Raw genomic sequence first — 72,089 nt, forward strand, 5'->3', positions numbered from 1 at the left:
AATTACCCAATTAATATAAATAGGGAATTAATAAGTGAAGAGTTATTTTAATGTAACTTTTCTCCTCCTCACCCTAACCTCACGCCGCCCCTCCCAAGACAGCGTTCAGGACTAGATACGGACACTACGAGTTCGTAGTCATGCCCTTTGGCGTGACGAATGCTCCAGCCACCTTTATGGACCTCATGAACAGAGTATTCAGGGACTACCTAGATAGATTTGTTATTGTTTTTATCGATGACATTCTTATCTATTCAGGAACTCAGGGAGAACACAAAGAGCACCTGAAAATAGTACTGCAGACCCTTCAGCAGAACCAGTTGTACGCCAAGTTCACAAAATATGAATTTTGGTTAGATCAGGTGTCCTTCCTGGGTCACATCATCTCGAAGGATGGTATTATGGTAGACCCCAGTAAGATAGAAGCTTTGAGTAATTGGAAAAGACCCAAGAACGCTAGTGAGATCAGAACCTTTCTGGGATTAGCAGGTTATTACAGAAAATTCGTAGAGGACTTCTCCAGGATAGCCTCCCCACTGACAGCTCTCACCAGGAAGAACAGGAAATATCAGTGGATAGAGGACTGCGAGAACAGCTTCAGCGAGCTAAAAAGAAGATTGACCAGTGCACCTATTCTAGCTCTACCCGAGAACACAGACAGCTTTGATATTTATAGTGATGCCTCTAAGTTGGGACTATGAGCAGTGCTGATGCAAGATGGCAGGGTAATCGCCTACGCCTCCAGACAACTCAAGGATTATGAGAAGAACTATCCTACTCATGACCTTGTGCTTGCAGCATTGGTGTTCGCTCTCAAAATTTGGAGACATTACTTGTATGGAGCTCACTGCAGAGTGTATACAGATCATCAGAGTCTGAAGTACTTCTTCACTCAGAAGGATCTGAATATGCGACAGCGCAAGTGGCTAGAGCTGGTCAAATACTATGATATAGACATCCTCTACCACCCAGGAAAAGCAAATAAGGTGGCAGATGCACTTAGCAGGAAGTCCAGTGCCACCTTGCTATCTCTAGCAGCCATGTCACCGCCCCTACAGAAGGAGATCACAGACTTTGGTCTTGAACTCATAGTTGGACAGCTCTCTACTATGACGTTAGAGTCTACCTTGCTTGGTGATCTCCAGACAGCTCAGGAACAGGATCCTGAAATTCAGAAAATCAAGCAAGGATTAGCAGAATCAGACAGTGGAGAATTCAGAGTATCCAATAGTGGGGTATTGTACTTTGGTGACAGATTATGTGTTCCAGATCAGGAGGAACTACGCAGGAAGATTCTAGATGAGGCTCACAAGACTCCTTATGCGATGCATCTTGGCTCTACCAAGATGTACCAGGACTTGAAGAAACGTTTTTGGTGGCCCGGGATGAAAAGAGACATCGCTAGATACGTTAGCACCTGTCTGACTTGCCAGAGAGTCAAGGCAGAACATCAGAGACCAGGAGGAGTTCTGCAGCCTATCCAGATTCCAGAGTGGAAGTGGGAAGACATTTCTATGGATTTCATAGTGGGATTACCCAGAACCACGAATGGTTTTGATACCATCTGGGTAATAGTCGACAGGTTGACTAAATCAGCCCACTTCTTAGCTATCAGGATATCCTACTTCATGGAACAACTAGCACAGTTGTATCTCAAGGAGATCGTTAGACTACATGGAGTCCCACGAACCATTATATCAGACAGAGACAGCAGATTCACATCACAGTCAGCGTTGGGCACGAAGTTAAAGTTCAGCACAGCCTTCCATCCTCAGACAGATGGACAGACGGAGCGAGTAAATCAGGTACTCGAAGATATGCTCCGAGCATGTGCCCTAGACTTCAGGGGAAGTTGGTGCAAATATCTGAGCTTAGCAGAGTTTGCATACAACAATAGCTATCAGGCCACTATCGGTATGGCACCTTACGAGGCTCTCTACGGGCGGAGGTGTAGATCTCCAATCTGCTGGTATGAGAGTGGTGAACAGAAAGAACTAGAGCTTCAGACAGATCTAGTAGCAGACACCACAGCAGCTATACAACAGATCCGCCAGAGGATAGAGACAGCTCAGAGCTGCCAGAAAAGCTATGCTGATACACGGCGCAGACCTTTAGAGTTCTCAGTTGGGGATTCAGTGTTCCTCAGAGTAGCTCTCGTGAAGGGAGTAATGCGTTTTGGGAAGAAGGGCAAACTAAGTCCCAGATATGTGGGACCATACCTTATCAGCAGGAGAGTTGGCAAGGTAGCATATGAGCTAGAGCTACCACAGGAGATGTCAGCCATCCATAATGTATTTCATGTCTCTATGCTGAAGAAGCATATCCCAGATGCCACCCAGGTGATTGAGCCCCAGTCGGTACAAGTCCGCGAAGACCTCAGCTATGACAGTCGGCCTATTCAGATAATAGACCGAGCAGTTAAGAAATTACGGAACAAGGAAGTACCATTAGTGAAAGTAATTTGGCAAAGTCACACAGCAGAAGAGGCAACCTGGGAGACAGAAGCCAGTATGAGACAGAAGTACCCAGAGTTATTCTAAGTTTGAGGATGAATTTTTTATAAGGTATGGGGGATTGTAACGCCCAAAAATTCTCAAAATAATTATTAGAAATATCCTAGTATTTTTCTGGAATTTTAGGATATTTTTATGGAATTTTTAGATTAGCGGAAGTAGCAAAAATAAATAGAAAACGAAAATAGCCTACACGGGAATCGAACCCGAGACCTATTGGGTCCTATGACTTATAGCGGACTCTAATAACCAAGTGAACCCAGCAGGGCCGTGCTGAAAGGGAAGGGAAACAATTAAATTTATATTAGAGTTGGGCGAAATTACCCAATTAATATAAATAGGGAATTAATAAGTGAAGAGTTATTTTAATGTAACTTTTCTCCTCCTCACCCTAACCTCACGCCGCCCCTCCCAAGACAGCGTTCAGGACTAGATACGGACACTACGAGTTCGTAGTCATGCCCTTTGGCGTGACGAATGCTCCAGCCACCTTTATGGACCTCATGAACAGAGTATTTAGGGACTACCTAGATAGATTTGTTATTGTTTTTATCGATGACATTCTTATCTATTCAGGAACTCAGGGAGAACACAAAGAGCACCTGAAAATAGTACTGCAGACCCTTCAGCAGAACCGGTCACATCATCTCGAAGGATGGTATTATGGTAGACCAGTAAGATAGAAGCTTTGAGTAATTGGAAAAGACCCAAGAACGCTAGTGAGATCAGAACCTTTACGGGATTAGCGGGTTATTACAGAAAATTCAGAGGACTTCTCGAGATAGCCTCCCCAAGAACAATTCTCAAAATAATTATTAGAAATATCCTAGTATTTTTCTGGAACGGAAGTAGCAAAAATAAATAGAAACGAAAATAGCCACGGGAATCGAACCGAGACCTATTGGGTCCTATGACTTATAGCGGACTCTAATGAACATTAAATTTATATCGAGTTGGGCGAAATTACCCAATTAATATAAATAGGGAATTAATAAGTGAAGAGTTAGTTTAATGGAACTTTTCTCCTCCTCACCCTAACATCAACTAATTCCCTTAATCTGTCAACGAAACTGAATATTCCCTTTTTGCGTCCTGATCGAATTTCACTTCTCTAATCTTTCTTCGATCCTTTGATTGAACAATCTTGTTTCATTAATGGAACACCAATTTCTACAAAATAGTGTTAGTACAATAGCACAATTTTTTTTTTTTGCAAAATAAAGTTAGAACAGATATAATATGCAATATGAAGACAGTAAGGATTGCCTTGATCTCAACTTAGAAATCTCCGTTGGTTTCTTTAATTGGATCAGTACCTATGGTTTATCCTTGCTGGGACCTGAGCTCATTGCACTCACTCCAGGAGCTTACCTCACTCCAAGAGCTTAGTGTTATGATAAAAAAAATTAAGATATCTCCATAATGGTATGATATTATTTATTTTGGAAATAAGTCCTCATGGTTTTATTTTTGAGCTTTACTCCAGAGGCTTTATACTAATGGAGCTATTTTTTTCGTATATATCTATGATCTTTTTTTTTGTATTTTCAATGTGAGACTATGTTTACAACCTCAACACTTACCTCACTTATCATATGTCAGACTTTCAAGCTTGATGTTCGGTCCTTGACCCATCCTCGCCTCGATGTTTGGTCTACATTGACCCACCAAGTTTTTTTGCCAGATATCTAGTCCTTTTGACTTATCTGGACTTTCTGCTAGGCTGATCCTCTTAATCTATTGAACTTTCTTCTTGTTGTTTAGTCCTCTAGATCGATCAAGGTATTTGAGTCTACACACTTAAGAAACATATCAAATACATATGTTCTGACTTTAAACTCTTTGTCATATATCAAAATATAAGTTCGATTAATCATGTATTTTGCATTAACAAATAGTATATCAAGGATAGATTTTGTTAAATTTGTATTGTTATTCCACAATCGATTCAAGAATAATCCTTGTGAATTTGTGCTACACGGTGCGAGCAAATCATAACTAAAAATTCAATGAAATATGTACTACATAATAGGCTCAATTTCATAGAAAAAATGGATTGCACTATATGTATTATTGAATAACAATAATAAACAATATCTTGTATTCATATACACTTTGTCATATAATTGTGATATTTTATCCGTCTGCTACCACTTTATTAGCGTGTGACATTGTATTAACAAGCTTGATCTCTCAAGTTATAGTGATTTTGATAAAGGCTTGTTAATTTGAATCAACTTACACTTTATAAGACACTACAAGCTTTTATTATATTTGATTCTGTCCGAAAATCATTGAGATGGATGTTAGGGATGTGACGCTTCTGTTGACCTCCGGTGGACTTCACTCCGACCTATAACACAAGCAGCGTCAGTGCCGAGCCAGGGAAGAAGTCCCCGATGATGGCCCTCTGATGCTCAAGTCAATCTCCGACGAAGCATGAAGAAGAAGAAGCAACGAGAATTGTAGTGCAACAGTGGAAATCGCGTGTAAAGTATACCTTCGCCGATGCTTGGACCCCCTTTTATATAGAGTTCTCACAGCGCGCGTACTCGCTTCCCAAGGTGGGAACACATCTTAAAGCTTTCCCTGAAAAGACATGTCAGTAATGTGTCCCTGACATAATACCTTAACGGGCTGAGCATATCTCTAATGTGACCATGGAAGCTTCCGTCGTACGATCCTCTGTCTGACCATGTCATCTGTCAGTGACACTAGCTCCCAAAATGATATCAAAAGATAGCTTGTTGTATCTGTTACTTGGCCGAATGGAATAGCCGCTCGGCCGAAACTCTGCTGTTCATATGTTTGTTATCGAGCTGAGCGGGATGACCGCTCGGCTGGAAGTCCACTGCCTGTGCACCATCTGCTATCGGACTGAGCGAGATAGTCGCTAAGCCGGAAGTACTCTGTCCTCGTGATCTGTCACTGAGCCAAGCGGTATAGCCGCTCGGCCGGAAGTCCACGTGCTCGGCTGATGTTGAGCATGCTTCTCGGTCGAGAGGGGTAGCCGCTCCGCTCGGCCTCTGTACGTCGTTCTCCCTTGAGTGTTGGGTGTTTGAATGTTGTGTCAAAGTTGACGATGGATCGGGGCCTTCCCCGATCGGGGAGTGTTTTGCCCGATCGGCCGATGCCATCCACCCATTGACCGTCTTGACTCTGACCTCCTTTGACCTCCATCGTGACAGCGGGGTGGGGCCCCTCATCATCACCGCATCACAAGCCTCCCCCTCAAGTCTAGTCGAAGGAGGTTGTAGTCCGACTGACTGGACCTTTATGTGAGTGGATTCCCTCTCGATCGGCCTTTGTCACTGTATGGACTCCGATTGGGATAGGACCGATCCTCACCGATCGACCTTTTGAAGCTTGTCGCTCTGTCATAAGCATGCTCCCTCGGTCCGACCGGACGGACGAAGGCTTGCACTTGTAGAATTTTTCCTTGAATTGTCTCGGGCGAGCGCAGGCTAGGATAATGTCACCTAAATTTCTTGGGAATCGTGCAAATCGCTGCTCATTAAAGCTAAACATGTTCTCACGTCTTCCTTAATTGCCAATCTGTGGTGGTGCTCAACGTGTCACGGTCGCTGCCACCGCACGCCTGACGTGACAGGCGTGATGTGATGTTTAGCGATTTGAATTCAATGGTGAGATCTTGGCCTGGGTTTCCGTGACCTAGATCGGATGGTTCCGGTCGGTCGAGCCCGAGCCTTATAAGCCCGTTGCGCCGCTTCATTGGCGCATTTCTCTTTTAGAGTTCCCCGGTGACTGTCTGCGTTCCTGTGCGATCCACTCTCCGGCGACGCTTCGTGCTTCTTCTCCGACAACCTCCGCTTTCCCGGTGACCTTCCTCCTGTAAGCCTTCTCCCCCTTGCGTTTGCTTTCGATCCTTTTCAACATTTCTTTTTGCTCCGACAAGATTCAAGCGACCTTTCTTCCTTCTTAATCGCGTTTCTTGTAAAGCCCGAAAAATTCCTGAATTTATTTTAGAAATATCCTACGATTTCTCTAGATTTTTAGGATATTTTTACATAATTTTTGGAGTACCGGAAGTAGCAAAAACAAATAAGTCGCAAAATAGCTTAGGCGGGAATCGAACCCGAGACCTATGGGTTAAGGGATAATGCTAGTAACCAGTTGAACCCAGCAGGGCCGTGCTGAAAGAGAAGGGAAACATTTATATTTATATTTGTTTTGGGCCTAGTTACCCACTTAATATAAATATAAACTTAAGTGGATTTTGGTTTATTTTTGGGTTCGACAATCTCTCAACCCTCACCACCGAAACCTCACCGCCGCTTCTTCCCCTCTTCCTCACGCACGGCACACCAAGCCAAGGGTCAAGGGAACATCTTCCGGCGACGACTCCAACACGAAAAAGGTTCTTCTCCGCGAGAGGAACGCGAGGACATAAGCGGTTTATCGAACGGAGCAGTTTTCCGGAAAACCTAGCGGTTAGAATCGTAAGAAAACCTTGCGATTGAGGTAAGAAACCCCTCACCTGCAGTATAATTGCTCTCGCTTGTTAGTTTTGGCGTTAGTTTAGTAGTTTTACAGTTTTCAGTTATAGGGTGTGCTCTCAGTGCACACCAAGCATTCGGTAGAATGCCTAGTTCAGAAGGATGCACCAGTAGGCGTCCTAACAGCATGTAAAACGTATTAGAAATATTTTACTCAGTTTATTATCAGTTATTACAGCTATATGGATCAGATATCCATTGGGTGGGCTCCCACAGTAGCCTCTAGGTTCAGATAACCTAGCTCTAGGTGCAGATAACCTAGAACAGTAAAGTAAAATAAAACAGTATTCAGTATTTTACTTTTATTCAGTTGGCGCTGTATTTGGATCAGATATCCATGGGCTGGACTCCCACAGTCGTCCCTAGGTTCAGATAACCTAGTAACCCTGCTGGATTCGGAACTTGCAATCCCGGGTCTCGTAGGGATGCGCGCACAGTAAGTACAGATGCCAGGGCCCCAGCAGCATGTTTAGTATTTTCATCTATTATATGTATAGTTTTCAAATTTGAAACCAGTGATGAGAACACTAATTTAGCTTTCAGTTTAGTTCAGGTTCAGTTTACATGATTTGAGTTCATGTACAGATTTAGATATATGCATGACTAGTTCAGTTTCATGCTCAGCTTATAAGTATGCCATGTTCAGTTTAAAGCATGTTCAATCTATATGCTATGCCATGTTTCAGTTCCAGTTTATGCTTTTGTATGCCATGCCATGTTGCCATGCTCAGTTCAGTTTTCAAATAGCATGTTTTAAAAGTCATGAAATGCATCGTTGCATGTTTTTGTGAGGTAGATGATTTCTTACTAAGCTTAAAGCTTACAGATACTATTTTCCTTATACTGCAGATACAGGAAAAAGGAAAATGGATTAGCAGTGGAGGCTGGAGGTCAATGCAGATGAGGATGTGTGTGGAAGGAACTGGAATAAAAGACCCTCTGGGGATTTAGCATTTACCTTAGCACTTTTCAGTTATTTGGTTTAGTTTCATGTTTTAAGCAATTAGAACTTTTAGAAGTTCATACCTTCATGCACTTTAAGTTGTTAAAATGCCGTGAACCAGTAAACCTTGCTTTAGCTTAAGTTTAGAATTGTTACTACATGTTGCTAGAATGTTTATTATGCATTAGATAGTGGTAGTGTGAGGTTTTGGCACGAATCAGTGCTGGAAATCAGGAATTCTGATTTCGTTTCAGATTATCAGAACTTGGATCGGTCAGCAGACCGATCCAGTGCCATTCCTTCTCCTGGATCGGTCAGCCGACCGATCCAGATGGATACAGTAGCCTACTGTATCTCCCTGGATCAGTCAGCCGACCGACCCAACATTGAACAAAAGGCATCCCAGCGTTTTCAGGTGCCTGGATCGGTCTGCAGACCGATCCAGACGCACCTGGATCGGTCTGCCGACCGATCCAGCCTCTGCTGGATCAATCCGCAGACCGATCCAGCGGGGTACAGAATCGCGGCAAGTTTGATCGATCCGTGGATCGAACAGCAGCTAGCTGGGAAGTTAGATTCGAGTTCTAGCTCAGATGGGAGGTCAAGTATCCTCCTTAGCACATATACCCCAACCGGAAAGGTCTTGAACCCTTCCTTATAACAGCATGGGTGTACCAGTTGTCAGTTTAATAGAGTCAACTAGTGAAATTTTATTTTTCCCAGTTTCCGCACAGTAGCATCAGTAATTAATGTAGCGATCCGGCTCACAGCTTAGTACCCAGGAGTTGGGGCGTTACATTTCTTCCCCACTTTTCTTCTGTTTTTACGATGGCCAGCTCCTCTTAACCGCTTACTCTTGTCTCTGGACTCTGGTACACATCCATTGAGTCTAGGTTTGATGGGGGCGATGCTGAGAGCCTGCGAGATGCCTTTGAAATTCCTTCTGGTCATCAGATCATTCTGCCTTCTTCGTCCGATCAACCCAACTCCCCCCCGACTGGCTGCTTCTGTTTCTTCTGAGACCAATTTATGGCCGGTATGCGGTTTCCCCTATATCCTTTTATTCCAGCAGTTTGTAAATATTTTCGTATTTCCCTTCCTCAACTTGTGCCGAACTCCTTTCGGTGGCTGTGCGGAGTTATTATCTTATTCTGTCTGCACGACATTTCTCTCATTCCCCAGATCTTTCATTATTTTTTTTTATCCCAAACTATCCGATCCGGGACTTTCCTCTTCCAGTCTCGAGTTGGTTTAGTTTTTTTCGACAAGATGCTGGCCTCCAACAAGCACTGGATAGAGTATTTTTTCTTTATGCGTCTTCCCGAGCAGCTAGACTTCCCGACCAGCTGGCAACTTGAAGTGGTGCCTCAGCCTCCCCTGAAGAGCTACAAGAGCCGATCGGATTATCTGAACATGGCTTCGATGTCGATCAGAAGTATGACATACACAAGCTTCTGCTGGAGGGCATCCTTTATGTCTTCGGCATAAGTCTGATCTATACCCGCCTGCCGACCAGCCTAGGTATGAAGTTTTTTTTAACTCCTCCCTTAATGCTAACTGATTTCTCCTTCTCTTTTGCAGCCAAAGTCATGATGCAAGCACGTATGGCCTTTAAGGCAAAGCTCAAGGATGCCACGATCAATGTGGCAGCCATTGAAGATCTAACGAGTCGTAGTTTACAGCCAGTCGGCTCGCATAACAATCTGCTTAGTGAGAGCAAGGAGACGCCCATTGTTATGGGCGAAGGTAGGGCTAGCCAAACGTCGAGCGGAGGGGCCACCCCGGGCTCACAGTCTCTAGTCGAGCAATGCCCCATAATTCCCATGGAGGAGCCATCGGGCTCAATCTCCTCCAATGTGCCACTGAATAGGCGCAAGAGGCATCGAGCTGAACCTTTGTCGTGCTCTGCGACCTCGGGGGCGCGATCCACTGAGTTGGTCGAAACTTCGACCCCAATTCTGGTTCAACCAAAGACAGCCTCCAAGTCATCTGATCGGACGTCGTCCCTTGCCGCTCTACCACAAGGGACTCTCACTACGCCGCCGGTGGCCTTCATGCCACCGACATCGAAGCCCTCGAAGGTTGAGAAGTCACGCATCCGCCCAGTGACGGTGTCTCGCACCTCGGGTCTGGCGACCTCAGCGCAATCGGCCCTGAGCGGCCAGCGCTATATTATGGTGATCCTCCATTTGCCCACGGAAGAGTACAGCAAGCTGAGCGCCGGGTATCGAGGCCCTAAACATCAAATCATCATCCAGGGGCTGCTTGCCAAGATCTGGGAGGACGCACGAGCTCGTGCGACAATGAAGCCCCCTGGTGCACTCACGAACAGCCACACCTAGATATCTAATGGGTATGCTTCATCTTTTAACATTTGCATACTTCACTCCCGATCGACAGTAACGTTTATTTTTTGTTCGTAGTATTGGATGGAGAGTCTGGCCATGTGACACAGGCTCGCCTTCTTGGAAGAGGAGGTGAAGCAGCTGAAGGCATCGAGCGGCCAACCCTCCGCCACTCAGGAGCAAACAGCTACTAAGGTGGCTAGACTCCAAGCCGCTCTGGAGAAAAGTGACAAATTGCTTGAGGCCGAACGGGCTAAGAGCGCTGGGCAAGTCACCATGCTGGAGTGGTTGAATAAATAGGTAACTACCTTCAATAATAAGATCGAGTAAGCTAATGCGAGGAAGAGCTAGGCCATCATCGACCTGGACGAGAAGAATAAGGAGGTTCGGGTTGTCGCCCAGAAGTTGAAGGAGGTGGAAGACCTCTTGGTGGTCGAGCGAAATAGCCGATCCACCGAAGAAGCCGCTCTTCGGGGCCAACTCGTCGATAAAGACAAGGAGTTGGCCTCTGCCAAGGACAAACTAGAGGGTTCGCGCGTGACTCTGAAGATTTACCAGGATGCCGAGTCGAGTAGATTTGAAACCAGGGAGCAAGCCTACATCCGCTCAAACGCATTTTGTGACAAAGTCGTCGACTGGGCTCTTTGGCTGTTTGACTTGGCGATCGATGGGACGATCAACCAGCTCCAGGATGGGGGCCACATACTAGCTGCACTGACCAGCAACGTCATCAGCAGGGACAAGCTCACCGCCTCTCTGCCGGATGACGCCCTAGACTATCTTGAGTGAGGCTGAGAGTCCCTGTAATTATAGAGTTTTGTAAAAATTTTTGAAGTTTAAATTAATGCTCGTCGGTTCGAACGAGCTCTACCTCCTCACTTGTTTTTTGACTTTTGATTATTTGCCAAAGCTCTCCATTCATAATTTTTCTATCAGCCGACCGACCCCTCTAGTGCTAGGTATCCCTAATTCCGCGGTCTCCCTCTTGACCCTAGAAGCATGTTAAAGATCAGCGTCGAAAAACCGCTATATTCTGAAAACTAGCCCGAGTTCTCGGTTGGCAATTCATTGAAAACTACTCAACCCCGAACGGGGGAGACAAGAAATCCCATAATGCTGGTTTGAGACCAGAAAAAACCACTCAACCCCGAATAGGGTGATAGGTGCGTTGATAAGCTGGTTCATCGATGAAGATCGCTTGACCCTGAACGGCCAGCACGGAAGTTTCTAACGTTGAGCCCGTGGCGCTGATACAACTTAAACCCGTCCTATTGGCACGGGAAAATTTGACTCATGGGTTTATAATCGTCGCTTGACTGTTGATGAAGACCCGGGTTTAACGTCACTACTTGACGGTTTGATATAAACCCACATTTAACATCGCCGCTCGATGGTTTGATATGATCTCGAGTTTAAGGTCGTCGCTCGACCATTGGTGGAGACATGCATTTAAGGTCGTCGCTCGACCGTTGGTGGAGACAAGTGTTTAACGTCGCCGCTCGATGATTTGATGGAGACTCGCGTTTAACGTCGCCGCTCGACGGTTGGTGGAGACAATGTTTTAACATCACCGCTCGATGGTTTGTGGTAGACCCGCGTTTAACATTGCCGCTTGACGGTCGGTGGAGACAAGGTTTCAACATCGCCGCTCGGTGGTTTGTTGCCATGAACTCGGGTTTAAGGTCGTCGCTCAACCATCATCGTGAACTCGGATTTAAAGTCGTCGCTCGACCGTTGTTGTGAACTCGGGTTTAAGGTCGCCGCTCGACCGTCGTCATGAACTCGAGTTTAAGGTCGCCGCTTGACCATTTACAGAGATGCACATGTAAAAAGTCTTCTCTTTTTATTCATGGGTTGCCCTGCATTCAGAAGACATGCAAAGAATACAAAAAATACAGTAGTCACTTGCTCACCTCTCATCCAGCCCTGTAGGGTTGAAGATGGTTCGTGCTCCATGGCCTCTCGAGTTACCTTCCCTCTTCGTCCTCCAAATAGTAGGCGCTCGAATGGAGCTTTCGCACAATCCTGAACGGTCCTGCCCATGGTGCCTCGAGCTTGGCGACGTCACCGACCGACTTCACTTTCTTCCAGATGAGGTCACCGACCTGGAAGGATCTCGGGATCACTTGTCGGCTGTAGTTCTGTTTCATCCACTGTCTGTACGTCGTTAGCCGAATGACAACTTTTGCCCACTCTTCGTCCACCAAGTCGAGCTCCATCATCCTCCGTTCGGCGTTACCTCCGTCTTAGAGCTACACCGAATCGAATTTTACTCCGACCTCCACGGGACCACTGCTTCACTGTTGTGTACCAACTGAAATGGGATTATGTCGGTCGCCTCCTTCGGAGTTGTGCATAGAGCCCATAGCACACTGGGGAGCTCATCGACCCAGCTACCTTTCATGTGGTCGAGTCGAGCGTGCAAGACTCTGAGGATCTCTCGGTTGGTGACTTCGACTTGCCCGTTGCCCTGAGGGTGGGCCACTTAGGTGAAGGATTGTTGGATGCCATAACCTTCACACCACTCTCTGAGCTCCTGACCGACGAACTGTCTTCCATTGTCGGACATGAGTCGGTGTGGGATTCTGAACCGACAAATAATGTTCTGTCAAATAAATTTGGTGATCATCTACTCGATGATTTTTGCAAGCGGCTCGACTTCTACCCACTTCGAGAAGTAGTCCACCGTAACGAGCAGAAACTTTCGTTGACCGGTCGCCATTGGGAATGGTCCAACAATATCCATGCCCCATTGGTCGAACAGGCATGATATCGCCAACGCCTTCATTTCCTCGGTCGTGCGGTGCGGTAGGTTGTGATACTTCTGTCAGGACAAACAAGTCGCCACCGTCTGTGCGGCATCCTCCTGGATAGTCGGCCAGAAATATCCCTTCAGAAATATTTTTCGGGCTAATACGCAACCACCCGGATGACTTCTGCAAGAGGCTTGGTGCACCTCCTTCAGAATGTACTCGACGTCCTCCGATCCGACGCGCTTGAGGAGGGGCCGAGAGAAGGCTCTCTTGTAGAGCTGATCGCCAATCAAAGTGAACAGTCCGACCCTCTTTTTTACAAGCGAACTTCTTCCAGATCGGCAGGTGCAGCTCCCGAACGCAAGAACTCTGTCAGGGTCGTTCTCCAGTCGTTTGGGAAGGTTATTCCCTCCATCTGATCGATGTGTGCCACCAGTGAGACTTGCTCGATCGGTTGACCTATGACGATCAACGTTAGTGAACTGGCTAGCTTTGCCAACTCATCCGCTGCTTGGTTCTCCAATCGGGGGATCTTCTGTATAACAACCTCTTGGAAGTTGGCCTTCAGATTTTCAAAAGCCTGTGCATAGAGCCTTAGCCGTGTGTTGCTTATCTCGAAGGTCCCGGATAGCTGCTGAGCGGCGAGCTGGGAGACCGAGTGGATGAGGACTTTAACCGCTCCCACATGTCGGGCTGCTTGTAAGTCAACTATCAGCACCTCGTATTCTGCTTCGTTGTTAGTGGCTCGGTAGTCTAGCCAAATGGAAACCTGCATCCGGTCCTCCTGCGGTGAGATAAACAATATGCCGATCCCACTGCCTTGTCGGGTGGACGAGCCGTCCACACACTACAAAAAAACAATGATTTAGGGATGAATATTTTTCGTCCCAAAATGGCAACAAGTTTGGAGATAAAAACAAAATTCGACCCAAATTAGCAATGAAATCTGTAACAAAATATTTTCATCGTAAATTAGTCCCAGATTCTGGGACGAATCTAGGATTCATCCGAAAATCTAGGATGAATCCAGAATTCAACCCAGATTGAAAATTTTTAAAAAATATTAAAAAAATTATAAAGAATGAATCCATGGATTCGTCTCCAATTCTGGGAAGAATCCTGGATTTGTTCCCAAATCTGGGATGATTCCTGGATTCGTCCCAAAATCGATTTTTTTTTTAAAAAAGGAAAAATAATCGGAAATCTTAAATATGGACCTAGAGACATCAGAATTTCATGAAATAAGTTTCTATGTATTCGTATCATTCTTCTGATCATAAAAATGTCCTCATTCATAATTTTGACATAATATTTTGAGTGTGGTAATTTTTTAACCCAAATTTGACATAATTAGAGTTAAAAAATTGCCACACTCAGTAAATTAGGTCAAAATTATAAATGAGGACATTTTTATGATCAGCAGAATGAATGAACACATAGAAAATTGTTTCATAGAATTTTGATATCTCTAGATCCATATTTGAGCCTTCTAATTTTATTTATCTTTTTTTTTTATTTTTTATATTCTGGGACGAAGCTAGGATTCGTCCTAGATTTTGGGACGAATTTAGAATTCATCCCAGATTTTTGGGACGAATCCATGGATTTGTCCCCAATTCTGGGACAAATCCTGGATTCGTCCCAGAATTGATTTTTTTTTTAAAAAAAGAAAAAAAATAATTAGAAGCCTTAAATATGAACTTAGAGATATCAGAATTTCATGAAACAAATTTCTATGTGTTCGTATCATTCTCCTATCGTACAAATGTCATCATCCATAATTTTGACCTAATATTTTGAGTGTGGTGATTTTTTAACACAAATTTGATGTAATTCAGGTTAAAAAATTACCACACTCAATAAATTAGGTCAAAAGTATAAATAAGGACATTTTTATGATCAGGAGAACGATATGAACATATAGAAACTTGCTTCATAGAATTCTGATATCTCTAGATCTATATTTGAGCCTTCCAATTTTATTTATCCTTTTTTTTAATTTTTTATATTCTAGGATGAATCTAGGATTCGTCCTAGATTTCGGGACAAATTCAGGATTCGTCCCAGATTTTTGGGACGAATCCATGGATTCATCCCTACTTCTGGGATGAATTTTGGATTCATCCCAGAATCAATTTTTTTTTTTAAAAAAAAAAGAAAAAATAATCGAAAACCTTAATTATGGACCTAGACACATCAAATTTCATGAAACAAGTATCTATGTGTACGTATCATTCTCCTGATTGTAAAAATATCCTCATCCATAATTTTGACCTAATATTTTGAGTGTGATGATTTTTTAACCCAAATTTGACGTAATTCAAGTTAAAAAAATTGACACATTCAATAAATTAGGTCAAAAATATAAATAAGGACATTTTTACGATCAGGAGAACGATATTAACACATAGAAACTTGTTAAATAGAATTCCGATATCTCTGGATGTAATACCCCGGTTCTGAGATTCTGGTTAAGTATGGCTTAAAAGATTAGATGATACTATCCATATCACCAAGGTGCACCTTCCTTTTCGGAAGCTCAAAGTTAAGAACTCCTAAGTTAAGCATGCTTGGCTTGGAGAAATCTGAGGATGGCTGACCTCCTGGGAAGTTTTCTAGGGTGCGTGCGAGTGAGGACAAAGCACGCTGAAAGGACATCCGGTGGTCTGTGGAGCTAGTCGTCAACTAGATGAGCAATTCTGGTGGCGTTCCCAGTTCGGTCCGGGTGGGGCCCGCCCGATCCGGGGCATTACAGATGGTATCAGAGTGACCTTGCGACCGTGAGTGCACCTGTGGCAGAAGCACCCAGGGCACCACCTAGCGAGGGAGATTTTGGGATTTGTCTGTGGTGTGATTCATGGTTATACAATGAGGACGTTGTGTCTTTAAGTAGAGGTGATTGTAATACCTCGGTTCTGAGATTCTGGTTAAGTATGGTTTAAAAGGTTAGATGGTACTATCCATATCACCAAGGTGCACCTTCCTTTTCGGAAGCCCAAATTTAAGAACTCCAAAGTTAAGCATGCTTGACTTGGAGAAATTTGAGGATGGGTGACCTCCTGGGAAGTTTTCCAGGGTGCGTGCGAGTGCGAGTGATGACAAAGCATACTGAAAGGATCTCCAGTGGTCTGTGGAGCTAGTTGTCAACCCGATGGGCAATTCTGGTGGCATTCCCGATTCAGTCCGGGTGGGGCCCACCCGGGCCGGGGTGTTACACTAGATCCTTATTTGAGCCTTCCAATTTTATTTATCTTTTCTTAATTTTGTATACTCTGGGACGAATGTAGAATTTATCCCATATTTCGGGATGAATTGGATTCATCCCAGAATTGATTTTTTTTTAAAAAAAACAAATAATCAGAAGCCGTAAATATGGATCTAGAGACATCAGAATTTCATGAAATAAGTTTCTATATGTTTGTATCATTCTTCTGATAGTAAAAATGTACTCATCCATAATTTTGACCTAATATTTTGAGTGCGGTGATTTTTTAAACCCGAATTTGACGTAATTCAGGTTAAAAAATTGTCACACTCAATAAATTAGGTCAAAATTATAAATGAGGACAATTTTACAATCAACATAATGATATGGACACATGGAAATTTGTTTCATAGAATTCCGATATCTTTAGATCCATATTTGAGCCTTCCAATTTTATTTATCTTTTTTTAAAAATTTTTATATTCTGGGACGAATCTAGGATTCGTCCTAGATTTCGAGACGAATTCAGGATTCGTCCCTGATTTTTTAACCCAAATTTAACGTAATTCGGGTTAAAAAATTACCACACTCAATAAATTAGGTCAAAATTATAAATAAGGACATTTTTACGACCATCAAAATGATATGAACACATAGAAACTTATTTCATAGAAACTCATAGAAACTTGTGTTGGGTTTTTCGGGCCGCGAAAACCGCGTTTTCACGTCGCGGAAACCCCAAAACCCCCAAAGCCAACGGATCCGTGCAAAGAAAAATTTCTAAAACTACGAATACGAGTTTCTATCAAGATCTACTCCTAGATCTACATGAAAAAGGGTTATACCCTTGAAGCGTGCCTTTCGCGTATCTCGCTCGTCCAAAATGCCGGATCTCTAGACCGTCAAGCGTACGGTCCTCTAGAAGTATCCACACGAACAACTTAGGTGGAGAAGACCTAAACAAAGGTGTGCTAGCACCTTGATAGGTCACGGCAAGAAGAGGAGAGGGAGAGAGCAAGAAGAACTCAAGGAAGAAGAAGGAATCAATATGCCTTCAATGAAAAATCAATTTCATTCACAATGATAAGTGGCCGACAACATCTCCAAGGTGTAACCCCCATTCTCATTAAATGTAGCCATTAAAGAGAATGGAGTTGTAACTCCCATGAGGTGGCACACTTTGATGATGTGGCACATCATCATTGGTCCACATCTTGCCATCTCACTAATGATGTGGCAATTAGTCAAGTCAAACTTGACTCTTCCTCTTCCTCTCAAGTCAAGTCAAACTTGACCAAATTTCTTCCATGGTTGATCAAATCCAACCATTTGATTCAAGCCAACTTAATATAATGAATTTAATTCATTTAACTAAATTGATTCAATGAGTCATAATCTAAATTAGACTCATTGAACACATGAATCAACTTGAGTCCAACTCAAGTTAGCCCAATTAGGATTACTCTTAATCCAATTTGATTCATCAAATGAATCTAATCCTCTTGGTTCATCATATGAACCTAATCTACATTTAATTGTCCTTAGTGTGTGACCCTATAGGTTCTTGTAACGTTGGCAATGCCCTAAACTCATTTAGGAGCATAAGTAATGAGCGGTATCTAGCAACACATCATTACTACCCAAGTTACAAGAATGTTGAGATCCAACATCACCTTGTGACTACTAATTGTGACTCCTCACAATATATGACAAGTGTCCTTCTATCCTAGACATCTAGATTGGTCAATGTGAGGCATAGACCGTGTCATCCTCTGACCAATCTAAATCTTGAACTCCAAGTAGACTCACTAAATCAAATGAGCTCAATATCCTATATTGACTCATTTGGGCATGGCCATGCACTTCGTGGTCTCACTCTATCAAGAATACCGATGTCTCTCCCGTCATATAGGAGGGATAGATCCCATCTACATCACTCATATCCCTCTGCATAATTCGTTACATACCCAGCAATCGCCTTTATAGTCCACCCAGTTACGGGTGACGTTTGACGAAACCAAAGTACATAACTCCTTATGTAGGGATCTATGGTGACTTCAGGTCTAAGGACTAGTAGTCATACTAATAGCCACATGAGAAAGTATATGACACTCATATAACGATCCATGATACTTTCTCATGGCAGGTCATTCAGTATACATTCTCTAATGTATACCCATGTGTCAACTTGATATCTCTATATCCATGACTTGTGAGATCAAGTCATCGAGTTGACCTACATGCTAGTCTTATTGCATTAACATTGTCCCTGAATGTTAATACTCGACTAGGAATGATTAAGAGTAGTGTTCCCTATATCATCTCACTATTAGTTCAACTAACCGATTGATATAGGTGAGAACCGTCTACTCAAGGACATTATTATACTTAGTTTATTTGGCACCAATACAAGTAAGTATAATAACCAAAATCCAAATGCCTTTATTTATATAGATAGAATATGATACAACAAGTCCAAAATATAATCATCAAATGATTGGCTCTAGGGCTCTAGCTAACAACTTGTTTCATGAAATTCGGATATCTCTATTTCCATATTTAGTGAAACATAGATAGTTTACTATTAATTAAGTATGTTAACGTTCAACGCATGTTTGGATATGTGTCTAAAACTTAAAATATAGACCCACAAATATCATAATTTCATGAAATAAGTTTCTATGTGTTTGTATCATTCATCTTATCATAAAATATCCTCATCTATAATTTTAATATAATATACTGAGTGTTGGAAATTTTTAATCTAAATTTGACCTAATTCGGATTAAAAAATCACCACACTCAAAATATTAAGTTAAAATTATGGATGAGGATGTTTTTATGATCAGGAAAATGATACGAAGATATAGAAACTTGTTTCATGAAATTCCGATGTCTTTAGGTCAATATTTAAGCTTTCTGATTTTTTTTTCTTTTTTTTTTTAAATTTTCAATTCTGGGACGAATTTTGGATTTATCCCAGATTTTTGGAACGAATCCATGGATATCCCCATTCTGGGATGAATCCTGGATTCTTCCCAGAAATTAATTAAAAAAAAAAAAATAAAAAAAATCAGAAGGCTTAAGTATTGAACCTAGAGACATCATAATTTTATGAAACAAATTTCTATGTGTTCATATCATTCTTCTAATTGTAAAAACATCCTCATCCATAATTTTAACCTAATATTTTGAGTGTCATAATTTTTTAACCTAAATTAGGTCAAATTTGGGTTAAAAAATCACGTTACTCAATATATTAGATTAAAATTATAGTTGAGGATGTTTTTACAATCAGGAGAACGATACAAACGCATAAAGATTTATTTTATAAAATTATGATATCTTTAGGTCCATATTTAAGGCTTCCAATTATTTTTTCTTTTTTTAATTTTTTTTAAATTCTGGGATGAATCGCAGATTCTTCCCAGATTTGGGGATGAATCCATGGATTCGCTCCCAATTTTGGGACAAATATGGATTCATCCCAGAATGTCGTCGCAAAATTTGCCCTAAATACCCGATGACCTTTTCTCAATTCTCTTCCATCTTCACACCCCGTTGGCGGCTGCAGTGCAGCTCTTCCGCAGCGACGGCAGCAAGGGGGAGGTGGCGGTCTAGGGTGGGTGCTGCTGGTCAGGCCGAGGCGCCGATGACAAGGGGGAGGTGGCGGCGAGCAGAGGGCCGCTAGAAGCCGGCAACAGCCTAGGGCGGCGCAGCTCTTCCGTGGTGACGATTTCCGTTAGGTAGGGTTTCTCTTCCCCATCTCTTCTCTCCTCTCCGGCGCACCTCCTAGATCCAGCTAGATCTGTCCAGATTCGGCCGTTGGCCCACTGAGTTCTGTTGTTTCCGGCCTATCGCAGCACGCTTGGGCCACTATCGGCCGGTGTCGGCCACCCTAGGTCGATGTCGGCTTGTCGCGGCCAACCTAGGCCGTTGTCGCTCGGTCGCAGCCACCCTAGGCCTCTATTGGCCGGTTGCAGCCACCCCCTAGCCACTGCTGGTTTGGGGTGGTTGCTTCCGGCCAGGCGCCGACGGTAAGGGGGAGGCGGTGACGGGCAGGGGGAACACTGGAGGCCAGCAGCGGTTGCTTCCGGCCCCCTAGCGGGCGCTTCCGTCCCCCAGCGGCGGCCAATCACAAGTCGTCTCTTGCATTTTGGTAATCTTACCTTCACAGCAAAGAGTTCAGAGCATCAATCTGGATAGTAAAATGTGGATATGATGATTCTTGTCCCAATGACATAAAATCAAGCAGGCATGGAGAAAATAGTATAAATTGCTAGTTAAAGGGCATTTTATCTAAAAGGGATGAACAAATGAGAGAAAGAGATCGAGACATGAGAGAAATGCACCGACAACAAGACTAGATTTTGCAACATCTTCAGTTGAGTTCTGCTCCAAATCAATTTCCTCCCGGTGACGGTGACGGTCACGGTGATGATGATATGATGATGGCGGTGGTGGTGCTTCTTAAATTACATAAGTATGAACTTTTTTTAATTGAGTTTCTTTTTTATTTATTTTTTTAATACTCTTAAATTTTTTTGCAGTTCTCCAGTAAATTCATATTGGAGGAAGTCTTTACCTAATAAGTTTTATGTTAGGATTTTTTGGCATGTCATGTTATAGTTATTTCTATATTTTTATTTTACCTTGATACTTTGTATTATGTCATATTTCAATACTTTTATTATGCCATGGAACATTTGATACATGTACTTTGTGTTATGTCATGTTTTATATATTTTTATCTTCCTTACTAAATGCAAATTTAGCTTAGGTTTTGATACTTTTATTATGTCATGGAACATTTGATACATGTATTTTTGTGTTATGCCATGTTTTATATATTTTTAACTTCCTTACTTCTTAATGCAAATTTAGCTTAGGTTTCGATACTTTTATTATGTCATGGTGGAACATTTGATACATATACTTTATGTTATGCCATTTTTTTACATATTTTTGACTTGCTTACTATTAATCCATGCAAATTTATCTATATAGGGTTCGATACTTTTATTATGTCATGGAATATTTCATACATATATTTATATTACAAGTTTCCTGAAGTATATTATAGTTTACATGATGTATACATTTTTTTTTGTTACGTTTAGTTAAAAGTTTCATTTAATTTATTTATATGTTTCATGCAATTTAATGATAATGATATCTTTTGCCATCTAAGCTTTTGATATATTATAGATTTTTTATAACTATTACTTATTGTTTGTTTATATTTTAATGCAGGAAAAGATGAACGAAAAAAGGCGAACAAAGCACCCTAAGGCATGACGATATGTATTTTTTGCTTTCACTTGTTAGGTTTGTTGTATAGATATTTATTATGAGTTCTTAAAGTTTGATTTGTTTGAGTTAAACTTGTTTGGATGTTGTAATTGTGTATGAATTTGAAATGTTTAGTTTTAGATGTCTTTTTTTATATTTAGTTGACTATATGTATTTTGTATGAACTTGTTTGTATGAATTTTATTTGTTGGATTCGCAAATATGGTGAAGGATGTTATATGATTGTAAAAGGTTGAATGTTTGGTGGATGTTTGAATGTTGTTTATGTTGTATATGTACAAATGTAAACAGGATATAGAAAATAAGAGGGGAAGTGCTGGAAATCTTTTTTTAATTTTGCGACAAAATTTGGTCGAATAATATTCATCCCAGAAGCTGTACGAATCCATATTCATCCCAGATTTGGGACGAAAACGCATTTTTGTTGCAAAGCTGTGATGAAAATTAGGTTTTTTTAATCACGCTAATTTGTAAATATGCAATATGTTTTGCGACAAAAAAAGTTTTGTCGCAAATCTGGGATGAAATTTTATATTCGTCACAAATTGCAGATTATTCAATTTGCGATGAATTTATTTTCGTCCCAAAATTCGTCCCAGTTTTGGGAGGAATCTATGAATTCATCTCAGAATCTGGGACAAATCTGTAGATTCATCCCAGAATCTGATATGAAATTTGGGATGAAAATTAATTTTTCACAGATCACAAATTTTTTAAATTATTATTTTCATCGCCTAATTCGTTGCCAATTCTGCAACCAAAATAAATTTGTTGGCGGCGAATTTGGCGATGAATTTCTACTTCGTTGCCAATTTTGTCACAGATTTCATCCCAAATTTTAAGCCAATTTTGCGACGAATATTGTTTTTGTTGCAAAATTGGCGATAAAATTATTTTTTGTCGCTAAATTCGTCCCCAAATTCGTCACCAAGTTGGCAATGAGAATTTTGGGACGAAAATTTTTTGTCCCAAAATTCGTCCCAAAAATTTTTACAATGAAAATTTTTTATAAATTCGTCCCAGAAGATTGCTTTTTTTGTAGTGACATATATTTTCCATGTTGTGGCAGGCTCGTCACTCTGGACTTCTGTGATGAAATCTGCAAGGCCTGAGCCTTGATCACAGATCGGGGTTGATATTGAATGTCAAACTCACTAAGTTCTGTCATCCACTTAATCAACCGCCCGGACGCCTTCGGATTGAAGAGGACTCTTCCCAAAGCGCTGTTAGTCATCACCATTATTGAGTGCGTCAGGAAGTACAGGCGAAGCCTCCGCACGACGAGTACTAATGCATAAGCCAACTTGTCAAAACTAGTGTAGCAGGACTCAACATCTTTTAATATGTGGCTTAAAAAATATACAGGCTGCTGCTCTTGGCCGCTTTGCCTAACTAGAGTTGACCCTACTGCATGCTCATTAGATGATAAGTAGATCCAGAGCGGTGCATCCACAACTGGCTTGGCTAACATAGTCAGTGAGTTTAGATATTCCTTCAGCTCCTCTAGCGCCCGGTAGCATTCTGCATCCCATTGGAATTTCGTGGCTCGACGAAGCACGTTGAAGAATGACAGGCTTCGATATGACGACATGGATATGAACCTGGATAGCGCTGTGATTCGACCGGTCAATCTCTGAGCTTCCTTCAAATTCTAAGGCGAATGCATGTTTTGCAAAGCTTGGACCTTGTTAGGATTGGCTTCGATGCCTTGCTCGGTTACGATGTAGCCCAGGAAGCGTCCGTTCTTTGTGTCGAATAGACACTTGCTCGGGTTCAGCTTTATTCCATATATCCTTAGCATCCGGTAAGTCTCGTCGATATCTGTAGATAGATCTGCAGCTCAGAGGGATTTAATTAGTATATCGTTGACGTATATCTCCATATTACGGCTGATCTGCCATCGGAACACCTTATTCATTAGCCTCTGGTAGGTGGATCTGACGTTCTTCAGTTCGAACGATATGATGTTATAGTAGTATGTTTCGTTAGTCATGATGAAGCTGACCTTCTATTGGTCCTTGCGGGTGAGCGGCACTTGGTGGTATCCTTGATACGCATCGAGCATGCAGATCCACTCGCATCCCGCCGTTGAGTCCACCATTTGATATATCCTAGGCAACAGATAGAAGTCCTTTAGGCACGCCTTGTATAAGTCACGGAAATCGATGTAACCCCGCCACTTGTTACCCAGCTTGGAGACTAGCACAACATTGGCTAGCCAGCTCAGAAATTGGACTTCCTTGATAAGGTCGACCTCTAGTAGCTTCTCTATCTCTGCCCAGATGATCATGTTCTGCTCCGCGCTGAAATCCCTTTTCCTTTGTTTGACCGGCCGATCATCCGGTCGGACGTGAAGCTCGTGCTGAACCATGCTCGAGGAGATGTCGGGCAGCTCATGTGTTGACCAGGTGAACACATCGTGATTCTGTTTGAGACAGGCGATCAGCTCCGCCTTTTTCTTCTCCTCTAGGTCGGTGACGATGAAGGTCGTGGCTTCTGACCGACTTGGGTGGATATGGACCTCCTCCATTTCTTCATATACTAAAGTGGGAGGTTTTTCGGTGATAGCATTTACCTCTAGCCGTGAAGTCTTCCGAGCGGCTTTGGCCTTGGTCTTGACCATCTCCACATAGTAGCGCCGAGCGGCCAGTTTGTCGACCTTGACCTCGCCAACCTAATCATCCACTAGGAACTTTATCTTCTGGTAGTAAGTTGACACTACTGCCCAGAACTCGTTGAGAGCCGGTCGGCCCAAGATGACGTTGTAGGCCGACGGTGCGTCCACCACTATGAAGTTGGTGGTTCGGGTCCTCCTCAATGGCTCTTCTCACAGTGAGATGGCTAGCCTGGCTTGGCCGATTGGCAAAACTTCATTGCATGTGAATCCGTAGAGCAGGGTCGCCATAGGCAGCATCTCGCTCTGATCAATCTGTAGCTGATCGAACGCCTTCTTGAAAATGATGTTTACCGAACTCCCCGTGTCGACAAAGGTCTAGTGAATGGTGTAGTTGGTGATCACCGCTTGGATGATCAAAGCATCATCATGAGGGATCTCTACACCTTCTAGATCATTGGGGCCTAAGCTGATCTGAGGCCCTTCGGCCTTCTTCTTGCCGCATCCCACGGTATGGATCTCCAACTGCCGAGCGTATGACTTCTTGGCTCAGTTGGAGTCGTTGCCGGTCGACCCACCGGCTATCATGCCTATCTCTCCTTGGGAAGAATTATTCCTATTTTCTTCTTCCCGAGTGGATGGTCTATCCAGCTCGCCTAGGATCCAGGATGGATCGATATCTTCCGTCCGCTGATGTTGGTGATGATGATGGCATTCGGTCGCCCTTCTATTGTCTTGACGCTCAGCGGATCTGTGCCACGGTCGTCGATCGGGCGAAGGTGATTGGTGGCGGTATCCTCTCGGAGCCAATCGGCTGACAATCGATGTCGGTCCTCGACAGTCCCGCGTATTATGCGTCACCGACTGGTGGAATGAACAAAACATAAGCATCCATACCTTGCCCTTCGACGCCTTAGGCCGATCGGATGCCACATGCTGTATGACATGCGCCCTGGTCTCCTGGTGTGGTCGTGCTCCTTCAGCCCTTGGCCCCTTGGGCGACAGATGGCTTCTTACTGGTCGACGCTCAGTCAGTGTCGTATTCTCAGTCGGCGTCTCCTTTCTTCTGGCCGCCTAAGCTTTTCGACATTGATGTACTTGTTGGCCTTCTTGAGCATGTGGTCGAAGTCCCTGGGCGGCATCCTGAAGAGTGACCAGAAGAAATCTCCCTCAACGAGCCCCTTGGTGAAGACATTAATCATGGTTTCAGACGAGACTAAGGGGATGCCCATGACCACTTGATTGAAGCGCTGAATGTATGCTCGGAGCGCTTCATTGGGCCCTTGCTTTAGGCGAAGAGGTTGACGCTTGTCTTCTAGTAGCGTCAGCTGTTGGCGAAGTGGTCATGGAATGTAGTTCAAAAATCCTTGAAGCTTCGTATCTAGCCGTCCGACAACCTTCTGAACCAGCGCTGCACCGATCCGGAGAGGGTCGTGAGAAAGACTTTATACTTCACTCCGTCCGTGTACTGGTGTAGCGTAGCTTCATTGTTGAACCGATCTAGATAATCATCCGATCGGTCGACCCGTTGTATGTCCTGATCACCAACGGGGCATAATATCGAGAAGAGGGTCTTGCAAGATCTCCTCTGAGAACTGCCTGTTGATCCATTTGGGAGAAATGTTGCCTCGGGGCACTTTGCCTTTCCGGGCATCCCAAACGGGAGCATCATCTGAAGATGATCCTCGCTCCTGATGCGCTTCGGCAATCTCCGAGGGGGTCTGGAACAGAGCTCGATGGAAAGGGATTGGTGCGGGCGGTGCTTCCCCCTGTGTGCCGGTCGACCTTCGGTTATGTCCCCATATCCTAGCTCATAAAGTGGCAACTGTCTCTTCCTCCGACACCTGAGCTAGGTGATTTCCACTAGGATCTCACCTTTAATGAGGTTGCAAAGAAAATAACCGCCCTGTAGTTTAACATTACCACGCTACTCCAAGAAGGCATGCTATACATGTTCAGGCTAAGCCCCGTCTAGATAGGGCTGAACGACACCTTTGGTAAGAGATTTTAACTTTCTTTTTCTCTTGTTCCTGGCTGAAACTTTTTTCTTTTTCTTATTACAACGATGATCATATCCAACGCTTTGCTTTCTAAAACTGGCCGGTTGACTGACACCACCATGAACTGAATAGGTAAGGAAATTTTGGAGGCACGTGAGGCTTGTCATATGGATTAACTCAGTTGAGCTCTTCCTTTATTAGTCCGTACTGGAGCGTGTTGAGATCTTTGAGTCAACTTGGATCTTCCTCTTTATTTTTTCATTTCATTTTTCTAGTGGGAGGACTTCTCAAGATTTGATTGGAACTTTGTAGCCTTGGAGTATGCAAAACCATTGTTCAATTTCTATTTTGAGAAAGACTTTTCTATCCTTCTTTTCCTGTAGGGAAAGTAATTCCTGTTGAAGAGTGGAGGACATACGGTTGAATGTCATTCGGACTGAGCCATTCCACTTGCAAAGAAAACTTAACAGAAATTCCAAGACTTTTGTTTTAGGGTAAATAATGAAATAGAAATAAAAATAATACCCTATTAAATAAAAGTAAAGAAAAGAAATTCTTGATGGATGGTTGCATCAAAATCAAGAGCCCTTGCTCTAATACCAATTGAAAGATCGGTGAGGTTGAGAGAGAGGGGGAGGGGGGAGGGGTGCGAATCTCGTCATTTTAAAACTTTTCTTGACTTTAGTTAAAAGCAGAGTACGCAGTGGAATAAAAGATAAGCAAAAAGACAAGGTCATTTTTTTACTTAGTTCGGAGCCTTTGATCGTCGATCGCTTATGTTGGGCAATCCACTAAATGGTAGAGAAATATTATATAGATGTGAATATAAAGTATAAGTAATTAAGTATACTGACAAAATATGAGTATAAAAAGAAGTTACAGGTTGTCGGAGACTTCATGGCATCGTAATAGTCGAAGCTTGCACCAACACAAAAAAAGCATAGTAATAAATTAGAAGACCGAAAGTTGTCTCTGGCTCGAACCTCGACGGCTTCTTTTATAACTTTCATTTTGTCGACTTATAAAAAACTATTTCGTCGACTGAAAAACTATTCCATGGATTGAACTAATCCGTCGACTGAACCTTCTGTCCGTCAACCGAACCACAACTCTTTCCTTGTTTGCTGAGATCCGATCGGTTCGATCTCATAAATCTTATCGTTCTGTCGACTTATCAACTCTGTTCCATCGACTGAATAATTTTTTTACCTTTTTTGCTCTGATCTTTTTTCGATCCTTTGATTGAACAATCTTGTTTCGTTAACAGAACACCAATTTCTACAAAACAGTGTTAGTACAATAGCACAATATTTTTTTTGCAAAACAAAGTTAGAACGGATATATATGCAATATGAAGACAGTAAGGATTGTATTGATCTCAAGTTAGAAATCTCTGTTGTTTTCTTCAATTAGATCAGTACCTAAGGTTTATCCTTGCTGGGACCTGAGCTCATTGCACTCACTCTAGGAGCTTATCTCACTCCAAGAGCTTAGTGTTATGACAAAAAAAATTAAGATATCTCCACAATGGTATGATATTATTTACTTTGGAAATAAACCCTCATAGGTTTATTTTTGGGGTTAATCCAAGATGCCTTATACTAATGGAGATGTCTTTTTCTTATATATATCTATGATCTTTTTTTTTTGTTAATGTATTTTCAATATGAGACTATATTTGAAACCTCAACACTTACCTCACTTATCATATGTCAGACTTTCATGCTTGATGTTCGATCCTTGACCCACCAGGTCTTTCCTCGCCTTGATGTCTAGTTTACATTGACCCACCGAGTTTTCTTACCATATATCTGTTCCTTCCAAATTATCTGGACTTTCTGCTAGGCTGATCCTCTTAATCCATCTGAGCTTTCTACTTGGTGTCTAGTCCTCTAGATCGATCAAGGTATTTGAGTCTACATACTTAAGAAACATATCAAATACATATGTTCTGACTTTAAACTCTTTATCATATATTAAAATATAAGTTCGATTAACAATGTATTTTGCGTTGACAGATAGTATATATCAAGGATAGATTTTGTTAAATTGTATTGTTATTGCACGATTGATTCAAGAATAATCCTTGTGAATTTGTGCTACACGGTGCGAGCAATTCATAACAATATGTACTACATAATAGGCTCAATTTCTTAGAAAAAAATGGATTGCACTATATGTATTATTATTGAATAACAATAATAAAAAATTTCTTGTATTCATATAATTGTGATATTTTATCCGTCGTCTGCTACCACTTTATTACGCGTGGCCTTGTGTTATCAAGCTTGATCTCTCAAGTTATAGTCATTTTGATCAAGGCATTTTAATTTGAATCAAGTTACACTTTATAAAACACCACAAGCTTTTATTATATTGATAACTTGGTCTACATGTTTATTAAGAAACATAACCATTTATCTAAGTGCAATAAGAAGACGTACAACAAAACCAATCAAGACATTGCAAATGAGAGATCGCTAAGTAAAGACAATACGACACCCTTGTCGGACAACAACATTACTAAGTCTATGTTCCTAGAGTTCATCCTTGGATTCATCGCTAGGGATGAGTGATGCTTTGATGGGATAGGAAGGTGACATGGCAATACCACATTGTCCTCTATTGTTTGGGATTTCTCGTTTCATCCTTATGTAGCCTTGCTCTCCCCAACTTGTCCCCCATGAATTCTTCACTATCCAATATTTAGTTCCATCTTGTGTTGCTCCATATCCAACAACAGCAACTCCATGATTTAAGCTGGTGCCACAAGGTCCTATGAAGACCCCCTATATATAAAACATAACAATATTAATTAATTAATAAAGCACAAATATCATAGTCCCGACTAATAAATGCTAGTGCGCTAATGTTAATTGCCATCAACCTAGCTATGTCTCACATAGTTAAATTATCATTATAAAAGTTCTAAACCTACCTCAGAGTATAACTGGAAGGCTAGACCACTTGCATCAATAGCGACTGATACAGGTTGATTTGCTACAGCTTGTTGAAGAGCAGTCTCATTGTCTGGTAGAACATCTTGATATCCATCAATTGTCACAACGGGCTTATTCACCGATATATATGAAAATAAACAATCGTACAATTAATTTCTTAAATCTTGATCGATCGGGAAGTATCATATATATAAATTAATTAATTTATAATATAACATATAAACCTGAGGTGCTTTGCAGTGTCCTTGCCGGCCTGTGTAAGGGTACATATCCTCTGTAGTTATGCCACCGAAATCTGTGATGAATTCAAATGCATGATCCATCAGGCCTCCATTGCATCCCCAGTCGGTCGTATCGCAATCCACAAGCTCTTGCTCAGATAACGATATCAACTCTTTGGTCACTATTTGATTTATACCCTCAACAGCAGCAACTGCCGAAAAAGCCCAGCAACTCTCTGGACCAAGTAGGATTTGCATGCCATCACTCGATCGTGCAAATTAAATAAACATCTCGAGCAAATGTGTGAAAAGAAATAACTAATTGATCGGTCATCTACTATATAGATTATATGCTTACTGCATTTGCCTTGATCTTTGACGGGTGTAACTGCGCCTTGGGTCCTCCAATCCACCGACGCAGGGAGTTTGTAAATATCGATGTGGCCGTGCTTGAACTCCCCCTCCGGCTTCTCCCCGCGGCGAATCCGGTGGTGCTCAATCTTGGAGCCGGCGTAATGGTCCAGGAACTCTTGGTTGGTCAAGTCCGCGAAGGCGTTGAGCTTGAGCTTGTATGGCTCGTCCTTCTTGTTGAACTCGTGGATGAACTTGATGTTGTGCTTGAACACGTTGAACCGCCTGCGCTTCTCGTCGAGGTCCCGTGACACCGTGTGGTGGCTGCGCCATCGCTCATAGAGGGCCCACAGTCTGTCCTCACTGGACAAATCCTCCTCAGTGAAGGGAATGCATCGAGATACAGTGAAGGCCAGTGCAAGAAGCATGGCCACCAACAGCCCTTCCTCCCCATGTTAACTACTGATTACTATGTATGCTTTTGCTATTTGCTGCTATAAATTGCATGCATTGTGGGCTAAGGCAACCTTCAAACCGAGATATTTATAGAGAGGCCCTGAGGCAGTACTAACTAAATTGGACCGGGGATGAACCGGCTAGCTAGCTGGTTTTTCTGGTTCTATCGGGGAAACCATAATGATATTTAAAAAACTTTAAATAACTAAAAATAAGGACCATATATAATGATATTTGTTCACTAAAACAAGCCATCTTTTAATTTGTTCATAAAACAACTACTAAACATTTTTAATACGCATGTTGTGTGCACTGCAAGGAAAACTAAATATATCTTTTATATGGAAAAATTAAAGGCCAAACGTTAGCTTTATGCTATGATGGATTTATGGTACAATATTTGACAGTATCTACGTTTGGTTAACCATTAGAGGTTCTAGTTGTACCACCCCGAAATACCTCAAATTAAGGAAACAAAAAACTAACTATATATAAAAAGTACAACTTGCTATATATACACACTTAAAATGATTAGGGTCCACGTAGAGGTGGCACGTGAGAATCCATAGCTAGCTAGTGGCTGAGATGGAAAACCGTTGACGAACCATGCATCTGACTGTTGACTTAATATATATAATTCAAAAGTCAACTTTGTTAAGAATCAATTCATGTGTCGATACCCCGACCTCGATATATATATATATTATATCCATTTCACGTGACACAGCATGTTAATTCGTAGTTCAACTTAATTAATTAGTCAACCTCGTACCGTTAGCTAGCTAATTAACGTACAATTTCACATGATAAAAGCATGTTAACTCGCAGTTCAACCCAATTAATTAGTGAACCTCGTACCGTTAACTAGCTAATTAACGTACAATTTCACATGATAAAAGCATGTTAACTCGCAGTTCAACCCAATTAATTAGTGAACCTCGTACAATCAACTAACTAATTAACGTAGTATTTGACGTCGGATGAGATACCAATTATATTGTAAGTTATATTAATTCCGTTAGTTTAAACATAAAAGTCTAAAATAATCTTTTAAAACCTATTGATTCGGTAAAATACCTAAAAAAAAAATCTAAAAATAAAAAGTACTGTCGAAAAATCTAATATCAACTAAATATTTTTTTAAATAGACCCAAAATCCTAAAAATGTAAAAGAAAAAGAATCTTAATAGAAAGAAAAAATGGTAAGAGACTCAAAACTCAAAAATTCAAAAATACATAAGATTAAAATAAATTAAAAAATATATAAAATCTTCAAATCCTCCTATATCAATCATCCTAAGTTAAAAAAAAAACTTATCCTCTAATTTAGAGTAGTGTTAAATGATAGTCCAGGAGAAAAATACTCTAGCATCAAATTAGCAAAATCTACTAGCATCTACTAGACTTTTACCTATGAAGATAGCAAAGACTCTTCACTTATGAAGATATGCCTAGTGTTGCAGATTAGATAATGTCTAGGTCTTTTGAGTAAGACAATCCCCAAGCCTGTAACTGTTAGTACCCCGTGGTAATTTTGATATAGTCAACCAAATTAAAGTTAGGTCCTGTGTATTTGATCTATATGATCTAAGTGTGCAGGAACTTAGGAACACAAGAAGTCGAGCGGAAGACGTAAGTAGTGAGAAGAATGGCACGGGAGATAGCCGATGGGCTCGGTGCGTCCGAGGGACGAGGTACTGCGGAAAAGTACACCGGTGGACGAGAAGAACGTGTGCGACATTCGAGAGACGAGAAGCCGAGGAGGAAGCCTGCTCGAGCAAAAAGTCAAAAAATGGGTTCGGATGAGCCCTATTCCAGATGGTCGAAATCACCCAAACGAACGGAGTAGCGGAAGAGCCAAAGGAGAAGTTTGGAGCTTAGTAGCAGTTGTTGAAGGCGCCTTCAATGGTATTAAAGACACCTTCGATCCTTTATAGAAGGCGCCTTCAACCCCTTGAAGGCGCCTTCAAACAGTAACCGTTACGAAGATAAACTTTATCTTCGCACGGATAGGATTTGCCACGCTGAATGCGCCTTCTACCCAATTGAAGGCGTCTTCTAGCTTCGGATAAGATTTTCCAAGATCTATAAAAAGACCCATGGAGCTAGGAATTAGATATCAATTCTTGTATTTATTTCCTAGCAACTGTCTGAGCATTCAACGAGTGTAAGAGGCTTCTCCGCCTTCATCGAAGGAGACTTTTTAGTGCTTTTCATTTGTCTTGGATTAACAACCACCTAGGTTATATCCAAGTAAATTTCTTTGCTTCTTCTTTCATTTTGTAGTTGTTTAATTTACTTGTTCTAATTATACTGTTGCTACTAATTTGAGTTAAAGTCGAGAAAGGTTCATTTTTGTTTACAACAGACAATTCACCTCCTCTTGCCGGCCTATCTGGTCCAACAAGTGGTATCAGAGCTAGGATGCCTCAGAAGGACTAACTGCTAACTGAAGCAACGAAATGATGGTCGGTGCAAGCATTCATCCACCAAAAATTGAGGGAGACTTCGCGCAATGAAAATGTCGGATGGAGGTATTTTTTTAAAACGGACTTGAGATTTTGTTAATTATGAAATATGATTTTGTAACTCCTAAAAACCAACATGGAGCTGGAAAGGAAGAGTGTTTATGGACGAAGAAAGAACAAGCTGAATGTATGGCAAATAGTAAAGCAGAGTTCCATCTGTTGAGCGTCCTTCTGCCCTAGAAGGTCAATCGAATCGATAGCTATGAATCCGCCAAAGAACTCTAGGAGAAATTCCTGGAACTCCACAAAGGTACTTCGGAAGCAAAGTTAGCAAGGCGAGACATCCTTCAAACCCAGCTAACAAACTTGCGGATGACAATGGAGAAAATGTAGCTCAACTCCAAGCACAGATCAAAGAACTCATCACACAACTCAATAATCTTGGAGAATCGGTAACGAACTGAGATTCAATCCAGTACGCGCTCAACGCTTTTCGAGAACTCCAGAATGGTCATCCTTAGTAGATGCATACTACATCTCTAAGGACTTCGATGTAAGTACACTAGAGAATTTATATTTTACTTTTGAACTTCACGAAACTCAATATACAGATCCTAAAGAAATTGAAAAGTCGAACAACAATCTTGCCTTGAAAGCCAAGAAGGAAGATCCAGACTCCGAAGCATCAATCGATGAAGACAAAGCAGCCCTAATAGTAAAAAAATTCAATAAATTTTTTAAATCTAATAAATAAGTCGCAGGCAAAGAAATAAACTCAAAGTTAAAGGAAGGTCCGGTGTTACAACTGTCAAAGAAAAGGGCACATCAAAGATGACTACCCAGAACTAAAGAAAAATTAGAAGGACAAGGGAAAAATATCAATGAAATCGAAGCTCAAAATCCTGAATGCAACGTGGGATGAAACATTGTCATCAGAATCCGAAGTTGAAGCCTATGCCGGACTAGCCCTAATAGCAAACCATCAAAAGGAAGATGGAAGCAGCTCAGAGATGAGCATTGATGAAGGGGAAGGATGATCAAAGGAAAGCTGTAATGAAGGGGGAGCATTAGAACACGAGATAAGTGAGGTATATGCCTTACCCCCTGAAAAGTGATTTTAATTTATTAAAGCACTTTCTAAAGATTTTAGTAAAACTAGAAAAAGATAATGCTAATTTAAAATTAAACTAAGTAAGATCATGCCCCTTAGATATTGATGCGGTGATGATGAAGGGCCCCACCCCGTTACCGCGATGGAGGCTAAATGGAACACCCCAAATTTCATGATTTGGAGTCCTAAAAGACCTTATTAAAATCTATAAATGTTTTAAAAAAATTCTAGAGATTTTTAGAAATTTTTAGAGTATTTTTATGCAATTTTTGAAAGTCATTTGGTATTTTTACTAAACGAAGGAAGTTTCGACAAAAAAATGTCCAAGCCGAGAATTGAACCCACGACCTTTGACTCGGTCAAAACCCAACTGACCAGGTGGGCAAACAGATTTTTCTATTTAGAAAAGGTAGCGAATTTATTTAAGATAGTTAACAGAATATTATAAAAGGGATAAGTTGATCTTGGATTTGTTTGTTTAGAAAAGGTAGCGAATTTATTTAAGATAGTTAACAGAATATTATAAAAGGGATAAGTTAATGTTGGATTTGTTTGTTTAGAAAAAGTAGCGAATTTATTTAAAATAATTAACAGAATATTGGATTATAAAAGGGATAAGTTGATGTTGGATTTGTCTGTTTAGAAAAAATAGCAAATTTATTTAAGGAGTTAACAGAAATATTAAGTTATAAAAAGGGATAAGTTGATGCTCTGTTTTCCCGTGACTTAAACCATTCTCTCCTTCTCTTCTGCGTACGATGGCAGAGCTCGGGCAGAAAATGAAAGGGAGTTAGGGCATCATCTCCGGCGGATGGCCAAGGTCCTAGAAGCCCTTTTTGTTCGGTTGTGAGTCCAAGAAGCAAGGTAAGTTGCTACTCACCTGCAGTAGGATTGCTCCGAGATTTTCTTTCCTTGCTGCCGTGGTTTAAGGATTTTGGTTTTATGCTTATTGGCGTGAGTTAGATTTCTGAAGCATGTAGTAGGGGTAGTTTTCGGACTTGTTCTTCTTGATTTCGAATCATGCTGTAAAGATTATGCTTGTTCTTCTTGATTGTTGAAGCATGCTGTAAGGAGTTTTGTCTTTGAAGATTTCTACCGTGAGTGTTCTATAGGTTATCGCTTGATTTCTAATTCTTTTTGGAAGTTAGAATGTTGGAGCTATGTAGCCCTATCTTTGCATGATTGTCTATTCCTTTGTATCGAAAAGGTTAGTAGTTGTTTGAATTTTCCTTGTTCTCCGAGTTTGGAATGGTAACTTAAGGATAATGAGCAAGTGATTCTATTTCCTGTATCTTTTCTGTTCGAGTATTTTGTTAGAGAAGGTTATTAGGTTTGTTCTTCATATCTAATTTGTATAAGGATTATTCTCTTTTATTAGCAGCAGTAATCTTTTTCTTATTACTTTGCTTAGTTGGAAATAATTCAACATGTGTAGATCTAGTGATGCATGCTTCAGTATACCACGTGTAAAGGTCGTTAGCAGCAGTAATCTTTCTTATTGCTTTGCTTAGTTGGAAATAATTTAGGATGTGTAGATTTATTGAGTTATTGTTCTTGAATATGTAGATTTATTTTCCAGTTTTGTTTGCTATGAGTTAAGCTTAAGATGCAGATTTTTGATAAGCTTAGTATGCAGACCTTAGATAAGCTTAGTATGCAGATTTTGTTAAGCTTAGTATGCAGATTTTAGATAAGCTTAGTATGCAGATTTTAGATAAGCTTAATATGTAGATTTCTGTTTAAACTTGTATGCAGATTTCGTTTAAGCATTGCAATGTTAGAATTTGTTTAAACATTTTAGTTTTGTAAGAAGCATTCTTTTATAAGAAAAGTATAAGAAAGATTAAGAAAAGAAAGAAAAAGGCCAAGGCCTTAAGTAAATCCCAAAGTCAAGACTTTAGGGATTTTGGCACACAAGGTGCTAAAGAAAATGCCGAGGCATTATATAGAAGTATTAAAAGATAACAAGTATTTTACTTTTATCAGTGGCACTGTGTTGGACTCTCTGTCCTTGGGCTGGGCTCCCATAGTCGTCCCTAGGTTTAGATAACCTAGTAGTAATGGCTCGGCCGACGGTCAACGGTCGACGACCATAGGGTCGCCAAATGGGCCGCCAAATGGGTCGGGTCGTTACAAAAGTAAAAGCACAGTTGCCGGGCCCAAGAAGAAGTTGATTATTATTTTGAAGTATTATAAGTATAAGTTTTTGAAAGTTTTACATAAGTATAAAGTATTAAAGAATAAGTCTTTAAACAAGTGGAATAAGATTCAGAAGGTGTTTAGAATTCAGTAAGTTTAGTTCTTTATTCTATCATGTTTATCTAGTGGATGAGTAGTTTTCATGTTTACCTATTAGATGAGTAGCATGATTAGCGAGTAGAATTACATGGGTAGATTTCTTAGCTTTTCTTTGCTATTAGTTTGACATGAGCAGTTATGTTTATGCTTTATTCCTTTTAGAGTATATAGTTTTTAGTTCTTTTCGTATACATGCACATTCGTTATTTTGTGAGTTAGATAGCGCTTACTAAGCAAATTTTGCTTATAGACTACACTTCCTCTTACTGCAAATACAGGAAAGGAAAAGATATAGAAAGGAAGGCGACAAGGTGGCGCGGATGGTGTGTGATGCCAGGACTATGGAAGCCTTGGGACTTAGTTTAAGAATTTATTAAGATTGCCATTTATTAAGAATGTATTAGATGAGTCATTTAGTCTTCCGCTGTTAGTTAATTGTATGTTTATTTTGTTTCCGCTATTCATTACTTGCATGATTTGATTTCATTAAACTGCGTGGTGATGTTATTCCTTTTGTGTGTTTGATATGTGTTCCAGCCGCCTGTGGCTGTGTATATTATGTTATGTATGTCAGTTTAAGGTCACCGGTGCAGGGGAGATTCTGTCAAAAATTTTCGGTAGGGTTTCCTAGTGATTTTTAATCATACCGGTTAAGTAGAGTTAGTAGTTAAGTAACGGTCATCCTTAGAGAGTAGTAGTAGTAAGAAGGGTGGTCGTTACACTAAAGGAGGTCAAAGTCAAGACTGTCAAACGTATGGGGCACCGACCGGTCAGACGAAACATCCCCCGACCGAGGATTAGGCCCCAATCCATTGTCAGCTTCGACACAGGGAACATTCAAACACCCGACGCTCAAGAGAGAACGATGTGCAGAAGCTGAGTGGCTACCCCGCTCGGCCTGACAGCAAGGCATGCCATCGATAAGAGTTCAACTTCGGCCGAGTGACTTCTCCGCTCGGCCTAGCAGTGGCCTTGGCACCAACCAAGCACGCGAGTAACAGACTTCCGGCCGAGCGGCTATCCCGCTCAGCCCGGAAATAGACAACACTTGGACAGTGGACTTCTGGCCGACCGGCTATCCCGCTCGGCTCGATACGGACAACACGCGAATGACGGAACTCCAGCCGAGCGGCTACTCCGCTCAGCCAAGCAACATACACAGTATGCTATCTTTGGATATCCTTTTGGGAGCTAGTGTCGCTGACAGGCGACATGGTCAGACAGAGGATCGTACGGCGGAAGCTTCCACTGTCACTTCAGAGATATGATTGGCCCGTTAAGGTACTGTGTCAGGGACGCTTTACTGACACGTCTTTTTAGGGAAAGCTTTGAAAAGTGTGCCTGCCTCAGGAAGTGTACACGCACCCTATAAGAGATCTATATAAATGGGGGGTCCAAGCATCGATGGAGGTATACGTTACATGCAATCTTTACTATTGTACTACAGTTCTTGTTGCTTATTCTTCTTGCTTCACCGGAGACTAACTTGAACGTCGGAGGGTCATTATCGGAGACTCCTTCCCTGACTCAGCACTGACGTCAGTTGTGTTGCGGGTGGGAGCGAAGTCCGCTGGAAGTCCACGGGAGCGCCACATCCCCAACATCCATCTCATCGACTTTCAGACAGGATCATATTTGGCGTAGTTTGTGGGAACGTCACTTAAATCCGAGCCTAGAAGATAGAAGACGTTGGACGACTAACCACCATGACGCTCACTCAAGAGGAGCTGGAGATGCTCATTCAAGCCTCGGCAGTAAAAATAATCGAGCAACAACAACAACAACCGTTAGCCGATAGGCTAGCGCCGCAGCCTGCAACCTCAGCGGCTGATAGGCAAGTGGGGCAAGAAGACCGAGCGGAGCAACTCTCCGTATGGGGACAGAACCAATGGTTGACCGACACACGGGGTGAAGCGCCGCCCACACCGATCCCCTTCCACCAAGCCTTGTTCTAAACCCCCTCAGAGATAGCCCAAGCGCATCAGGATCGAGGATCATCTTTAGATGATGCTCCCGTACGGGATGCACGGAAAGGGAAGGGCACCCTGAAGCGCCATGTCTCCCGAATGAATCAACATGCAGTTCTCAGAGGAGATCTTACAAGACCCTCTGCCCCGACACTACACCCCGTTGACGATCGGAACGTACAATGGGTCTACCGACCTAGATGATCATCCAGATCGGTTCGATAACGAAGCTACGCTGCACCAAAACATGGACGGAGTGAAGTGTCGTGTCTTCCTCACGACTTTCTCTGGATCAGTGCAGCGCTGGTTCAGAAGACTATCGGACGGCTCGATATGCAGTTTCAAGGATTTCTGAGCTACGTTCCAGCATCACTTCACCAGCAGCTGACGCTACCAGAAGACAAGCATCAACCTCTTCGCCCTAAAGAAAGGGCCTAAGGAATCACTCCGAGTGTACATTCAGTGCTTCAATCAAGTGGTCAAGGACATCCCCTCGATCTCATCCGAGATCATGATGAATGGCTTCACCCAGGGGCTCGCCGAGGGAGATTTCTTTTGGTCACTCATCAGGAAGTCACCTAGGGACTTCGACCACATGCTCAAGAAGGCCAACGAATACATCAATGTAGAAGAAGCCTTGGCGGCTAGAAGAAAGAAGGTGTCGACCGAGCATTTGGTGCTGACTGAGCATTCAGCGCCGACCGAGCATTGACCGTCAAGTAGCCATCAGCCACCCAAAGGGCCGAGAGCTCAGGGAGCATGACCGCACCAGGAGACCAGGGCACATGCCGTGTAGCATGTCGCGTTTGGTCGACCTAAGGCATCGAAGGGCAAAGTATGAACGCCTATGTTTTGTTTATTCCACCAGTTGATGACGCACAATACGCAGGACTGTCAAGAATTGACACTGATCGTCAACCGACTGGCCCCAAGAGGACACCGTCATCGATCTCCTTCCCCCGATCGGCAACAAAGGCATCGATCGACTGGGCAGTGAGAGGAAGAAAGAAGGGAGCCTGAGCGCCATCACCATCAATGAAGGGAGGACACCGATCCCTCTAGGATCCCTACCGAACGAAATAGGTCATCCGCTCGAGAAGAAGAAAACAAGAACAGCGCTTCCAGAGGAGAGATAGGCATGATCGCCAGAGGGACGACCGGCGGCGACTCCAACTGAGCCAGGAAGTTATACGCTCGGCGATTGAAGATCCACACTGTAAGATACCGCAAGGAGAAGGCCGAAGGCCCCCAGATTAGCTTCGACCCTAAAGACTTGAAGGGAGTGGAAATCCCTCATGATAATGCTCTTATCATCCAAGCGATGATCGCCAACTACACTATTCACCAGACTTTCGTCGACATAAGGAGTTCGGTGAACATCATTTTCAAGAAGGCATTCGATCAGCTGCAGATTGATCGAAGCGAGCTGTTGCCCATGGCGACCCTACTTTACGGATTCACAAGCAACGAAGTTTTACCAATTGGCCAAGCGAGGTTGGCCATCTCACTGGGAGAAGAACCATTGAGGAGGACAAGGACCACCAACTTCATAGTGGCAGACGCACCATCGGCCTACAACGTCATCTTGGGCCGACCGGCCCTCAACGAGTTTTGGACGGTGGTGTCAACTTACTGCTAGAATATAAAGTTCCCAATGGACGATCAGGTGAGCGAGGTTAGAGGTGACCAACTAGCCACTTGTCGCTGCTATGTGGTAAACGACTTAGAAGACTCCACGGCTAGAGGTAAACGCTATCACTAAAAAACCCCTACCTTGGTATACAAAGAAAAGAAGGAGGTCCAGATCCACCCCAATCGAGTGAAGACTACAACCTTCATTGTCGCCGACCTGGAGGAGGAGAAGAAGGCAGAGCTGGTCGCCTGCCTCAAACAAAATCACGACGTATTCGCCTGGTTGACCCATGAGCTTCCCGACATCTCCCCGAGCGTGGCTCAGCACGAGCTTCATGTTCGACCGGACGCTCGGCCAGTGAAGTAAAGGAAAAGGGATTTCAACACGGAGCAGAACGTGATCATCTGGGCAGAAATAGAGAGGCTACTAGAAGCCGACCATATTAGGGAAGTTCAATTCCCGAGCTGGCTAGCCAATGTAGTGCTAGTCTCCAAACCGGACAACAAATAATGGGTCTGCATCGACTTCCATGATCTTAACAAGGCATGCCTGAAGGACTTCTATTTACTGCCTAGGATATACCAAATGGTGTGTTAGAGTGTATACTAAAAGCCTAGCTTTTGGTATAAACATTTATCTAGAAATAAGAATCACATTGGTCAAATGTCTACATTTATGATAAATGTAGTTGCTCAATTAATTTATATTGTAGATAACATGGTATGTGGTGTCACGCACAGAAGATCATGTTATTGGTTCCTTATAAATTATAAACAGAAGCTCACGACCAAGATGGAAAGGAACAAACCATTGGAAGGTCGTAGTGTAATTAGGTATTAGTTTATCTTAACTATATAATTACACTAGTACACTTAGAGTGTATTGAGTAGGACCATATGAGGTCGTTCCTTTTATACTGACTTTATGAAGGAACAAAGACCTCAGTTATTATGGAAGTGTGTGCTCTTAATCCTAATATAATAACAAGCACATATATTTGATATTTATTTCTTTAATTTATCAATGGGTGAGATTTAGTTCGATGAATCAATAAGCCCGATAAGTTGAGAAATGATATCATTTATAGTGTGTGTTGTTGATTATAGAAGGAAACTGTGTCCTAGTAATCTAGGTTGAGAATGTCCCCAAGAGGAGCTCATAAGGATTGTCATGTTAAACCCTGCAGGTGGACTTAGTCCGACATGATGATGAAGTTGAGTGGTACTACTCTTGGAGCTAGATATTAATTAAGTGAGTTGTCAGTAACTTACTTAATTAGTGGACATTTGTTATCTTAAACACAGGGAGACTAACACACTCATAATAAGAAGGAGCCCAAAATGTAATTTGGGATTGGTGCGGTAGTTCAATAATAGTTCTCTAGTGGAATGAATTATTATTGATAAAATTAAGTTGTGTGTTCGGGGCGAACACGGGATGCTTAATTTTATCGGGAGACCAAAACCAATTCCTCCTCTCGGTCCCTATCGTAGCCTCTTAATTATAGAGTACTATACCCACCTATACCCACCTTCTTACCCATCCTATAGGGGCCGACCAAGCTAGCTTGGAGACCAAGCTAGGGCCGGCCATGGGTATGTTCATGGGTGAATTCATGTGGCCGTCCCTATTAAAATTAAAAGGAATTTTAATTTTAAAATTTTTCTTATGTGGATAATATAATTTAAAAGAGAGTTTAAAAATTTAAATCCTTCCTTTTATAAGATTCTACAAAAGATTAAGAGAAGAGTTAAAATCTCTTTCCTTATTTGTAGATTAAAAGGTTGATTTTAATTTTGGTAAAAACTTTCCTTTTAATTATATTCATGATTTAAAAGAAAGTTTAAAAATTAAAAATTCTCTTTTATTAGTTTCTACAAAAGATTAAGAAAAGATTTAATATCTTTCCTTATTTGTAGATTGAAAGGAAATTTTAATTTTAGAGATAACTTTCCTTTTTGGAAATTATCCACAAGTTTAAAAGAAAGATTTTAATTTATAAAATTTCTTTTTATTAACCAATCATGAAGGGATTAAAATTATTGGAGAAATTTTTATAAATTTCTAGAAACAAATTAGGAAGTTTTAATTTTTGTTTTAATTAAAACTCTCCTTGTTTTGGGGAGAAGAGTGGCCGACCATTATAATTTGAAAAGAGAAAATTATTTTAATTAAATAAATTTTCCTTTTCAATGGCAAAAGAATTAAGGAAGTTTTTATTAAATTTTCCTTATTTGCCAAGACCAAGGATTATAAAAGAGGGGGTAGAGGAGGCTTCAAGGCTAACGACTCTATTCTATTTTCCCTCTCTTTTCTCCTTGGGTGTGGCCGGCCCTTTCTTTCCTCTCCTCTCCTTTGTGTGGACGAAACCTTCTCATGGTGGAGATAGCTTTGGTGGCCGGATCTAAGAAGGAGAAGAAGGAGAGAAAAGTGTTGGTGCAACCTTAGGTCAAGGTTGACCTGGTTGACCCGACTCGAGTTGACGTGACTCGAGTTGTATTTTGATGTTTGACTTGGGAAGATTGTCGGTGCAACCTTAGGTCAAGGTTGACCTAGTTGTGTTGCATGTTGATGTTTGACACTCGTGAGAGAGTTCTATTCTTGATGTGGGACAAGAATAGATGTTTGGGAGATTATTGGTGCAACCGTAGGTCAAGGTTGACCTGGTTGACCTGATTCGGGAAAAGTCCAAGTATGGAGACTTGGCACGGAAAAGTCCAAGCAGGGAGCTTGGCACTGGAAAAGTCCAAGTATGGGGACTTGGCACGGAAAAGTCCAAGCAGGGAGCTTGGCACGCGAAAAGTCCAAGTATGGAGACTTGGCACGGGGAAAGTCCAAACAGGGAGTTTGGCACGGGAAAAATCCTAGTGAGTGAAGCTAGGTGAAGGTGAAAGTCCTGGTGAGTGAAGCCAGGCATTCGGGAAAATCCTGGTGAGTGGCGGCTGAAAATCCTAGTGAGTGTAACTAGGTAGAAGAGTTGCAAAGAATCCTAATTGTATAGTTAGTCGGACTTGCAGTCTCCTTCGACTAGATTTGAGGGAAAGACTTGTGATACAGTGATAAAGACATACCCACCAAAAGTGGGTCAAAAGTAGTGAAAATCGATTGATGTAGAGGTCAAAGTCAATAGGGGTCAAAGGCTCCTGCAAACGCTATGGGCTGCTTGATCAGATTACATAATCGATCGAACATGACTATCCGACTGGGCCTCTAGCTTGGTATGGAAAACTAGACTGTCGGCACCATCCTGGGCCTCCAGCTCGATTGGAGTTGGCATAGCAACCGTGGACCGACAAGCTCTTTTCATCGGTAAATAACGATTTCCCTGATCCGCGGTCAGAATCGTTCGGACCTCAAGGTCAATCGAGCTCAATTTTCCTCCACTCTGTTCTAGGAATGTGTCGAGTGAGCACCGAATTAGGTGTTGTACCCCATGAGACCGATCAGGCATCCTCCCGATCGGTCCACGACCGATCGAACTATAGCGAGACCCATACATGTCTGTACGAAAGTCTAGGTCCCTGACGGTCCCCTGACCGATCCAGGCACTAGCCGTTGCGTTGCAACGGCTAGATTTCTTCTGTGTTTTCTTCGCTTTCTTCGCAGGTTATAAAAGGAGGGCTACGGCTGCGAGCCAAAGATGCTGCTCTCCTTCTGCTGAATCTTTTCTGCTTCCTGCTGAGCTTTGGTTGAGCTCTCATTGTGCTGAGTTCTGTTGAACTCGTCGAAGCTCTGCGTGAGTTTCCTGCTGGTGTTCTAGCTGCTGGATCCGAGAAGCTGCTGCTTCATCAAGGTTCCAGTCGACAACAAGAGGCAAGCAAGTGTATTACAATTTCTATTGTTCTTGTTTGTTTTCTCCATTGTTGTACTCCTTTGTTTGCTGTTGCAAAAGAGTGTGGCGAGGTTTCTCCACCCATAAGGAGTTTATATTAGCCGGTTCTCCGGGGACTCATCCACCGACGGATTGACCGGACTCGTCCACCTTACGGACACGCCGAGGAGTAGGAGCCCTAATCTCCGAACCTCGTTACATCCATCGAGTTTGAGGTTTGATTTCTTTCTTTGTCGCTTCTATTGTTCTATTTCCGCTGCGCTAACTCGACATTGTAGAAAGAATCGAACGAATTGGGGTCGGCTATTCACACCCCCCCTCTCTAGCCGTACGAAGGATCCTAACAAGTGGTATCAGAGCGAGGCCGCTCTTCGACGGATCAACACCCGGGGGAGCACGGGCTAGAGATGGATCTCTATGGAGAAGATGTCACGATTCAACCCTTCTACGAGTCTCACGACAACTTCACATATTGGAAGGTAAGGATGATGTACTTTCTTAGGACTAATATGTTAAATTGGTTTTGTGTACAAGAAGGTTTTTCCCCTCCGATGGACGAGGAAGGAAAACCTATCAAGAAGAAGGAGTGGACGAAGGAGCAAATCCACAAATCAACCATCAATGATGAGGTAACGAAAATCATTGAATTTTCTTTACCTAATGATGTTTTGTGTAGGGTAGAAGGATACAATAGTGCCAAGGAGTTGTGGAACAACTTGGCCAAACTTCATGAGAAGAACTCCACTTCAAGTCATGAAGAGGAGACAAGTGAGTCATCAAGTAGCTCACTTCATGGAGATAGAGAATTGGGAGTTGAGGGCTACTCAACATCCAAGGAAGAAGAGGAGGAGAGCTCTTCTTCAAGATCGGAGCAAGAAGAAGCATCTACCTCCGGAAGGGATGAGGAAAAGAGCCTTCATCCATCCTCAACCCTAGGTAACTCAAGCATCGTAATTTCAAATAAGTTACATATAATATGCTTTGAGTGTAGGGAGTTTGGGCACTACAAGAGTAAGTGTCCAAGGAGGGTTAGGAAGACTCCACCGGCACCAAAAGTCAAGGGAGCCGGAGTCCCGACACGCAAAGGCAAGGAGCACGTGGTATGCTTCCAATGCAAGCGAAGGGGACATTATCGGAGTCAATGTCCAAGGGGGAGGCAACCTCACAAGGACAAGGGATGCACATCGATAGGGGGAGCTAAGGCAAACCCTAAGGTACCTTTTAAGGCACACTATTGCAATTCAAATAAGAAACATGCTAGTAGTTTTATTGCTATTGCAAATAATGATGAGCATGTTAACACTAGAAATCAACACATGTGCTTAGGTGCTAAACATGTCAACCTAGATAGGGATACTACTAGGAATGCTAACCCTAGGTTTAACACTTCTAAGGTTAAGGAAAACCTAGGTAGAAACCCTAAATCAACTAGACACATGCCTAGGAACACCTCAAGAAAGAATGACAAACCAAAACTTGAGGTATTAGAGAAAGAAAATCAAGTCTTGAGGTCAAGACTTGACTCTCTAGAAAAGGCTCTTAAGGATTTGACTCTAGGGTCTAGGGGTCAAAAACCCAAGTCCAAGGACAAGAAAGGTTTGGGTCACAAACCTAAGTCCCAAATGGTCAAGCCCACCTATCATAATGTTCCATTCGATTATGGAACAAAACCTAGGGCTAGGAAGACCATTACCAAGGTTACAAGGGGAGTCACCCCTAGAGTTGATCTTGATGAGTCCCAAATGACCAAGGCTTCAAAGCCTAAGAGGGTCATTAGGAGGGTTGCTAGGGAAGTTATCCCTAGTGAATATTTAGTGAACCCAATGAGCTCGAATAGGTATTGGGTTCCTAGGAGCATCTTCTCTACCCCATAGATGGGTTAGAGAGTGTCAACTCCAATAAGAAGGGTAGTTAACCCAACTTTGAGGAAATTGACACTCAAGGAGCATTTTCAAGGTTTTTGGGAACCTTTGAAAATGAAAGGGAATAATCTTTATCATTCACTCCTTGGAAGAGTAAAGTGTGCCAAAGTGAGAATATATTAATCTTACTTTGAATTGACACAATTTGGAAAAACCTAGAGAAATGTCAAATTGGGATTTTGATATTCTCTTAGGTAATCAAGGCAATCCGGGCCTTAATTTAGAAGTGCTACTCTTGTAAAATTTTAAATGGTATAAATCAAACAAGAGATCAAGAAATGCCAATTTGGGTTTTGACATTTTCTTGGAGCACTTTGGGCAATCTAGGATTAGAATTTAAGTTAGCTAAGTGATTAAGGATACTTAGATAGGTAATCTAGGTATTTTATTTGTGTTAACTTGCCATGATTGGTTGTCATATGCCATGCCATGACATCATATTTATTTTATCATTATTTGAAATGTCATGATAATGCTTAGGTTATCTATATGTCATGTGTTAGTTTAGTTTCAAACTTTATGCCATGACATCATGACATTGGCACATGTTTTCATTTATGATACCATTTTATGCCATGTCATCATCTCTTGCATTAATAATCAATTGAATTGATTTAAGGATGAAAAACACATTTTGATATTGAGATCAAAGTGTAGTTTAGAAAATGCATGAGAACTTAGCCTAAGTTGACCTTAACCCATATCTCACATCAAATTGACTTGAATGTGGTTTGATACACTTTAGATGTGTGTGAGATATTAGGATCATGAGTTAGGATCAAGGTGCATAATTCTTGTACCTAGATGACCCTAATTCAAGAAATGGAGGATCATAGGGAAAGCTTATGTACAAGTCATGTACATTTAGCCCTAAGATTATGGTCCTAAATTCAAATGGTTTTAAAAGCATTTTAAAATTGATTTGAAAAACCTTGATGAAGCTTTCCTAGTGATAGCATTCATCATTGAACATTGTGATACAAAGTTGAGTTAAAACTTGAACTATTTCAAAGTTTTGAACTTTGTATCAAGATTTGAAAATGGAAACTATTTTCATAGAAAATTATTTTCCATGGTAGTGTATGATATGAGGAATGTATCCTCAAAATTTCACAATTTTTCGAATTTTCTGAATTTATTAGGGGTTTACGAATTTGGAGAGGAAAATCAAATCCTGATCGATGGGATCGGTCATTTGGACCGATCCGAGGGCTGGATCGGTCCCGGACCGATCCAGTCATTGGATCGGTCGGTGACCGATCCGGAGGTCCGATAAGCGTGCCAATGTCTTTGAAATTGTTGCATGTCCGAAATTTCGTGAAAGTTGGTTTTAGATTTCTAAAGGTTTGAAACTCTCAAGACATTGTTGGTGCAATGGTCAAGGGAGTTGGCCTTTAGGGGAGTTTTAACTATTAGTCAAGGGAGTTGACTTTTAGGGGAGTTTTACTCCTTGAGGATTAGTGATATGGGATTATCACTAAGTGGATTGTTGAGCTTAGTATCAAGGGAAAATAAGAGTTTCAATGAAAGGTATGGGACTTTCATTAGAAGAAACTCTTGACCTTGATACCCTCCTTATTCTTTTTGATGTGTGTCAAAAAGGGGAGAGTGTTCATTGGAGAATTATTGGAGAACCCAAGTTAGGTTATCGGTTTAACCTAAGCTAGGGGAAGATTGTCAAGGAATGTTCGAGGAAGAACATTGGAATACTTTTTGATGTGTGTCAAAAAGGGGGAGAATTATTAGAGAACCCAAGTTAGGTTATCAGGTTAACCTAAGGGGAGAATGTCTAGAGAATGTTCAAGGAAAGAACATTGGACATTGGAAGATGGTTGGAAAACCTAAGTTAGGTTATCGGGTTAACCTAACTTGATTATGGTTTTGTCAAACATCAAAAAGGGGGAAATTGTTGGTGCAACCTTAGGTCAAGGTTGACCTGGTTGATCCGACTCGAGTTGACGTGACTCGAGTTGTATTTTGATGTTTGACTTGGGAAGATTGTCGGTGCAACCTTAGGTCAAGGTTGACCTAGTTGTGTTGCATGTTGATGTTTGACACTCGTGAGAGAGTTCTATTCTTGATGTGGGACAAGAATAGATGTTTGGGAGATTATTCAGGCAACCGTAGGTCAAGGTTGACTGGTTGACTGATTCGGGAAAAGTCCAAGTATGGAGACTTGGCACGGAAAAGTCAAGCAGGGAGCTTGGAAAAGTCCAAGTATGGAGGCGGAAAAGTCCAAGCAGGGGAGCTTGGCGCGAAAAGTCCAAGTATGGAGACTTGGCACGGAAAAGTCCAAGCAGGAGTTTGGCACGGGAAAAATCCTAGTGAGTGAAGCTAGGTGAAGGTGAAAGTCCCGGTGAGTGAAGCCGGGCATTGGGAAATCAGTGAAGCCGGTGAAAATCCTAGTGAGTGAAGCTAGGTGAATGAGAAAGTCCTAACTGGGATGTTAGGCGGTGTGGAAAGTCCCGTGAGTGAAGCCGAGCAGTAAAAGTCCCGTGAGTGAAGCCGGGCGGTGGGAAAGTCCTAACTGGGATGTTAGGCAATGTGGAAATCTGGTGAGTGAAGCCGGTGAAAGTCCCGTGAGTGAAGCCGGGCAAGGAAAATCCAGATGGATCGGGGATGATCGGACTTTGGTGTTGAAAGTCCAAGTAGGTCAAAGGATTGACCGGACACTTGGCGAGGAGTTCTAGCGTCAAGGGAGTGACCAGATGTTAGGGATGAAGTACCAATAGGTCAAGGTTGACCGGATATTGGTTTGAAGTCTTGGGACTTGGTTTGGGCCAAACCCAAGCTCCGGATCGGTCACCAAACCGATCGGTGATACTGTTTTCTCGATCGGTCGGTGACCGATCGGATCACGAAGCTCTGTTGGTTCCGATCGGTGACCGATCGCCAAAGGCAAAGAGAGGCGGTGATCGGTCCACATCGATCAGGGCCATGTCTGATCGGTCGGGACCGATCGAGACGATGTCGCTGAGGTTGGGATCGATGCATGGACCGATCCGGTATCTTTGATCGGTCCACGCACCGATCGAACCCGCGAAGGTGGGCGCTTTACGTGAAGAAAGCTGATCGGTCGGGGACCGATCGAATAGGTCTGATCGGTCCCCGACCGATCAGACTAACCGTTGCGTTGCAACGGCTAGATTTCTTCTGTGTTTTCTTCGCTTTCTTCGCAGGTTATAAAAGGAGGGCTACGGCTGCGAGCCAAAGATGCTGCTCTCCTTCTGCTGAATCTTTTCTGCTTCCTGCTGAGCTTTGGTTGAGCTCTCATTGTGCTGAGTTCTGTTGAACTCGTCGAAGCTCTGCGTGAGTTTCCTGCTGGTGTTCTAGCTGCTGGATCTGAGAAGCTGCTGCTTCATCAAGGTTCCAGTCGACAACAAGAGGCAAGCAAGTGTATTACAATTTCTATTGTTCTTGTTTGTTTTCTCCATTGTTGTACTCCTTTGTTTGCTGTTGCAAAAGAGTGTGGCGAGGTTTCTCCACCCATAAGGAGTTTATATTAGCCGGTTCTCCGGGGACTCATCCACCGACGGATTGACCGGACTCGTCCACCTTACGGACACGCCGAGGAGTAGGAGCCCTAATCTCCGAACCTCGTTACATCCATCGAGTTTGAGGTTTGATTTCTTTCTTTGTCGCTTCTATTGTTCTATTTCCGCTGCGCTAACTCGACATTGTAGAAAGAATCGAACGAATTGGGGTCGGCTATTCACACCCCCCCTCTCTAGCCGTACGAAGGATCCTAACAAAAAGAAGCCTCTTTTCTAGCATCCCTTGGAGCATGGTGGTGGTGGCCGAACCTCTTCATCCTAGGAGAAGTTTTTGATGGCCGAAACTTGTAAGGAAGAAGAAGGTGTTTGGTGGTTCTCATCTCGGAAGATCGTTGCCCATACAACATCCGAGGTTAGAAGAGGAATACGGTAGAAGATCAAGAGGTCTTTCTAAAAGGTATAACTAGTAATTTTTGTTTCCGCATCATACTAGTTATTTTTGGAAATAATACTAAATACAAGAGGCATACGATTCTAGAGTTTCGAATTTGTTTTCGATATAGTGTTCTTTTGTTTTTCTTTCCCTTGTGATTTGATTGTTCTTTTCGGTTAACCTAAAGTTATTTTAGGAAATTAAATATTAGCTTTCCATAAAAGGTTTTGTCTAGTCGGTGGTGGTTGCTCCCATATCCAAGAAGGCCATGTGCCTCGCCACGTCAGTACTGGAAACCAATTATGGAAATTAATATTTAATGGAATTAATAACTTAAGGTGATTTGGGTCGAACGTGTTAAGTTCCGCAGGAGACCCAAGTCAAAACCTAAAAGAACGAATAGATTAAGTTTTGGATCAAACGTGTTAAGTTCCGCAGGCGATCCAAAATTTAATTTAAAAGAACACATGGTAGCTAGGAAAAGGTTCAGACCTTTGTACAAAATTTTTGTACAGTGGAACCTCTAGGTTTTCCGAGTAGCAACCAACATGGTGGACTCGATGGTGGGCTGCGAGCTGATCTGCATGCTCGATGTTTATCAAGGGTACCACCAAGTACCGCTCACCCGCGAGGATGAGGAAAAGGTCAGCTTCATTACGACCGACGGAACATACTGCTACAACGTCATGTCGTTCGGACTGAAAAATGCCGAAGCCACTTATCAGAGGTTGATGAACAAAGTATTCCGACGGTAGATCGGTCGTAATATGGAGGTATACGTTGACAATATATTAATTAAATCCCTCCGAGTTGCTGACCTATGCACAGATATCAATGAGACTTGCCAGACACTAAGGACGCATGGAATCAAGCTGAACCCGAGCAAGTGCCTATTCGGCATGAAGAGTGACCGCTTCCTGGGCTACATAGTCACCGAACGGGGCATCTAAGTCAACCCGAGCAAGGTCCAAGCCTTGCAAAACATGCCTCCACCTCGGAACCTGAAGGAAGCTCAGAGGTTGATTAGCCGGATCACGTCGTTATCCAGGTTCATATCCAAGTCGTCCGATCGGAGCCTGCTGTTCTTCAAGGTGCTTCGCTGAGCCACAAAATTCCAATGGAATGCCAAGTGCGATCAGGCGCTGGAGGAGCTGAAGGAGTATCTGAACTCATTGCCTGTATTAGCCAAGCCGGTTATGGGTGAGCCTCTCTGGATCTACTTGTCATCCAATGAGCATGCGGTCGGGTCGGCTCTAGTTAGGCAAAACGGCCAAGAGCTGCAGCCTGTATATTTTTTTAGCCACATATTAAAAGATACTGAGTCCCGCTACACTGCCTCGAAAAGTTGGCTTATGCATTAGTACTCACCGCATTGAGGCTTCACCCGTACTTCCTGGCGCACTCAATAATTGTGATGACTAACAGTGCTTTGGGAAGAGTTCTCCTCAACCCAAAGGCATCCAGGCAGCTGATTAAGTGGACGACAGAACTTAGTGAGTTCAACATTCAGTATCAACCCCGAGTGGCGATCAAGGCTCAAGCCTTGGCAGATTTTGTCATAGAAGTCCAAAGTGACGAGCTAGCAGCAACTTGGAAGATATATGTGGATGACTCGTCCACTCGGTAGGGCAGCAGAATCAGCATATTGTTTATCTCACCGCGGGAGGACCGGATGTAGTTGGTTGTTCGACTGGACCACTATGCAAATAATAACGAGGTAAAGTATGAGGCACTGATAGCCGGCCTACAGGCAACTCGGCACGTGGAAGCGGTTAAAGTCCTCATCCACTCGGACTCCCAGCTCATCGCCCAGTAGCTATCCGAGACATTCGGGATAAGCAACGCTCGGCTAAGGTTCTATGCAGAGGTTTTCGAGAAGCTAAAGATCGACTTCCAAGAGGTCAGTATATAGAAAATCCCTCGATCAGAGAATCAGGCAGCGGATGAGTTGGCGAAACTAGCTAGTTCGTTGACGTCGATCGTTATATGTCAGCCGATCGAACAAGTCTCACTTGTGGCGCACATAGACCGGATGGAGGGAATAACATTCCTGAATGACTTGAGAGCAGCCCTGACAGAGTTCTTGAGGTCGGGAGTTGCACCTGCCAATCCGGAAGAAGCTCTCTTGCTGAAGAAGAGGGCTGGATGGTTCACCTTGATCGGGAATCAGCTTTACATGAGAGCCTTCTCTAGGCCCCTCCTCAAGTGTGTTGGAGCGGAAGACGTCGAGTACATCCTGAAGGAGGTGCACCAAGGCTCTTGCGGGGGTTATCCGGGTGGTCGTGCATTAGCCCGAAAGATACTCTTGGCCGGATATTTTTGGCCAACCCTCCAAGAAGACGTCGCTCGGACGGTGGCCACTTGCTTATCTTGCCAGAAGTATCACAACATGCTGCACCAACCCATCGAGGAAATGAATGCATTCACGGTATCATGCTCGTTTGACTAATGGGGCATGGAAATTGTTGGGCATTTCCCCATGGTGACCGGTCAGCGGAAGTTTCTGCTCGTTGGAGTGGATTACTTCTCAAAGTGGGTAGAAGCCGAGCTGCTAGCAAGAATCACCGAGCAGATGATCATCAAATTTATTTGGCAAAACATTATTTGATGGTTCAGAATCCCACACCGACTTGTATCCGACAATGGAAGGCAGTTCTCCGACCATAGGCTCAAAGAATGATGCGAAGGATATGGCATCCAACAAGCCTTCATTTCAGACGTGGCCTATCCTCAGGGCAACGGACAAGCCGAGGTCGCCAATCAGGAGATCCTTCGAGTCTTGTGCGCTCATCTCGACCACATGGGAGGCAGTTGGGTCGACGAGCTCCTTAGCGTGTTGTGGGCTCTCCACACAACTCCAAAGGAGGTGACCGGTGTAACCCCATTCCATTTGGTGTACGGTGGTGAAGCGATCGTTCTCGTGGAGGTCGGAGTAGAATCCAATCGAGTGCTCTACAATGAAGGCAACGCCAAATGGAGGCATATGGAGCTCGACTTGGTGGATGAAACACACGCTAAAATAGTCATTCGGCTAACAGCATACCGGCAATGGATGAAGCAAAACTACAACCAGAGAGTAATCCCAAGATCCTTCTAGGTCGGAGATCTTGTCTGGAAGAAAGTAAAGCCGGTCGGCGACATCACCAAGGTCGAGGCCCAATGGGTAGGGCCTTTCAAGGTCGTGCGGAAGCTCCGTTCGGGCGTTTACTATCTAGAGGATGAAGAGGGGAGGTAGCTCGAGAGGCCATGGAACGTGAATCATCTTTAACCCTACAGAGCTAGATGAGAGGTGCATGAATGAATACTGTACCTTTTGTATTTCTTGCATTCCTTCCGAATGTAGGGCAAAATTTGAATAAAAAGGCAAAGGCCTCTCTAAGTGCATCTCCATCAACGGTTGAGCGGTGACCTTAAACCCACGTGCATCAAGTTTATATCAATGGTTGAGCGGCAACCTTAAACCCGAGATCACATTAAATCGTCGATCGGCGACGTTAAACACGAGTCTACATCAAATCGTCGAGCGACGACGTTAAACGTGAGTCTACCTCAAATCGTCGAATGGCGACGTTAAACGTGAGTCTACCTCAGATCGTTGAGTGACGATGTTAAATGCGAGTCTACCTCAAATCGTCGAGTGGCGACGTTAAACGAGTCTACCTCAGATCGTCGAGTGGCGATGTTAAATGCGAGTCTACCTCAAATCGTCAAGCGGCGACGTTAAACACAAGTCTACCTCAGATCGTCGAGCGGTGACATTAAACGCGAGTGTATCTCAAATCATCGAGCGACGATGTTAAATGTGAGTCTACCTCAAATTATCGGGCAACAACATTAAACACGAGTCTACCTCAAATCATCGAACGACGACGTTAAACGCGAGTCTACCTCAAATCGTCGAGTGGCGATGTTAAACGCGGGTCTGCCTCAAATCGTCGAGCGGTGACGTCAAACCCTTGTCTCCATCGACGATTGAGCGGCGACTTTAAACGCGTGTCCTCATCAATGGTCAAGCGGCGACCTTAAACATGAGTCTTCATATATTCTTCATCAATGGTCGAGCGGCGACCTAAAATCTGGGTCTTTATCAACAGTCGAGAGGCGACTATAAACCCGAGTCAGAGACTCTCGCGCCGATCGGTCGAGCCTTGAACGGTATTCGAGCCATGGGCCCTCTCATGTTGACTGGTCACAGATCAGCATATTGAATCTTCTATCTCTCCGGTTCGGGGTCGTGCTGTCTTCACTGGTCTCGGACTAGCTTAGCGGATTCCCTTTATCTCCCCCGTTCGAGGTCGAGTAGTTTTCGGAAGCTCAGTGAGCGGGCAAGCGTCTATGAATAGCCAACCATAAATCTGAACTGCTCAGAAGCTCGAATTCTTCAGAATATAGCGACTATTCGGTGCTACTCCTTAAAGTACTCCCGGGGCCGAGAGGGAGATCGCGGAATCATGGATCCTGAATACCAGAGGGGGTCGATCGGCTGATAGAATAATTATGAATGAAGCCGAGAGCTTTTGCAAATAATCAAAAGAAGTTGAAAAACATGCAAGGAGGTAAAGCTCGTCCCTAGTGGACATCTGGGTGTGGCTGTTCGCGAGTGCGCCCGGAGGCATCATCGCCGCGTAGACTCGGGCGTCCTCCCAAATCTTAGCGAGCGTCCCCCGGATGATAATTTGGTGCTCGGGGGCTCGGGGGCTCGAGACTCGGCGCTCGGCTTGCCATATTCTTCGGTCGATAGGTGGAGGATCATCGTGATATGGCATTGGCCACTCGGAGCTGATTGAGTGCCACGTCAGCACCGCTTGATCCCAGCCGCCCATCTCTCATTTCCTGCACAACGGTCACTTCCCAATAGATCTACCAATCGATTGGGACTGCCTGAATCGATGGCTGGATCGATTCAGGGCCTTTCTGTGCTCTCGCGTCCGCGCGAGAGCTTTTGTTGCCCAATCGATCGATCGATCGATTGACAGCTCCCAATCGATAGCCCAATCAATTGGGAAAGCTTCTGTGCTCGCGATTTCTCATCCCAATCGATCGACCGATCGATTGGGCCTTCCCACAATCGCAGCACACCCAAATCGATCCACTGATCGATTCGACTCTGGTTCAATCGATCGCCTGATCGATTGAACATCCTTAACTTGACTCAAACTCAAGTCCAAAGTCTCCAACCCAACTCCTGGTCAACCGTGACCTATTGGATCTCCATGCCTAGCATTTGGCCACACCCGACCAACCTCGAACTGGCCTTCTAGCCTCCTCCATCAGCCTTGCGTCCCTCGGATATCTCCCATCCTTCACGCCTTGCCTTCAGGAGCTTCCTTCGGCCTCATCCTAGTTGTCGGATTATACCACCACACTCGACTAACCTCGAACTAACCTTCTATCCTCCTCCATCAGCCTTGCGTTCCTCGGATATCTCCCCATCCTTCACGTCTTGCCTTCAAGAGCTTCCTTCGGCCTCATCCTAGTTATCGAGTTCTCCTTGCCAAGTCACTCTAGGACTTACCTTGCCAAGACCACATGCTTGGATGTACAACCTTTGCCAAGATCACACTTGGACTTTCCATTGCTTGGCTCCTCACCAGGACTTCCCAATTGCCTAGCTCCTCAGTAGGACTTCCTCCTTTGCCAAGATCACACTTGGATTTTCAGTTGCCTGGCTCCTCACCAGGACTTTCTCCTTTGCCAAGATCACATTTGGACTTTCCAATTTGCCTAACCTCCAGTTAGGACTTCCACCACGGCCTAAACTTCAGTTAGGACTTTCATACGCCTAACCTCCAGTTAGGACTTCCACCACTGCCTAAACTCCAGTTAGGACTTCCATACGCCTAACCTCCAGTTAGGACTTCCATACGCCTAAGCTCCAGTTATGACTTTCCTAGTCAAGTTTCCTGTCACTCTTGACCTACTTGACTTGTATTCTCATCATCCTGGTCAACCCTTTGACCATCTCTATAACCGGATGATTGCTTCAGCAATCTCCTTATATTGTCAAACATCAATACTCAAACCCTGACTCAAGCTTGACTTAACTCAAGCTTAGTCAAACTTGACCTAGGGAAATTACCCTAACAATCTTCCCCTTTTTGATATTTGACAATACCTCTAAGTTAGGCTAAATCTTATAGCCCTAACCTCTTCTTTATACCAAGGCTAAATCCCATAGCCTTAACACCATTCTTCATAACAAGGCTAAATTCCGTAGCCTTAACACCCTTCTTCATAACAAGGTAAATCCCATAGCCTTAACACCATTCTTCATAACAAGACGAAATCTCATAGCTTTAACTCCTTCTTTACCACAAGGCTAAATCTCATAGCATTAATCCTTTCATGACAAGGCATGAATGAAGGTTTCCTTCATTCTCTTCCTTTCCTAGAGGATAAACTCCCCTTCTCGGGATGAAGGCCTAACTTAACCTTCCATTTTCCCCCTTTGTCACACATCAAAAACTGAAAACAAACTCTTCTCCATAAGAGTTAGCCCCACAATGAAGATCTCATAGTCTTCATTGCCGCCAAAGCTCCCCCTTGAGCTCTACTTCACTTCACAATGCTCATCCAAGAGCATTTTTCACTTTACCAATGAAGGTCTGATCCCCTTCATGAACCCAATGCTCTCCCTTGAGTAGTAATCTATTCCACAATGCTCATCTGAGAGCATTTATCATCTTAGCAATAAAAATAACCAATCTTCCATTGCTCCCCAATACTCGACCCTGAGTATTAATTCATCACGAAGGTTTAACCCCCTTCCAAGGTCTTTGAAAAGATTTTATGTTTTCAAAGAGTAACTCCCCCTAAAAACATGGTCAAACTTCTATCATTGCACCAACAATGACTTGGGGTTCCTAAATAATTAGGAAAACCAAAACTCGAAGTTTTGAGGTTCAAAATTCAATAATGAAACTAAACCTCAACCTAAACTTCACCTAAATCTACATTAACCTAAACTTCTATCATTGCACCAACAATGACTTGGGGTTCCTAAATAATTAGGAAAACCAAAACTCAAAGTTTTGATGTTCAAAATTCAATAATGAAACTAAACCTCAACCTAAACTTCACCTAAATCTACATTAACCAAATCATGCTTGCTTTCATCATGAAAACTCCCCTAAGTGTATACAAATATACTCCAAAGGGTTAGGAATGGTTAATGACCCTTGAAAACCAAAACTTGAAGTTTTAAGGTTCCAAAATTCAGAATTGAAATTAAACATTATCCTAAACTTCACTTTGGTTTCTCTTAACCAATCCATACTTGTTTTCATCAAGAAAACTCCCCCTAAATGTCTATAAATGTATTCCAAGGGGTTTGGAATGGTTATTGGGACTCGAAGTGACTTAAAGTGCTGAAATCAGGCTTTTCAGGCCAAAATCAGACTTCCAAATCGATTGAAGTTGGGGCTCAATCGATTAACATCACTTCAATCGATCCATTGATCGATTCCGCAAGCTACTGCTCGTAGAAATGCCCTCTAAGTCGATCGACTGATCGATCCAGCCTGAGTCAATCGATCGGCTGATCGATTCACTACCCTTCTGTTCGCAGGAAATGGCTTCTCAATCGATCGACTGATCGATCGAACCCATCCCAATCGATCAGCTGATCGATTGGGTTTCTGATTTCTTGAATTTCAATTTCAGCGAAATTCAGAAACTCCCCAAAAAATTCTATAAAATTCTAAAAATCATGAAAATTCATGTAGACATTATTTAGGGTATATACTACCAAGGAAAAATAATTTTCTATGAAAATACTTTCTATTTTCAAAGATTGACATAAATTTGAAAACTCTTGAAAACTTCAATGTTTTCTTCTATTTTGTGTCCAACTTTTCAATGATGAATACTATCAAAAGATAATCTTCACCAAGGTTTTCAAAAGCATTTTAAAACTATTTTCAAAACCAATATCCAACCATGTTCTTTGGGTTCAATGCACATGACTTGTACATTAGTTTTCCCAATGATTGGAAGTCACATAACTATGTACTTTGATGAACCTAAAACTCAGCAAGATGCACTAAATCAACATCTTGAGTTTTGTTTACCATCCTAACATCTCACTTGTATCTAATGTGTACTAAAACATATATAAGTCACCTTATGATTCTTTGTGAGATGTATATTTGGTTTTGCCCTAAACTAAGGGATCATGCATATCTATCTAGACATTATAAAATTTATGATCATCCACCTAGGATGTCATTTGGTGTAATCCCATTTGTTGGGATATTTATCATTCTTAATAAATGTCTTTTGTCCCTAATTACAAGGAAATTAAAATAATGCATGGTGTTACATGACATACATCAAAATAAGTAATTTTCAAAACGAAAAGCAAGCTATAGCTACATGATGTATGTATGACATGACATGATATTTTTATATTTTTCATAATAAAGTATGAATGCTAAATATAAATATGATGTCATGACATATGATGGGCAAACAAAGAATGACAAATTAGCATAAATAAAATACCTAGATTACCTATCTAAGTGTCCTTAAACCTTAACTAATCTTAAAATTAAATCCTAAATTGCCCATTTCTTGAAGAAATGCCAAAACCCAACTTGACATTTCTTTTATCCTTTTCTATTTGTGCCAATTGAGATTAAGAATTCAATCCTCAAATTTTTGTTTGATACAAATTACTCCTCTTAAGGATTAAACGTTGAAACTTAATTTTGCTCTTAATCCCTTAAGAATATACTAATATCTCAACTAGACATTTCTTATCCTTTCTCCAAGTGTGCCAACTTACCTTTGATGTGATTCCTCAAGGTTTGTCACAACTTACTCTTCCAAAGAGTAATTAATTTAGATTAACACTTAGATTTCCCTTAATTCACTAAGAAGATACCAAAATCCCAACTTAGTATTTCTTATAGTTTCCTCAAATTGTGCCAATGTAATTCAAACATAATTCCTTAAGATTTAGCACATTTTACTCTTTCAAAGAGTAAATGAAATCAAATTAAGGCTTAGATTCGCCTTTAACCTTCTAAGAAGATGTCAAAATCTCAACTTGGCATTTCTTATCCTTTTCTAAATGTGTCCATTTAACTTAAGTTAAAATCCTCAAACTTTGACACATTTTACTCTTCCAAAGAGTAAACATCTTACATAGGACCTAGAATTTCCTTTAATTACCCTAAGAAAATACTAAAACCCCAATTTGGTGTTTCTTATGTTTTCCCAATTGTGCCAAGTTAAATTAAATCCAATTTTCTTAGGTTTTGGCACATGTTACTCTTTTCAAGAGTGACAATTTGGATTACGGTTTACATTTCCCTTAATTCCATAAGAAAATACCGAATTCCAAATTTAGTATTACTTTTTCTTCTCTTAAGTGTGTCAATTTAAATTAGATTCAACTCTTCAAAATTTGACACATTTTACTCTTTCAAAGAGTAACACTTAGAATCCTTTTCATTTTCAAAGATTAACAATAACCTTGAAAATGCTCTCCGAGTGTCAACTTCATCAAGGTTGGGTTCACTACCCTTCCAAATAGAGTTGACACTCTCTAGACCCATCTAGGGTGCAGAGAATATGCTCCTAGGAACCTAAAACCTATTGGTGCTCCTTGGATACTCTAGGTACTCTGTCACCCTCCGCAAGTGTACGGAAATGTCGCAAGTAATATAAAAGATTATCGTATCCACAGGGACTGTTGATTAAGCATTAGTTAACTTCACACGGCGAATTATCTAGACAATCGAAAAGTGGTTTACAAATGTTAGGATAAGAAATAGAAGAGAAAAGAAAGAGAGTAAGAAGGGAGAGAATGAGCGTAGTGAATGGAGGGGAATAGATACTAGGATTTTGGTTTCTTTGTGATGTTATTCAATGTAAATGGTTCACCAATTCTTATCCCTCAATTGCCAAACACTTGTAGAAAGTTGCCGGTTCTCTCTTGCAATAGATAACCGGCTAAGGACTGAGAAATGTATCTAGATATGATCAATTAGACGTGAACCTACGTTGTCCTTACACAGAAGCGCACCTATTACTATGCCTTCCTCGGATATCAACATAGAAGCCCACAACTTATTAATCTATCAAGATACAAGAAACTAATCACAAGATCCATCCTACTCTCTTGAATATTCCTATTTCCTCTTCAAGATTATCTATCAAACGTCCTTACGGCTTGCACATCACGTGGATCCCTCGGATGATCGAGTGAGAGTTTATCTTTACAAAGTCCACAAGAAATCCAAACATTCAATCAAGCATGGTCATTAAGCCAAATCACCATATTCCACACAAGATCAAATAGGTACAAACAAGGCAATATCATGGAAACAAGAAAATGACAAATCCACAAAGGTTTGCATACAATCACATTACATCAAACAAGAACAATGCATCAACAAGTCATTGAATAGAACCATGGTGTCTTCATAGTTTTACATCATTCATCTCATCACAAATACTTCCTACATCCTAGATCTAGAGATCTACTCCATTGCAAGATAATTACAATCAAGAGACAAGAAATAAAGCTATCTACAACTCAAAACATAAGGAGAAGAGAAGGGAAAGATTATCCATGTAGCACCGGTCTTCTTGGATGCAATCTTTGCTCCGGAGGTGGACGGATCGGCGAAGGATCGAAGATCTAGGGTTCCCCCAAGGGGGAGAACCCTTCCCCAAGCAATGGGGAAGAGCCCCAAGCCAAAGACCAGCCCCAAGATGTGAGAAAAGGGGAAGAAAACCCCTTTTATAGGCTTGGCACGGGTGCCACACGGCCCCGTGGCACGGCCGTGTGAGGCTCACACGGCCTGCACCACTTCCTTCTCTGCCAACCTCACACGGCCGTGTGCGGAACACGGTCATGTGGGGTTCTGCTTCTGTTTCCTTTGCACGGCAGTGTAGATTTACACGGTCATGTAAGGTTTCAGCACTGGATGCCATACATGGCCGTGCGCAGCTCACACCCCCTTGCATGGCCCTTGCACACCCTTTGTCTTAGCTTTGAATAGTTATGTTTCATTGCAACATCCTTTAGGCCACCAAGATGGGGTTTTCTCCCGTTGAATCTTCATCAAAGTTGTAGATCTTGAAGTTATCTACAAGTCGGTATAAAGAACAGCCCAAATCTCCAACCGAACACAAAGTTATGACCGTTTTAGTTTCAGTCTGCAGTGCAGAAAACCTCACACGGCCTTCACACGACCGTGTGAGGTTCACACGGCCCCAACATGACCCCTACACGGCCTTAACACGCCCATGTGAGTTCTACACGGCCAGAACATGAAGAAAACATAGTTTTGCATGCCCATGTCACTCTGGAAGCTCTAGACTTCATTTAAACTCTGTTTTTACTCCAAATCACGTCCTGTCAATCAAAATAAGCAAAGAGTAGATCTCCAAACAGAATATAATGAAAGTATGACATTCTAATGAAATAGGGTACAATAAACATAGATTATGTCAATGAAATACAAGTAGATGTGCGTCAAAGTATGCATAAAAGAGTATATAATCTACGCACATTATACTCACTAGGGATAACTTCCCTAGATACCTTCCTAAGGACCTTCCTAAGCTTCTTAGAAGCCTTGGTCACTTCTACTAGGTCACTTTTAGGGATAACTTCCCTTGTAACATTCTTTGTGACTTTATTAGACTTCTTAGAAGTCTTAGTCATATTGATCTTGTCAAAAGAACCTTTAGGGATTCTTTCCCTAGTATCTTTGACTTGACCTCTAAATCTAGGATTGGTCACATAGCTATATGGAACTCTATGAAAGGAAGTCACATCCTTCTTAGCTTTAGGTTTATATCCCAAATCTCTATAGCCATTGGATGACTCTTGTCTAGTTCTCCCTAGAGTTTGCTCATTTTGACCCTTAAGAAGATTTTCCATTCTTGCTAGGGTTCTTTCTAAGTTATCAAGTCTTGACCTCAAGACTTGGTTCTCCGTCATTAAATTCATAGATTTGGATTTTTCTTGATTCTTATGAGTATTTCTATATTTAGGCATATATCTAAAGTCCTTAGAGTTATTGCCTAAGTAGTTATCTACCTTCCTAACCTTATGTGTGGTAGTTCTAGCATGAGGAGGAATGTATCTATCCTTAGTGCCATCATGCTTCATACTTTCATGATAATTAGCATTAAAATGATAAATATTATTTCTAACATGCATTTTATCATGACTAAGAGGAATTGCACTATTAAAGATTACATTGGGTTTGCTCTTAGAAGCTCCCCCTTGACTTGTGCTTCCTCCTTTGACTTTGGTTGTCTTCTTCCCTTTAGGACATTGACTTCTATAATGTCCTCTTTGATTGCATAAGAAGCACACAATGTGCTCCTTGCTTTTGTGTTCCACGGGATCAACCACCTTAGGCTTCTCCTTAGCCTTTAGTGTCATTTGGCCCTTTTTCTTAGCCAATTTGGGGCACTTACTCTTATAGTGCCTATGTTCCCTACACTCAAAACATATGATATGATTTTTATTCTTAATTGAACTAATTATACCTTCATGTGTAGGGGTGATGTTTGATTCTCCATTTGATTTATCTTGTGTTGTGGAGGTGGCATCATCTTCTTCTTCTCCTCTTGAGGATGTGGGTGCTTCCACCTCTTCAACTCTTGAGGATGTGGATACTTCCATCTCTTGCTCTCTTGAAGATGTAGAAGATCTCTCATCTTCTTCCTTCTCCTCCTCTTCCTTCTTCTCCTTGAATGTTGACCTTGTGTTAATATCGGATTGGTCCTTCTCTTCTTGGACCAATGAACCCTTCTCCTTGGGCTCCTCCACTCCTTGAAATTGAGTGGGGTTCTCATGATAGGCAATGATCTTTTTCCATAGATCATTTGCACTCGTGCATTCACCTACACTCAAAATTATATTAGAAGGTAATAAATTAAACAATATTTTTGTTACCTCCTTATCCGCCTCCGCTAGCTCCTTTTGTTCCTCAGTCCAATGTCGAGGTCGGAGGCACTTACCCTTCTTGTCCGTTGGAGCTTCAAATGGGTCCTCCAAAACAACCCATTGATTCCAATCCATTTGGAACCATGTCTCCAACCGAGTTCTCCAAAAATTGAAGTCCTCTTTGTCGTATGGAGGTGGAATCCATATGTCCCATCCGGGAGGTCCTTCACTCTCCATCTTCTTCTTCCTCTAGCTTCTTGCTCTCTTAGCGGTTAGTCCGTAGAAGAGCGACCTCACTTTGATACCAATTGTTGGGACCTTTGTACCCACTAGAGGGGGGTGAATAGTGTTTTATTGCGCTCCTTTCGTCGTTTGCTTCGTCTTGATGATGATATGCAGCGGAAATGAAATACAAGACTCACACAATGCTAACAAGTAGATTTACTTGGCATCCACCTCAAGATGAGGTGACTAATCCAAGGATCCACACACGACACGCTATTTCCACTATAAAAAAACCTCCTTCTCGGTCACAGCCGGAGGCGGAGAAGCCTCGTACAAACTCACACTACAACATAACACTCACACAAGAAAGAGAAATACAAATACAAATGAATACACTCTCTTCTTACTTACTTGTACTTGTTGTTGCCTCTTGAACCTTGAGAGAACACTCTCAAGAGCCTTCAAGAACTGGAAGTGAAGATCGGAGAAAGTTGTTGAAGATCGCAGCAAAATCGCAGGAAGAAAGCTCGCAAAGAACTACAGAGAAAACGCACTGCAACGACTATATCTTGTGCTCCCAATTGATCCAAATCATCTTCAATTGATTGCCACATCAGCACCGCTTGATCCCAGCCGCCCATCACTCATTGCCTGCGCAACGATCACTTCCCAATCGATCGACCGATCGATTGGGACTACCTGAATCGATCGCCCGATCGATTCAGAGCCTTTCTGTGCTCTCGCGTCCGCGCGAGAGCTTCTACTACCCAATCGATCGACCGATTGATTGGCAGCTCCCAATTGATCGCCCAATCGATTGGAAAAGCTTCTGTGCTCATAATTTCTCATCCCAATTGATCGACTGATCGATTGGGCCTTCCCTCAATTGTAGCACACTCGAATCGATCCACTGATCGATTCGACTCTGGTTCAATCGATCGCCTGATCGATTGAACAGCCTGAACTTGACTCAAACTCAAGTCCAAAGTCTCCAACCCAACTCCTGATCAACCGTGACCTGTTGGGTCTCCATGCCTAGCATTTGGCCACACCCATCAGCCTTGCATCCCTCGGATATCTCTCATCATTCACGCCTTGCCTTCAGGAGCTTCCTTCGGCCTCATCCTAGTTGTCGGATTATACCACCACACTCGACTAACCTTAAACTAGCCTTCTAGCCTCCTCCATCAGCCTTGCGTCCCTCGAATATCTCCCCATCCTTCACGCCTTGCCTTCAAGAGCTTCCTTCGGCCTCATCCTAGTTATCGAGTTCTCCTTGCCAAGTCACACTAGGACTTACCTTGCCAAGACCACATGCTTAGACTTACAACCTTTGCTAAGATCACACTTGGACTTTCCGTTGCCCGGATCCTCACCAGGACTTCCCAATTGCCTGGCTCCTCACTAAGACTTCCTCCTTTGCCAAGATCACACTTGGACTTTCAGTTGCCTGGCTCCTCACCAGGACTTCCCTAATGCCTGGCTCCTCACCAGGACTTTCTCGTTTGCTAAGATTACGCTTGGACTTTCCAATTTGCCTAACCTCCAGTTAGGACTTTCACCACTACCTAAACTCCAGTTAGGGCTTCCATACGCCTAACCTCCAGTTAGGACTTCCATACGCCTAACCTCCAGTTAGGACTTTCCCAATCAAGTCTCCTGTCACCCTTGACCTACTTGACTTGTATTCTCATCATCCTGGTCAACCCTTTGACCATCTCCATAATCGAACGATTACTTCAGCAATCTCCTTATATTGTCAAACATCAAAACTCAAACCCTGACTCAAACTTGACTCAACTCAAACTTAGTCAAACTTGTCAAACTTGACCTAGGGAAATTGCCCCAACAAGAAGGAGAAATCAGTTACTATCAAAGGATGAATTAAAGAAGCTTCATACCTAAGCTGGTCGGCAGCCGAGTGCGGATCGAACTTAGGCCGAAGATATACAGAACGCCCTCCAGCAGCAGCTTATGGATATCGTATTTTTGACCAGCAAGCATGGAGGTGGTGGTCAAGTAGTCTGATAAGTTCTTGTAGCTCTTCAAGGCAGGCTGAGGCGCCACTTCGAGGTGCCAGCGGGTCGGGAAGTCGAGCCTCTAGGGAAGGCACATGAAGAAAAAATATTCCCTCCAGTGCTTGTTGGAGGTCGACATTTTATCAAAGAAAACAAGACCCACTCGAGACTGGAAAGGGAATGCCCCCAACTCAGATAGTTTGTGATAGTAAAAATAGAGGAAGATTAGGGAATAAGGGGGATGTCGTGTAGATGAAACAAAACAATGACGTCGCACAGCAGTCAGAAGGAGTTCGGCACAAGTTGAGAGAGGGGAATACAGAAGTATTTACAAATTGTGGGAAAGAAAGGATGAAGGGGAAACCGCAGACCGACAATAAACTGGTCCCGGAAGAAGAAAACACAGCCAATAGGCAGAGATTTAGGCCGATCGGACGAAGAAGGTAAAATGATCTGATGATCAGAAGGAATTTCAAAAGCATCTCGCAAGCTCTCAGCATTACCCCCATCGAACCTAGACTCATGGATGTGTACCAGAGTCCAGGGACAGAGGCAGACGACTGTGATGAACTTGCCATTTCAAAAACCAGGAAAGGCGAAAAGAAACCTACTGGGATGTCGTCAGAACAAAAAGAAAGGTTGAAAAGCATGAAGACGACCTTGATTGGAAGAAAGCTTACTGTGAGGGTTGTCGGGGAGCAAAGGATGCACTCAAACAGAGGATCATCGGAGAACGAAGGAAATGGGAACGGATGGCTATTGGAGAGCTTGAACACGAAGAAATGTGTGAAGGAAGCGACGCCGTTGGCTTATAAGGTTCGGGCTCGGCTGACCGGAGTCGTCCGATCTAGGTCGCGAAAACCCAGGCTAAGATCTCACCGTTGAATTCAAACCGCCAAACGTCACATCACGCTTGCCATGTCAGGCGTGCAGCGACAGCAGGCGAGACACGTGGCACACCACCACGGGTCGACAATTAATGAAGGCATGGGAACATGCTCAGCATTAATGAACAGGATTTGTACGATTTTCAAGAAATCTGGGTGACGTCAGCCTAGCTCGCGCTCGCCCGAGATAGCCCAAGGTGAATTTTTATAAGTGCCAATCTTTGTCGTTCTGATCGATCGAGGGAGCATACCTATGCCCAAACAACAATCTTCAACAAGCCGATTGTACGAAGATCGGTCCTATCCCGATCGGAAACCACACAATGTCAAAGGCCGATCTGGAGGAAATCCGCTCACACAATTGTCCAGTCAGTCAGACTACAACCTCCTTCGACTAGACTTGAGGGGGAGGCTTGTGATGCGGTGATGATGAAGGGCCCCACCCCGTTACTGCGGTGGAGGTCAAAGGAGGTCAAATTCAAGACAGTCAAATGTACAGGGCATCGGTCGGTCAGACGAAACATCCCCCGACACGGGATACAACCCCAATCCGTTGTCAGCTCTAACACAGGGAACATTCACACACTCGACGCTCAAGGGAGAACAATGTGCATAAGCTGAGCGGCTACCCCGCTTGGCCTAGCAGTGGCCTTGGCACCAATCGAGCACTCGAGCAATGGACTTCCGGCCTAGCGGCTATCCCGCTCGGCCCAGAAATAGACAACACTTGGACAGTGGACTTCCGGCCGAGAGGCTATCCAGCTCAGCCCGATACGGACAACACGCGAACGACGGAACTCTGGCTGAGCGGCTATTCCTCTCTGCCAAGCAACAGATACAGCAGACTATTTTTGGATATCCTTTTAGGAGCTAGTGCTGCTGACAGACGACATGGTCAAATAGAGGATCGTATGACGGAAACTTCCATTGTCACTTCAGAGATATACTCGGCATGTTAAGGTACTGTGTCAGGGACACTTTACTGACACATCTTTTCAAGGAAAGTTTGGAGAAACGTGCCCGCCTCGGGAAGCGTACACGCACGCTACATGAGCTCTATATAAAGAGGGGTCCAAGCATTGATGGAGATATGCGTTACACGCAATCTTTACTATTGCGCTACAGTTCTTATTGCTTCTTCTACTTGCTTCGCCGGAGACTAACTTGAGCGTCGGAGGGTCATCGCCGGGGACTCCTTCCCTGACTCGGCACTAACATTAGTTGTATTGCAGGTGGGAGCGAAGTCCACTGAAAGTCCACGGGAGCACCACATCCCCAGCATCCATCTCATCGACTTTCGGACAGGATAAGATATGGTTGATAAGTTAAAGATAGAAAATTAAAAATTGAAAATAGAAATTGAAAGGTTGAAACATGACCATGCGTGCTCAAATAATTTTAAAAGTCAAAATTTAGAAATTATGGTAGAATCAACTGGTACATTAGAAATCACCAGAGCCAAATTAGAAGAATCTCACAAAAACATGTTTTAAAAATATTTCTGATTAATCCAGTAGGAAGGAACTTATAGTAGGTTCCAAGATCATACCTAAATTTTGGAGGCGCATGAGGCTCGTCGTATGGATTAACTCGGTTGAGCTCTTCCTTTGTTAGTCCACACTGGAGCGTGTTGAGAGTCTTTGAGTCAACTTGGATCTTCCTCTTTATTTTGTCATTCCATTTTTCTAATGGGAGGACTTCTCAGGATTTGACTGAAACTTTGTAGCCTTGGAGGATGCAAAACCATTGTTCAATTCCCGTTTTGAGAAAGACTTCCATCCTCCTTTTCTTGTAGGATAAGTCATTTCCGTTGAAGAGTGGAGGACATACGGTTGAATGTCCTTCGGACTGAGCCATTGCACTTGCAAAGAAAACTTAACAAAAATTCCAAGACTTTTGTCTTGGGGTAAATAATGTAATAAAAATAAAAATAACACCCTATTAAATAAAAGTAAAGAAAAGAAATTCTTGATGGGTGGCTACACCAAAATCAAGAGTCCTTGCTCTGATACCAATTGAAAGATCATTGAGGTTGAGAGACAGAGAGGGGGGGGTTGAATCTCATCGCTTTAAAACTTTTCTTTAATTTAGTTAAAAGCAGAGTACACAGTGGAATAAAAAGATAAGCAAAAAGACAAAGTCATTTTTGTACTTAGTTCGGAGCTTTTAACGACTCCTATTTCAAGGCCTGTGATTGTCGATCGCTTTTGTTGGGTAATCCACTAAATGGTAGAGAAATATTATAGATGTGAATATAAAGTATATAAGTAATTAAATATACAGACAACGTATGAGTATAAAAAGAAGTTACAGGTTGTCGAAGACTTCATGGCATCGTAATAGTCGAAGCTTGCACCAGCACAGAAGAGGCATAGTAATAAATCAGAAGACCAAAAGTTGTCTCTGGCTTGAACCTCAGCGACTTCTTTTATAGCTTTCGTTTTGTCTACTAAAAAACCATTCCATCATTGAAAAACCGTTTCGTCGATTGAACTAATCCGTCAACTGAACCTTCTATCTGTCAATCGAACCACAACTCCTTCCTTGTTTGCTGAGATCTGATCGGTTCAATCTCATAAATCTTATCGTTTTGTCGACTGATCAACTCTGTTCCATCGACTGAATAATTTTTTACCTTCTTTGCTTTGATTCAAATCTCCATTAAATCTAGAAATAAATTGATCCATCAACTAATTCCCTTGATCTGTCAACGAAACTGAATGTTCCCTTTTGCGTCCTGATCGAATTTCACTGCTCTGATCTTTCTTCGATCCTTTGATTGAACAATCCTGTTTCATTAACGGAATACCAATTTCTACAAAGCAGTGTTAATACAATACCAAATCAAAGTTAGAATAATCTTTTTTGCAAAACAAAGTTAGAACATATATAATATGCAATATGAAGATAGTAAAGACTGTCTTGATCTCAATTTAGAAATCTTCGTTGGTTTTTTCAATTGGATCAGTATCTAAGGTTTATCCTTGCTGGGACCTGAGCTCATTGCACTCACTCCAGGAGCTTACCTTACTCCAAGAGCTTAGTGTTAGGACTAAAAAAATTAAGATATCTCCACAATGGTATGATATTATTTACTTTGAAAATAAGTCCTCATGATTTTATTTTTGGGCTTTACCCAAGAGTCCTTATACTAATGGAGATATTTTTTTTCTTATATATCTATGATATTTTTTTTTACATATTTTCAATATGAGATTTATGTTTGCAATCCCAACAATAACCTCACTTATCATATGTCAGACTTTCATGCTCGATGTGCGGTCCTTGACCCATCACGTCTTTCCTCGCCTTGATGTCTAGTCTACATTGATCCATTGAGTTTTCTTGCCAGATATCTGGTCCTTCTGACTTATCTAGATTTTCTGCTAAGCTGATCCTCTCAATCCATTGAGCTTTCTACTTGATGTCTAGTCCTCTAGATCGATCAAGGTATTTGAGTTTGCACACTTAAGAAACATATCAAATACATGTGTTATGGCTTTAAACTCTTTGTCATATATCAAAATATAAGTTCGATTAAGAGTGTATTTTATGCTAACAGATAGTATATCAAGGATATATTTTGTTAAATTTGTATTGTTATTTCATGATTGATTCAAGAATAATCCTTGTGAATTTGTTCTACATGGTGCGAGCAATTCATAACCAAAACTTCAATGATGTATGTACTACATAAATAGGCTCAATTTCTTAGAAAAAAATGGATTGCACTATATGTATTATTGAATAACAATAATAAAAAATTTCTTGTATTCATATACACTTTGCCATATAATTGTGATATTTTATCCATCGTCTGCTACCACTTTATTAGCGCGTGGCCTTGTATTAACAAGCTTGATCTCTCAAGTTATAGTCATTTTGATCAAGGCATGCTAATTTGAATCAAGTTACACGTTATAAAACACCACAAGCTTTTATTATATTGATAACTTGGTCTACATGTTTATTAAGAAACATAACCATTTATCTAAGTGCAATAAGAAGACCAATCAAGAGACTGCAAATGAGAGATCGCCAAGTAAAGACAATACAACACCATTGTCTGATAACAACAGAACTAAGTTTATGCTCCTAGAGTTCATCCTTGGCTGATTCATTGCTAGGGTTGGGTGATGTTTTAGTGGGATAGGAAGGTGACATGGCAATACCGCATGTTCCTTCCTTTTTTGGGATTCCTCGTTCCATTCTTATGTAGCCTTGCTCTCCCCAATTCGTCCCCCATGAATTCTTCACTATCCAATATTTAGTTCCATCTTGTGTTACTCCATATCCAACAACAGCAACTGCATGATCTAAGTTCGTGCCACAAGATCCTGTGAAGACCCCCTATATATAAAACATAACAATATTATTAATTAATAAAGGACAAATATTATAGTCCCGACTAATAAATGCTAGTGCGCTAATGTTAATTGCCGTCAACCTAGCTATGTCTCACATAGTTAAATTATCATTATAAAAGTTCTAAACCTACCTCAGAGTAGAACTGGAAGTCTCGACCACTTGCATCAATAGCGACGGATACAGGTTGATTTGCTACAGCTTGTTGAAGAGCAGTCTCATTGTTTGATGGAACATCTTCATATCCATCAATTGTCACAACGGGCTTATTCACCTATATTTATGAAAAATAAACAATCGTACAATTAATTTCTTAAATCTTGATCGAGCGGGAAGTATCATATATAAATTAATTATTTTATAATATGACATATAAACCTGAGATGCATTGCAGGGTCCTTGCCATCCTGTGTAAGGGTACGTAGCCTCTGTAGTTATGCCTCCAACATTTTTGATGAATTCAAATGCCTTATCCATCCACCCTCCGTTGCATCCACTGTTGCCCGTATTACAATCCACAAGCTCTTGCTCAGATAACGATATCAACTCTCTGGTCACTATTTGATTTATACCCTCAACAGCAGCAATTACCGAAAAAGCCCAACAACTCCCTGGACCAAGTAGGATTTGCTTGCCATCACTCGATCGTGCAAATTAAATTAACATCTCGAACAAGTGTGCATGCGAAAAGAAAGAATTAATTGATCGATCATCGATCTACTATATGCTTACCGCATTGGCGTTGATCTTTGACGGGTGTAACTGCGCCCTGGGTCCTCCAATCCACCGACGCAGGGAGTTTGTAAATATCGATGTGGCCGTGCTTGAACTCCCCCTCCGGCTTCTCCCCACGGTGAATCCGGTGGTGCTCAATCTTGGAGCCGGCGTAGAGGTCCAGAAACTCTTGGTTGGTCAAGTCCGCGAAGGCGTTGAGCTTGAGCTTGTATGGCTCGTCCTTCTTGTTGAACTCGTCGATGAACTTCATGTTCTGCTTGAACACGTTGAACCGCCTGAGCTTCTCGTCGAGGTCCCGTGACACCGTGTGGTGGCTGCGCCATTGCTCATAGAGCGCCCACAGTCTGTCCTCACTGGACAAATCCTCCTCGGTGAAGGGAATGCATCGATATACAGTGAAGGCCAGACTGGCCAGTGCAAGAGGCATGGCCACCCACAGCACCTTCCTCCACATGTTAACTACTGATTACTATGTATGCTTTTGCTATTTGCTATAAATTGCATGCATTGTGGGCTAAGGCAACCTTCAAACCGAGATATTTATAGAGATGCACTGAGACAGTACTAAGCAGCTTGGACCGGGGCTGAACGGGCTAGCTAGCTGGTTTTTCTGGTTGTATCGGGGAAACCATAATACCTCAAATTAAGAAAACAAAAAACTAAATATATATAAAAAGTACAACTTGTTATATATACACTTAAAGCGATTAGGATCCACATAGAGATAGTGGTTGAGATGGAAAACCGTTGACGCACCATGCATATGACTGTTGACTTAATATAGACAATGACTGTTGACTTAAAATATATAATTCAAAACTCAACTTTATTAAGAATCCATAGTAGTTGTTGAGATGGAAAACCGTTGACTCACCATGCATCTGACTGTTGACTTAATATATATTATTCAAAAGTCAACTTTGTTAAGAATCAATTCATGTGTCGACATATACAATTTATAAGATAACATCAACCCTAAGGTAAATCGATGTAAATTTTTCATCAATCGTATATATAAAGATTTATCTAACAATTAATATTTTTAGGTCCGTTATCTATTATTAAGAAGAAATTTTTTTAATAATATATTTAACTGAGTCTCGAATTTTAAATTATCTATTACGAGTGGATCTAAACATATGATATTTTTCTTCCCAGGCACCAAAAAAAATTAAAAAATTGCTTGTAAAAGGATTAGGAGAACATTTTTCTACGTGGAAAAATATCCTAATTTATTATTTATTTACTAAAATCAATTGTCAGTACATATTCCATTTCCATATTAACTTAGAAAAAAATTTGGTGAAGTAATAAATTAATTCTCTAGTTAGAGCACGCGTAATGCTTATACCATTTTAATTTACTCCATTTCATATGACAAAGATTTGTCCGAGAGCTGAATCGATGGACGCTGAGGATATAATGCTCATGTGACTGGTCGAAGACTGTAGGCATAGATCTCCTGTTGTCGTAGACCTGCAAGCACAAACTGAGCCGGGAAGGGGTTCCCGGTGACGACCCTCCAACGCTCAAGTCAGATCCCGGTGAGAAAATGAAGCAGAGTAACAAGACGAAAATTGTAGCTACAGTAGAT

The 72,089-nt window shown here is 42.2% G+C and overlaps 1 protein-coding gene and 1 pseudogene across 2 annotated transcripts; both read right to left on the reverse strand.

Annotated features, from left to right (window-relative positions):
• Nucleotides 1-28,740: 28,740 nt before the first annotated feature.
• LOC121978084 lies at nt 28,741-54,172 on the reverse strand (annotated as a pseudogene).
• A 15,157-nt stretch (nt 54,173-69,329) lies between these two features.
• On the reverse strand, nt 69,330-70,990 carry LOC121977363 (thiol protease SEN102-like). Of its 2 annotated transcripts, none has more exons than XM_042529949.1 (4): nt 70,493-70,990; nt 70,139-70,371; nt 69,894-70,025; nt 69,330-69,745 (listed from the first exon to the last, which is right to left on the reverse strand). In XM_042529949.1, exons 1-4 carry the CDS (start codon nt 70,947-70,949, stop codon nt 69,491-69,493), a joined length of 1,077 nt encoding a protein of 358 aa, XP_042385883.1. In that variant the 5' UTR covers nt 70,950-70,990; the 3' UTR covers nt 69,330-69,490. The 2 variants fall into 2 exon arrangements, with proteins under 2 accessions (XP_042385883.1, XP_042385882.1); XM_042529948.1 differs by having other exon boundaries at nt 69,894-70,034.
• Nucleotides 70,991-72,089: the final 1,099 nt, after the last annotated feature.

This window comes from Zingiber officinale, chromosome 4B, assembly GCF_018446385.1.
Source record: "Zingiber officinale cultivar Zhangliang chromosome 4B, Zo_v1.1, whole genome shotgun sequence".
NCBI lineage: Eukaryota > Viridiplantae > Streptophyta > Magnoliopsida > Zingiberales > Zingiberaceae > Zingiber > Zingiber officinale.

Excerpts from the sequence above, each read along its gene's own strand:
- LOC121977363 (XM_042529948.1), bottom strand. The coding sequence starts at position 70,949 with ATGTGGAGGAAGGTGCTGTGGGTGGCCATGCCTCTTGCACTGGCCAGT. Across the intron at positions 70,035-70,138 it reads GACCCTGCAATGCATCTCAG|GTGAATAAGCCCGTTGTGAC; the intron begins GTTTATATGTCA and ends TCATAAATATAG. Across the intron at positions 69,746-69,893 it reads ACTTCCAGTTCTACTCTGAG|GGGGTCTTCACAGGATCTTG; the intron begins GTAGGTTTAGAA and ends TTTTATATATAG.